Below are 69,593 nucleotides of genomic sequence, written 5' to 3' on the forward strand. Positions count from 1 at the left end.
CTGATGAAGTTGGCCAGCACGCCCCGCCCCCACCTTTCTCCCAGGTGTGCCATGAGCACTAATGAGTTAACTTGTCTGAGAGCACGCAGGACCTCTCCTGAGATATAATTACAGAGAGTTACCTTCCCCGGCTGGCTGGGAGGACCTCATCGGGGAGTAGGTGAGTAAATTACATCCTGTGGTTCTGTCTCCCTTCCCCGCAGCTGCCTCGCTCTTCCAGAGAATGGTCCCTGGTGATGGAGGTGGTGGAGTCCCTCGGCCAGCCCGGCCTCCCACCACTGGGGCCTTCCTTCTGTCTCCACAGGCTCCCTGAGCGTCTCCCAGCCTAGACACACGTCTCCAGGATCTGAGTCACCCACGGGGGACCCCTCCAGGCTCCGTCCAGCCCCAGGTGAGCAGGGTGCTCAGGGTTAACATCCTCTGCAGAATTCCTGGGTAAATACCATCCAGATTTATTGCCTTTTAATGCCTCCCGTGTGGTTCCATTAGCCTTTCCTTCTGCGGCCTCCATCCTTTTTATCTGTCTCCTCCCGACCCAAACTCCATAACCCCGGGGTGTGTGTCGTCCCATTAGCTCCTGCACTGAGGTCTGGGCGTAAAAAGCCATTGGGCTCCCCTGTGACCCCACCCCTGCTCAGAAGTATTCACTCAGATCCTCCTTATCTCCCCTCCCCTCCCTTGCCCCCTCCCCCGCCCCCGACCCAGCCTCTCACAACGTCCCCTGGGCTGCCAATCTCTTCCCTCCTGCTTTTGAGAAGTCTCCATGGAGCTGTGGCTGCTTGTTAAGTTGACCTCTAACTCTGTTGGCTCATCACCTGCCCCCTCACCAAACCTCTTCCTTTTGTTTCCATTTAGCTGCAGCCCGAACCCAGCTCTCCGGCGTTCCACAGCGGCCCTCGGTGCTCCCTGTGCAAAACCTCCCAGGACTTGATTTGCCTTCGCCTGAGAACCACGTGCTGACGGCTCAGCCCAGCATCCCAGAGGTGCCGGCAGGCCTGTCCAATGACTAAGGCACGTGGTCTGCAGCCAGCTGCTGGCTCGGAATCCTGACCCTGTCACTTCCCCGCCCTATGACCTTGGAGGAGGTATTCAACCTCTCTGCCAAATGGGGAGTCCGCAGGACCAACTTCTTTGGGGGTGAAGGGGGGCTAGGGTTAGACTTAGATACACATCAAGCGTTTAACCCAGCACAGGGCAAGTGCTCCATTGATATGGACCCTGGTTACTTGCCAACCAGCCAGGCACTCATGCCCTCGCCCTCCCTGGTCCGTACCCTCAAACAATTTGCCATCCTGTCCACACTTGGATGCCCTCATCCATCTTTCTGTGTGCCCTTTCCTCTGTCTTGAATACCCCCCTCCCCTCCGACCTGGTGAATTCAACTCATCTATGGGGCCCCTCCCCTGTGAAGCATTCCTCCAGGCCTGAGAGTTCATTTCCTCCAAGTGTCCACAGCTATAGCTGCCCTCCTCACAACAGGATGTATCCCGCCGCACATCTGAAGGGCAGCGTATGTGCACCGCGGTTCTGTGGCCCCGTCTCCCAGGCTCCCAAGGGCTCACGCGTTCCCAGCCGGGAGAGCAGGAAGACGTCTGCATGTTTTACAAACATCAATTAATTTCACTCCCAAGACGTACTTCCTTCATTGCCGTCATCGCTGTCATTGCCGTCATCCGGATGACAGCGTGCGAGCATTCTGCACTTTAACGTTTGCAGAGGACTTGATCCAGGGGCCCTAGGAGTGCGCGCAGAAAGCTCCAGCCCCAGAAAGCTCGGTGGATGCTGAGGCTGGAGAGGTTGTCTGGCTGATTTTATTCACAGCGTCCGGAATAGGTGAGTCCGAAGCGTGCCTGTCTGGCCTGGCCATGAATTTCCAAGTCCGGAGGATTGCGCTGGTTTTCCAGGCCTGTTTGACCAGTTAAGGGCAGTGGCCCTCAGAAACAGGTCTACACCCAAATCCCAGGGCTCCTCCAAACACCCCTGAACCTCCTCAGCCTGCAAACATTCCTGAAGGACCCTGGCTTCCCTCAGTCAAGGAAAACATCCATCTTACCGGGAATCAGCCAGAAAAACCTGTTTGCCGGCAAAATTTCACCATTTTTCACAAAGACACAGAAAGCCAGGGGCTGTGTGGTTTGAGCAGCCATCAGCCTGGGGAGCAGGGAATACAGTCTGATCCTCTCTGTCCCGTCACCACGGAAGCTCACGGCAGTCTCCAGGGCTCCAGGCTGCATAGGGGGCCGCCCTGGGACAGAAAGGTGCACACGGGGTTGCACAAGGCCAGCCCAGCAGGACTGAGAGCTCGTGAGGCCTGGGGTGCAAACTCAACCCGCTTCTCCCTCGGCAGCCTTTCTGAACGGGCCTGCATGTGCTGCCTACCTGGGCCGACAGCCGGTGACAGCCACTGCAAATGGATGTGAGACAGCAGAGGCGTGGAGGGCACTGCCCACAGAGGCACTGTCCAAGGCTCACGTTAAGGCCCATCCGACGTCACGACGCAAGAAAGTGGAACCTTCCGGGGCCAATGCTGTTAAACACGTGGCCCAATGGTTGAGGCCTTCAAGATGCAAATGTTTCCAGGCCACTTGCTCTGTCAAGTTTCTGCCTGTGAGCAGGACCTGCCTACCGTGTAGGCAAACGTCTTGAGGTCCGGCTGCTGGGCTGCTGCACCCACTATTGATAACGGTGAAGGGATACTGGCTCATGTCTGGGTAACACCCAGCCCAACCGACTCACTGTCTGCGCCTCCGTTGTTTGTAATCTGCCCCAGCGGCCACGTGTTCCACTGTGGCGTGTCCATTGTGTCTCACTGAGTCTCTCTTTTTTCATGAAGACGATTCCTTAAATGTCAAAATAGGAGTGATTAAAAGATATTCCGTGTATATACACTCACAACAAAAAGTAATCTTTAATGTAAAAAAAATAATAATAATACATGGTGGCATGAATAATAGATTTCAAAAAATAAAAGAGTGAGGCAACAATAAAAAAATCATTTTTAATATAAATAAATAAATAAGAAGAAAGGGAGCCCAGCTGATGTGGCTCACTGGTTGAGCATTGACCTATGAACCAGGAGGTCACGGTTCGATTTCCTGGTCAGGGCACATACCCGGGTTTTGGGCTCAATCCCGGGTAGGGGGCATGCAGCAGGCAGCCGATCCATGATTCTCTCTCATCACTGATGTTTCTATCTCTCTCTGCCTCTCCCTTCCTATCTGAAATCAATAAAAATATATATATCAAAAATATAATAAGAAGAAAGTGATGCATTTGTAAAATATGTGTGTGTGTTTGTGTGTGCGTGTAGACATGTCATGTAACTATAAGGATTCACGTTGCTATCTAGCGTCACTGGCAGGGAGAGAGCTATGAGAGAGAATACTCTCCCTATCATGTTGGAACTCCTGTGTTGACACCTGCACGCGTATAACCTCCTGAGAGGAAACAGCATTTTTTAAACAATATGCATGGGCGGGGGGCGGGGAGGGATTAGTATTAGAACTGTGACTAAGCTCTTCCATGGATTTCAGATTTAATTATTTGTCACAAAAAGGAAAATGTGCTGTTTTGCTTCTCTATTAATGGGCGATGCACCCAAATGTTACACGATTCCAAATGGTTTACAGTTCGAAGTAGGTTCAGCTGCAGGTCTGGTTTCCAAATTCAGTTCCCCCAGGAAACCACTGTCTCCAGTAGATATTTATGTGAAAACAACAGTTTGTTTGTTTGTTCGTTTGTTTGTTTCACAGAACATGAGTCTGGAGTCTGAGCTTGGGAAAGAGGATGATTAGGCATGGATATAAAAAGGGGTGCCCATGATACTTCACATTCTTGAAGGCAGCTGCGGCCTGAAGACCAGCACCGAAGGGGACAGCCCTCCCCTCCCCAGCTCTGCAGGCATCGACCCCCATTGCTCCTGGCCTTTCGAGGGGTGCCCCCACCCCACCTTGCTCTGGAACCTGGCACAGGAATGAAGGGGCCAGTGGAGGGTTGGGGTTAGGGTTAGGCAACCCACTCCGTCTTCCTGCTGGCTTTTCCCTCCTTCCCCCACTATAAACAAGTGATTAATGCCTTGCAAAAAGGCTTGACATGCCGCCTCCCCCGCAGCAAGCGCAGCAAGCGCCCCAGCCAGATTGCCCGCCTTAATTCTGCTGTTAACACTCCTGAGGCGGAGGGGTGAAGAGTAAATCCCCTCCTGGGAGAAGCAGACCTGCGGGCGGTGCGCTTTCTTTAAAGTCTCTGCCGGGAGATTGACCTCCTTCGGAGGGGCTGAGTCCTTTAAAATTAAAAATGGGGCAAGAAAAGAGCTCGCTTTTCCCTAAAGCGGTCTGGCCTCTGGGTTGTAAACCTCCTTGTCCAGGACCCCCCAGATGGAGGTGGCTTTGGCAGCCTCCTCTTTTCATTCTCCCGGCCGCACCCCTCACAGACACTTTTCTCCCCTCCTTATAGATATGGACGAACATGTTCAGATTTCACAGGCTCCCTTTTCATTCTGTTTGCAGAGGGGCGTCCCCACTGGTCTCTGGATTGAGGAAGTTCATTCTTACCTTTCGAGGAAGTTGACCACACCCCTGAACGGTGTGCGGACTGGCCACTGAGTGAGGGAAGAACTTCACTGCTCCTTTATTTTTCAAGGTTATCCTTTGAAATGTCCATTCTAGTGCCATTCAATAATCTATAATGCAGAGGAGGTACGCAGTTCAGACATGTGAAAACACAGAGGTATAAGACAGTGCCTACTCAAATCTGAGGGTGTTTTTTAATATATTTTTATTGATTTTGAGAGAGAGAGGGAGAGGGAGAGGGAGAGAGAAACATCTATGTGAGAGAGAAAGATTGAATGGCTGCCTCCTGCATGCCCCCCTCCAGGGATGAAGTCCGAGACCCGGGCGAGTGCCCTGACCAGGGATCAAACCGGCAACCTTTCGGTGCAGGGGATGATGCCCAACCAACTGAGCCACACCGTGCAGGGCTCAGATCTTAGTGTTGTTGTTTTTTAAATATATTTTTATTGATTTTTTACAGAGAGGAAGGGAGAGGGATAGAGAGTTAGAAACATCGATGAGAGAGAAACATTGATCAGCTGCCTCCTGCACACCCCCTACTGGGGATGTGCCCGCAACCAAGGTACATGCCCTTGACCAGAATTGAACCTGGGACCCTTCAGTCTGCAGGCCGATGCTCTATCCACTGAGCCAAACCGGTTAGGGCATCAGATCTTAGTTTTTAATGAGGTGGGGTCCTCCAAAGAAATTAGGGAGCATTTCAGCTAATAAATGAAGAAGACATGAAAGACCTGACAGAGCACCATTTTGCAACCGTTTATGAAACAATGGATCCACCTTAAAGTGTTCATGAGCCGCTGCTCACAAACCAAGAAGAAAGAAAATCAATACTGCCCATCGCCAGGGAGAGGGACCGCTGTCTGTCAGGTGAGCTCCCCCAACGAATCCCACAAGCACGTCTGTCTCAGGCCCCTTTACAGGAAACACGGGACAGAGAGACATCGCAAATGACACCCCGGGGATGCCAGTGGCCAGGGTTGCCAGGATTCCGTTATTTCCATTTTAAATGTTTTTCAAAAGAAAAAAAGTGGGAGGTGCATTAAACACAACGCAGACCCCTTCCTGCATCCTGACTGGAACCAACCAACTGCAATGAAATGATAAAAATCACGGGACAGTCAGGAACACTGAGTACCAACTGGTATTTCGTAAGATTATGCAATCGCTGCTTTGGCGGGATGGGGTGGGGGGCGGGAGTAATAACAGTATTGTGGTTGTGTTGTTTTTTTAAATTCCCTCTTATCTTTTGGAGATACACACTGAAGTGTTTACAAGTGAAATGATACGGTGTCTGCGTTTGCATTTAAACAATCTACTGTGGGTATAAATGAAACAAGCTTGGCCAGGAGTTGAATTATTGAAGCCAGGTGGTGGGTATATGGGAATGCATTCTACCAGTCTCTCTATTCCCCCCCGCCCCTACTTTTTTTAGGTTGGAAATGTTGTATTAAAATAAAAGAAAAGTTAGGCCCTGGCCAGTGTGGCTCAGTTGGTTGAGCGTCGGCCCATGCACAGAAGGGTCGCTGGTTGGATTCCCCGGTCAGGGCACATGCCCGGGTTACAGGTTCAGTCCCCGGTCGGGGTGCATACGGGCATCAACCGATCGATGTTTATCTCTCATGTTAATGTGTCCCCCTCTCTCTTCCCCTCTCCCTTCTTCTCTCTCTAAAAATAAATAAATAAATAAATAAATAAATAAAATGTTGGGTTTTTTTTTTTTTGTTTTTTTTTTTAAGTTTGGGGGCCGCTGGTGTAAACCACAAAATCAGCAGACACCTCACCCCTCCTCTGGATGAAATGCTGCCAAGGAAGAATGAGGAAATCTACTTATTTGGCACCAACTCTGTGCCAAGCATTAGAATAAATGCTTTCTCATAAAGGATCTTGTCTTTCCTGTTTGGCAACTGCAAGAGGCTGGTGTGATTAGCCCCAATTTGAAGATCCGCAAACTGAGGCCGCGAGAGCCAAGTGACTTACCGGCTGGTGCCGGGACAAGAAGGAGAGCCACCGATGAGCTAAGACATCTAACCATTACGATTTTTCCTTTGTGACCTTAAATTCTCCTCTCTGGGCCTCAGTTTCCCTCACTGTAAGACTGAGCTAGTGACTCAGAAGGGTAAATGTTACTCTTGGCCACTCCTCCATGACCTCCCCATCTCTTCCTTTCTTCTGTCTTACCAGGGATGTGTCAGAGGCAGCCAGGTGTGGAGGAAAGAGGAACTGAGTCCTGGGCTCAAATTCTAATTTCCCTTCATGCTATTTGAGTGACCTTGGGCAAGTCACCCCACCTCTCGGAGCTTCCCCTCCCCCAGCAATAAAATAAGGGGAAAATAGTAACTAGCTCCGAGTACTGCTGGAATGATGACGGCAATGCATAGAGTGCCCAGCGCGGAGAGCAGGCCAGCCAGGAGTTCAAGGAGGCCTGGGTCCCCTGCACCTGCCTTCCCTCCCACCTCCCGTCCTCCCGGGGCTGGTTCCCACCGCCCCCGGGTCTGGGCTGAAATATCGCCTCCTCAGCAGTGTTCTTGACCACCACCACCCCAGCCCCTGTCCACAAGGCCCTTTTTTCTGTAAGACTCATCACATCTACCATTTATTTCACCTGTTTATTTTGTGTCTCATCATTCTTTCCTCCAGGAGAAGGTCCATGGGGACAATCATTTGTATGTGTTTGACTGCAATATCCTTAGCCCAAGACACATAGTAGGGGCTTGGTAAACATTTGGTGAATGAGTAAGTGAATGAATGAATGAATGAATGAATATTAGACCTGGTATTGGTGCATTTAGGTAACATAAGCAAAGACCAGGGCACAGGTCTTACACAGAGTAACCTGGTCCACAAATGCTTTTGTTCTCTTTTTGCTAAAACCCCAGAAACCACTGAGGTTTCCTCGTTCAACTTGAAACGACCCTTGCTTTGCCCAAAGGTGTTCTGACGGTTTCCAGCTTTCTTAGGTCTGGCTATGCCTTAAAGGCGCCTCTCCGTGCCTGTCCCAGTAGCTCAGTCTGCTGTCCTGGGCCATCTGCCACTTCCCGTCCCTGGGCCCAGACTGTGGGACTGCAGTGCTATGTTTAAAGGCAGAAAATGCAGCCGCCCCGACTTAATCTTTGGGCGGGGATTACCCAACGCTGACAGAGGACTTGTCCACAGATCCTTTGGGGCAAAAGAGTAGCAGGGGTAGCATGGTGTTGGGGGAGGGGAGGAGGCAGGGATCCTTTCTCTAGGCCCCAAAACGGAGGATTTAGAGGGGCCAGCGCTGCCCACAGTGTCACCCCAGAGGCCGAGTGTGGGTGTGCTGGGACGGAGGTGCTGATGGGCGCTTTCGGGAGAAACTTACCCTCTCTGAGCGGAAACCGCATTAAGCCAGACCTGGCTGGCTCCTGGGCCCCTGAGAAATAAATATTCCTTAAAACGGTGTTGATAAGGCCTGCCTCTGCCCCGGCTTGCCCCATCGGCAGGGCGCGTCAGCTCACAGTGTGCCTGTGTCTCCTGGAAGCCTTCCCTGTCCCTGCGGAGCCCGGAGCCTAGTCCACCCTCCACACTCTCAGGGTTCTCACCCGGAGTCCTCCAAGGACAGGGTGGGCGGGCCCTGGGTGAGCTCAGGGACCTGTGAACTGGGCTGGGGTGGGGGTGGGGGGGGGATCACACTTCCATTTTCACTAAACTCAGGGTGAAATGAGTAGCCCCTTCCATTTTGAATGTAGCTGACCACCCACAGCAGGCTTCGAGGTGGTTGTCACTTGGCACCAATAGAATCACAAATACGGTGGCATTTTCATCCTGAGGGGCTGGTGTGACGGGGAGGACCAGTGCTGTCTCGCCCGCCCGACTTCAGAAGGACAGCACTCGAGCCACTGCTGGCGCGTGTGATTTACTGCTTTCACAGGGAACACACATGTTACTGAAATGTTGTGTTTTTAATGCTGCTTTGAGTTTGCAAGCCCATGGCAGATCCATCCATCTGAGGCGGGATCCATCCATTTCACCAGATTGCCCACGGGGTCCATGGCCCAGAAAGCTGCCGGAGCCCTACCTGGTGGTCAGGAGAATGAAGCAAAGGCTGAGCCATGGTTCTGAGACTAAGACAGTCGCAGAGCCCAGGAACTTGACATCTAAATACAGGAGCCTGCATGTGACTGGGCTGTTAAAAAGCTCTAGGAGCCCTGGCCGGTATTGTACAGTGGTTAGCGCGTCCGCCTGTGGACCAAAGGGTTGTGGGTTCAGGTTCCCCAGGTCTGGTAGGAGGGGCGAGTGCAGGAGACAACCAATCGATGTGTCTCTCACATCAATGTTTTTCTCTCTCTCTCTCCCCCCTCCTCCCTCCCTTTCACTCCCTCTAGAAATCAATGGGAAAAATAGCCTTAGGTGAGGATTTAAAAAAATTTAAAAGAAAAAGCTCTAGGAAAGCATGTTCCCCAAAACATCCAAAGGGGTGCGTGTGTGGCTCTCTTTGGTGCAGAAACCAGAGGAAGAAAACAATTTCCGTTTCAACTCTTTTGCAGTCTTTCTGATGAAGTCCAGTCTCGGTGGGTGCTGCGCGTCCTGAACCCCTTCTCACCACCGGGAGCTCACCATTCGCGCCGGAGAGCGAGAGGGGACCTCAGGCCCAGAGCCTGGTAACGTGCGTCTGTTGTCCTGGCTTATCATTTTCCTGGGTTTTTTTTCTGTTTCTGGGAAGGGAGACTAAAGTTCAGCTCACACTACATCACTAAAGGTTTCCTGGGTGTTCTGAGGAAGTGAGTGGATTATTAAAATATGTGTCAGGGAAACCATTGGGAAGGGGAGACTGAGATGTAGAAAACATGAATGTGCTCAACCCCAGTCCCCCCAGCTACTCCCAGTCCCCCCAGCTACTCCCAGTCCCCCCAGCTACTCCCAGTCTCCCCGGCAGGAGAAGGGAGGCCGGCGCCTGCTAATTCTCAGGCAAAGTGCCGGGCCTTTCCCTGTGGCCTTTCTGGCAGCTGATGGCCTGTCATCTGCCCCCTCTCAGCCTCCTAGACCTCTGTGGGGCCAGGGGTAGAGAGCAGGGACTCAAAGTCCCCAGCACGGGTGTCAAACATGCCCTCCGAGTGTCCTGGCTCCAGGGTCCCCGTCCTGAAGGGCCAGCTGAGTGGCGCTTTCATCGGCCTCTGAGAGGTGGCAACGAGTTTCAGGCCGGCTTCTGGTGCCCGCTGCCCCCGGGTCTGCGGCCGGCCCAGCGCTGGGAGGACTGGGAGCGAGATTCCACAGGCATCTGGACAGTGTCAGTCGCTCAACTGTCTGGCCCGCGGGGCGGGGTGGGCGGTGGCAGAGAGCGGGAACTGGCTGGAGGGGAGAGTCAGGACTCCTGCAGGATTCCTGGGGCCAGACCCAGCTCCTGGGGGGCGGGGAGGGGGAGGGGAGCCTCGATGAGCTGGCTGCAGCCCCCGCACCCTGCCCAGCCCTCATTAGCGGCACCAAAGGCAGCTAAAAATCAATGATGATATTTGCCTGACAGAGGAAATGGAGAGGGAGGGGTGGGTGGGCAGGGTGCCGGGCAGCCAGACTGCTCCCTGGGCAGCACTTGAGCACAGCCACGGGGAAGGAGGGGGCCGGCAGCGCCTGCCCTCTGCTCCACTTGAAGATTCCTGCTTCAAAACTAACCCTGATGGCTTCCAGACAGGTCGGCACCAAGGGCCATTTCTGGAGGCTGTAAGTGTTGTCCAGGGCAGCTGTAGGGACAGGTGTAAATCTGTCCCTGCATTCCTCCCCACCCCTCCCGCTCTCTGCACCTGAAGCAGGTCCCATTTATTACTGCGAGCCCTCTCGGGCCTCAGCACACACCCGTCCGCACGCAAACGCTGCTTGCGGGGCCTGCCCTGGGAGCACATTTTTTAGTGCTTCTTTAAAGCAAGTTCTATCGGCTGTTTGTTAAAGCAAAGCAAACACCAGCCTTTGCAATAACAAGGAAGAAAGAAAGAGAGAGAGGAAGAAAGAAAGGGGGGGGGGGGAGGGAAAAGAAGAGGAAAGGAAAGGAAAGGAAAGGTAAGAAAAGAAAAGAAAAGAAAAGAAAAGAAAAGAAAAGAAAAGAAAAAAGAAAAGAAGAAAGGAAGGGAGGAAGAAAATCCTTTTACTAATATTTGCTATTATTAAAAAATGTCCTTTCAAATACCTTTCTGGGCAGACTGGGAGGGGCGTGAGGGAGGAGGCAGAGGAAGAGGGAAGATGAGCTGCGGTTTATTTGAACTAGTTGGAGTGATGAGCTGGGAGGGGAAACTTCATCTGAACCAGGCTGCCAGCTAACCCTCCTCCCCATCTCTTCCCAGCCTCCCCTGATGGAACAAAGACCTGCTGTCCCGGGAGTGCTCCCCCACCCCCACCCCATCACTCTCCACAGGGAGCAGCTGGGCGATTGCTCAGCCCCTTGCCGTCCAGCCAAGTGCACTCTGGGAATCTGGAGGACTCTGGGGAATGGGCTCTCCTCTTGGCTCCACCAGCCAGCCCTTCCTTGTGGGTCACAGTGGCTGTCGCTGGGGAAAGAGGGAAGCTTCTAGATGCCAAGCCAGTGGCAACGAGAGAACACGGTGTCTTTTTCTGCAGCGTCTTCCAAACTCTCAGCCACACACTCCCCCAGGCTCACCCCAAAGGCCTTGGGGGAGGGGGGGCTGGAAATCCTTAATGAGTGAACTTATCTCCTACTTAACTGGTATCTGATGCTTTATATGGTTTTGAAAACCATATTCCCTGAGGGCTGGGGCTACTGGGGGATTGGTCCATGGGAGCGGCTCAGGCATGATTTAATGGAGGCATTCACACTGTGCTAGGTCATCTTCGCTGCTTTAAGCAATACGTCAGGGCCGCGGGGGTGCTGGGCTCTCCAGCCCCTGCCTTCCTCTGCCTCCTTTCCGGCCTTCACCTTCCAGGCCCTTTCCTATTTCTCACCTTTTTGTTTGTCGTCTCTTTGTCTCCTTCTCCTCCTCCTCCTCCTCCTTCTTCTCTTCTCTCTCTCTCTCTCTCTCTCTCTCTCTCTCTCGTTTCTCTTTTTGCCTCATTTAGTTTTTGCACTTGATCCTCACTTTCTGCTTCTTTTCTTCTTTTCCCTCTCACCTCCACCCCCAACTAGGACTGCCTCTCTGTCTCTGTCTTTCTCTCCTGCTCACTGTCTCTCAGTCACTCCCCTTCATCTGTTCTCTCCTCCATGCCTCTCCCAGTCTCTGAGTACCCCTGTCCCTCTCTCATTGTCTGTCTGTCCCCTTTTCTCCTTCCTCCCTTCTCTGTATGTGCCCCATCTCTCTTACCCCCCCTTCCTGTCATTGTCCTTTTCCATCTCCCCATCTTTCCTTTCTCATCACCCCCCACCCCACCACACACCCCCTGCTCTCAGGATCTCAGGTGGGAAAAAGTGTCTAGCTCTCCTCTGGTCCTCAGTGCCCCCAAAGGGCTGAGGACGGGCACAGTGGGCTCCTGCTGCTGAGTAGGAGTTGGGCAGCTGCAGTGGGCCTGGGAGAAGGGACATCAGCCATACATAGTTTCTCTGAGAGCCAAGAGGCCTCCAGGGCCCCACCCACGAGCCTGATATCCCTCAGGCCCTGACCACAGGCAGCCTCCTCATTTGCAGAGCTCATCGCTGCGGGGGGCTCTGGCCAGGGACACTGAGGTGCCCAATATTGTCCCTTCATTTCCTCAGTGGATCTAAGAAACGCCTGCCCCTCACATCAGGACAGGGAGCCCACCTGGGGCAGAAAGTCAAGACCTGGCCTCTGAGCTGGGTGCAAGGGAGAGGAAAGAGAGCTTTCTTGCTGGGCTCGCTTGCCATTCTGAGATCCCAGGATTCAGGAAAGGGCCATGGGGCATGAAGCCTTGAGTGTGAAGCTGAAGAAAGGATCTCACTGTCATTTCAACCTGGGGAAATGGCAAGTAATGGAGCTTCAGTGGAGCTGAGTCAGACCTGGGCAAGGTCGAGAGGGCAATACTAGCAAGAAGAGGCTAAATATATTCTCCTGAGTGTCCCCTGAAGGCACAGAATATACTCAGTATACACTTAGGCAGAGTGGACAGGTACATAGCCAGCCTGGGCGCGGAGCATTTAGGCTGCCCAAACAGCTCATGAAAAATGAGCACTTACTATGCGCCAGAAGTTGGGTTCAGTTGGGTTGGAGGGGTCCACGGACTCGGCTGACGTTCCAAGATGTCCTAACCCTTCATCTCTTAGAGCTCAATGCGTGTGCCCACACTTTGCTGGAACGCGGCACCACGCGGGAGTCTGCGAACGCACGGAGGCCAGCAGCTATGATCGCAGCGGCGCAGGCGGCGCAGGCAGCGCCTGAGGATCCAGCCGTGCGCACACCCCAGCGAGGGAGCACCAGCCGGCTGGGACCTGGCCGACGCTGCGACTCAGCTCCACAGGCTGTGGGGCGCAATGAGGGAGGCTGGGGTGGTGGGGGTGCGGCTCCATTCCTAGTGGGGGACGCGACACAGCGTCAGTGCCATCTCTCCGTCTGCACTTGGAGGTGGCAGGAGTCCGCGGAGAGGGGGAGGGGGAAGGAGGCCGTGGCCTCCTTCACACCCAGGGACTGTGGTCGCGCCACTAACCAATCCATTCGCCATTCCTCTTCCCTGCACCGTTTCATCCATCACTTTCCGGATCCGAAAGGAGGGAGGAAACTGAGGCTCCGAGCAGTTGGCTGGCAGCGCGTGCGGGAAGCTCGCCAAGCTCTTGCGCGCGCGCCAGGCCGGGCAGCGGCGGCTGAAACCACAGTCCCGGGCCTCCTGCGAGGGGCGGGAAGCGAAGCCAAGCGCGGCGCAGGCACCTGGGGCCTCTGAGCGAAGCCAAAGTCGGTCAAGCGGGCAAAGGAAGAAAGAAGAAGCGCGGTTCCGGCTGCCGCTTGGAAAGCCTCGTTCACACCGTCCTCCGCGGGAGCGAAGCGGCCGGGGGAGAGGCTGGGGTCGGCGGAGCCGGGAGGGCCTGGAACCCAATGGGCTTGCTTCTGCCGCGGTGCGGGCGGTTGGCGGCAGATGGACCCTACCCAGCTCCAAGCCTCAAGATGCGGGGTAATTGGCAGGAAGAGGGGGAGATTCTGACCTCCACTTCTGAGTCTGTATTCCACGTGCTTTCCGAGAGAGAGGCGGGAAAGATGGGTGGGAGGCCAAAGCAGAGACAGAGCTAGGAAGACAGAGAGCAAGACCAAGTGAAAGAGGAGAGTCCCAGAGACACTGGGCCTCAGCGCCGAACTGGTGGGGGCAAGGCGATTCCTGCGACCCTCGTCCTGCCCATAAACAGGCCAGGCCAGAAGGACAAATGCTGCCCTGAGGGGGCCAAGGGATGGGCGCCTGATGCCTGCTTAGAGGGTGGCATCGCCTCCTCGCCTCCTCGCCCCGTGGCTGTGTGAGTCCAGGAAACCACTCCATCCTCTGAGCCCTGAGTTCCATCCCTTGATCTCAGGGAAGAGCGCTGGCAGGTGGCCCCAAAAGGCCTTGAAAGAACTGGGTTAGGTTTGTGCTCCCCCTCCCTTCTCTCCAGCAAAGCTGCTTCGGAAGCAAACACCAGGATCTTGGCCATCTGGGTGGACACTGGAGGCCTGGAGGACTGCAAGGCAGGCGCCCACAGTTGCTCATGTGCTGCTTAACTCTCAGTCCCCATCGCGTGGGGACACAGGTCTCGGGTTGCCAAACCTTTGGAAGCCTTGCATTATCTCAGAGGGTTCTAACCACCCTCAGGAGCCTGGGTCCAAGGTGACCCCAGGATGAAGAGCCCCCGCACCCAGGGACACACAGCAGGCCTCGGGGCTCCAGCCACCCCCTCCCCCACCCCCAAGTCCAGGCTCCCCCAGCGCCCTGCGCACACCACCCAGCTCAGATCCCGGCGGGCTGAGGCAGGGTCTAGAGCGATGCTTCCCCGTGGAGAACTGGGAGACGCAGCTGGAGAGGAGGGAAGGACGGCGGGTAGGAAGGCCCAGCGAGTGTCAGGGAGTCGGAGAGAGCTGGAGAGGGCCAGAGAGAGCCAGGACCGCCAGTGGTGAAGAGAAGCGGGAGGAGGGAAAACAGGGAAGGAAGAGAGACTACGGAAGCTAGAGCCCGCGGGAGCGCGAGCCCGCCGGGGCGCAAGACGGTGGAGTCTCCCGCGGTGCTCCCCGCGCCCCACCCGGCCCCAGGGGAGCGGCCGGCCGACCAATTTGGCCTTTGCCAGGCCACTGGGGCTCGATTCATTTCTTGACTAATTAACTGGAAGCTACGTCGCCCCTTCTTTCAGGGCCCAATTAATTCGCCGCGGGCGGTGGGGCGGGGGCCGAGCGGCGAGGCGCCCGCCTGGAGCCCCTTTGTGAAGGGCTGTCTGGACCATATTGATTCTACACACACACACACACAAACACCTCCCTCCTTCCTTCGTACCAAAAAGAAAAACAAGTCTTGAAAAGCCCTGGACGTCCAGAGTTTAAAGTTTGGTCAAACTCGCACCCCAACCCCCACCAATTGCATTGGCTTTCAGAGGGGAGGGGCCCGTGGACCGCTTGGTCTCCAGGTTGTCGGGAAAGGGTTCCACGGGATTTCTCGCCCACAAAGGCAACAGATCGCTACTGTGTAGCTATCGGGCCATCCCTAGGTTGACTCCCAGCTGCGCCAGAGACTGGCCTGGCCGCGGGATGTCGGGTAAGTCTTTGCACCTCCGTTTTTTCCTCTGGCACCTGGAGATCGCTCAGAAGACGTCTGGCTCCTCCGTTTGTTCTGTTGGATGAGCTGACTCCGTGGGAAAGCTCTCAGAAGGCTACCACCCTAGCGAGTATTTAACAAAGGTTCTCCCAGTGAACAGCATTTCATGGCAAACCCATTTCTAAATGAGCACCCGCCCGGCCATGATCCCGGTGTTTGCTTCCAAGGCGCACATGCCGCAGAAGGAAATCTGCCGGTGCGCTTGTGAGCGCTCAGTGGGCCGGCCGGGCGTGGAGCGCGCTCTGCGGGCTGCGGCTCCCAGAGGCTCCCGGGCGGGATTGGAGGCTCTTCCCCCGTCTCTCCCCACCTCCCTCCCCTTCAGTAAGGACAGCGAGCAGCCAGGAACCCTCAATCTCAAAACCTTTTGGGTGGGACCCAGCGCGGGGGCCAAGCGGGCGATTTCCCAGCGTTCCTGGGGGCGCATCGATTGGACTGACCTCACCGTGGGGTCACTTGTCTCCTTCATCGATCAACCAAACGAAATCCGGGACACACATCTAGGTGGAAGGAAAGCGTCTGTGTAAAGCTGGCGGGAGTGGCCCTGCTGGCCCGCAGGTGTCCCAAGCGGGTTCCACTCCCACGCAGCGTTTTCGGGGAAACGAGCTTCTCATCCCACGCACCGTTATTCCGTCAGTAGCTCCTTTTTTGGTTCTGTTGTATTTTTAAAACAAAAACCAAACAAACAAGAATTAGTTTATTCAACCAACAAACCTTCAAACAACACACTGCCCTGGGCGCTGGGGTCCTGATGTGGAGAAGGGTCTGCAGGGAAACTTAGAGCCCTGGCAGCAACCTTCTCTGCAGCCACTTTGAGCGACGGACTCTGGGCGAGACCCCCTCGCCACCTGCCCGGCTTCCTGTGAGGAGTGGCAGACATGTTCCGTCCTGGGCGAGGTGCATGCATGCCCTGAATGGAAGAAACGGATGGGAGAGTCTAGCTACATCCTTCATCACCGCCACAAGTTCAGGTGTGAGAAGTCCTTTGCGTTTGGCCGGGTCAGTAGGGCCTTGGGGATTTCCTGGGCTCTCAGATGCTGCCTCTTCCAGGGAGTGAAAACCACCCAGCCTCCGCCTCTCCCCAGTACATAGAGGAGCTGGGCTGGGCTGACCTGGCCTTCCTGCCCCCCCCCCCCCCCCCCCGACCTTGAACTTCAGCCCTTTCCCACCCCATCCTTTCCGGGCCTCTATTTTCTTCATCTTTAAAATGGGAATTATACCATCTTTTTTAAAACCGCAGGGAAGGACCGTAAGCCCGAAGCCCCACACCTCTTGCTCGCCCACGTGTCTCCAGCTCTTAGCGGACGACCTGCACAGAGAAGCCCCTCAGCCGGTGTTTGTGGAAGGACCTAGTGGACGTTTCTATCCCTCATACCAAACGTCTCTTCCCATGACCGTCTTTTCACTGTCTCCTTCCACATAGACGCGGTTGGGCGTTGCAGCTAGTAAGTTTGATGTTGTTTTTGTTTTTCAAATACACTTTGGAAGTGGTCGTTTGTTTACAAATGCATGGAGTACCCAACCCCCTCCAGTCCCCGCCTCTCCCTTTCTTCATGCACTTTCATTCGGCGTGGAAAGATTATTTATTGCGCACCCAGCAATTACCAAGCACCGCGTCAGAGCTGGAGATGTGAGTGCCATCCCTCCAGGAGCTTACAAATTAGATACATCACATTAAACACTCCTACGCAGACCATGTAGTCTATTAACTTCTTTAGTAATGGTTCATCTCCCCCACCCCCCCGCCCCCATTTCTTCTAGCCTTTTAAGTAACTTTTGACAAGACTGCAGAGTCTAACAGTGCCTGGCAACATAGTAAGTGTTCAATAAATGTTGGATGAATTTATTCTTCTCAATACTGTTGCCCGTAGGTCTTAAACACATTCACTGAGACACTCCCAGATGAGGACTCAGACAGTGTACAGGGTCCAGTCCCAGAGGCTCCCTGTGCCCACAAGATCTGCCCACACCCCAACCCTGAGATTCCCAATTCCAGGTACAGTTCAGCCTGGTGAGGCCAGCCACTCCGATGTGACCCAGCATACCTGGGCCTGGCTGGTACCCAATTGGTCTTTGCCAAAAGAGCCGGGGGACCCTGAGCTTCTGCAAACCTTGTGCCCTTTGTGCATCTCCACACCTATCTGGCTGTCCTTTTTCCACCCCCACCCCCAAACACACACACACACACACACACACACACACACCCCTTTCCCCCTAAAGAGGAGCTAGTGCCTGTGACGCCTAAGAAATGAGGTGCTAGTTCGCCCTAAAAACCTCTTTCCTCACATCCCTGTAGTTGCCCAGCCTCTCTGGTCCAACTTCCAGATTCGGCGGACTGTGGGTGCCCCACTACCGCCCCAGCTTCCCCGAACATCTTGGGGCTCCTGATGCCATTGAGGAAGCTCAAAACTGAGGTTCCCACCCTGTGCGTCCTCGAAGATCCGCTCTCAGGCCTCGCGGGGCGCACGCGGAGGACGACTGTCCCCCAGCCTGGTCCCCCCCAGCGCCATCCAGCGGCAAGACGCCAAGGGTACGGGCCGCAGAGGTTCCTGGCGGGTTCTCCAGAGCGAAGTGCTGGCTGGGGGGGGTTTGCCAAGGGGGAACCGTTCCCTTCCTCTGCCCACCTTCTCCTCTCCACTCCCCAAACGGGGGGCGCTTCTGTCTCCTAGGCCTTCCTACAGGCCCCCCGCACTGCTCAGGGCTGATTCAGGTTCACCAGCGTTCCATCCACCACCCCCTTTCGCGAATGCCCAAACACAGGCGCCGAACAGGATTTTTTTTTTTTAAGGAAAAAAAGAAAAGAAAGAAATAGGGGCAAAAAAATAGTGTTTGCGCCACCCCTGCCTGGAAACTGTCCCGCGGCGGCGCCGGGTTCACCCCGGGCTGGGTGACGCTGGCTCTCCCTTCCATGCGGGCGTGTTCGGTCCTGCCTGAGCCTAATTCTATACCTGTGACCTTATCCCGGCTGCAGCCGGGCGCCTGACTCCTGCCCCTGCAGGCAACCCAGACTGGAACACTCCCCCCGACCTCCCGGGACCGGGGATGACGACCCCCGACCCCAGGGGCGCGTGGAATCCTAACCGCAGGGGGAGAAGACGGCTGATCTTCCTACACCCGGAATGTTATCGCTTTTTTTTTTTTTTGAAAAGTGACTGTGTACACACATATTACATACATTATTGAGCGAGTTCGTGCAAGACTAAAAACACCGAAAAACAGTTTGGGGGAGCCATATTCTCCGCCTCCCTGGAAATGTGTAACAGACAGACTTGATTGCTCCAGCGCAAGGGAGGAACCGCATAGCTGCGAAGCAAATTTCACTCTGTCTCCCGCTGGTCAAGAGGAGCCCACCGGAAGGCGTGGCTGCAGCGCAGGTTTAAATGAGGTTTCTCTTCCCATTTCCGGCTCCTTGGGGTGGGCACAGGTACACCCCCCCAGGGCATCTCACAAACGCACATGCCCAGTCCCGTGCGTTTCAGTGGAGCAATGGAATAGAGCCTTACAGTTGGACCCACCCGCAGCTCAGCAAGCTCTCTGAACGTTAGGAAGTTTAGGAAAACCTAAATGGACGTTCTAGAAAGAGTGGGGGGCCCTGTCCTGGGAAAGCCGGTTGCAGCTCCCGTAAACCTGCGACACCCTATCTGAAGGAAAGCCCCTTTGCCCCTCACCCAATCTTTACAATTAATAAACTTTATCATCATTCAACTCCAATGTCCCTGTTACAGAGAAATCTGTGCTATGCGCCCCCCAAAAACGCATCACCCGAGCTCACAAGGCCTGTCATGGACTCCAACCATTCTCGGGTTCTAGACAGAGAAACGCAAGAGACGGGGTGTCCTGGCTCTGCTCGCATTCCTACGACATATGAGTGAATGCAACAACGTATTTTAACTTGTCGAATAGGAAAGTTCTAACTCTGCCGCTCGCCTCGTCCTTCCTCTCCTCCCCCCTTCTCTCAAACATTTGGGGGTGTGGGGGGGGGATGAAGTCGCTAGGAGCTAGGTAAGGGGGGGGGGGGAAACACGCTCGGCATTATTCACACCTGCAAACTTTGGATGGCTGGATTCGGCCCCAATTGGCCTAATTGTAAATCTTTTCCGCATGGCCCCAACTCCTGGGCCGAGCGTCTGGGTTTAATAATGCGCCCCTGCACCCCAGCAGGGCCCGGCTGAAAAGAGAGAATCCCCGCCCCACCCCCACGCCGCTCAGAGGTAATTAGAGCAGCCCTCCACCCCCACCCCCCAAACCACGCTTGAGGTACCAGAACACCAGCCTCAGACATGTGGGAAACTCATATTTTACCCTCAGAAGACAAGAGGAGCTCTTTCAAAAGCAGAGGCACCCTCCGAGCGGACAGTGGGGGGGGGGGGGGCGCCTCCTCCCCACCTCGCGCCCCCTGGCGCGTCGGGCTGGTCGGAGGGCGAGTGGGAAAGAGAGGCGGCTACCCTCCGGAGCCAGAGCCGGCCTCCGACTTCCCCGGCTGGCAGCGTAGGGCTGACCTGTTTATAGAACTTGCTGCTAAGAAAACATGTAAAAACACACCCCAGCGGGGGCAGAGGATGAGCGCGCCCTCCACCCCACCCTCTCTTTGCACGAGGGAGCTCTCTCCCGGCTCCGTTCCGTGCCCTCGGAGCCTCCTTTCCTCCCAGGAGGCCATCCCCTCCCCACGGCGTCCCGTCTCTCTGCGAGGCGGGGAGTGGAGAGGGAGGCTGCCATCCCGGCTGCGAAAGACGATCGGGTGTCGGGCGGAGGTTGGGGGGTTGAGGGTAGGTGAGGGGCCCCTCACTCGCTCCCTGTGGCCTTAGTTTTCGTTCCTAAGGGGCCCGGCCCGCCGCGCTTTCTTCGTTCCCATCCGGGCGCCCGCTTCGCCCCGCCCCGGTAGCTGCGGAGGGAAGGCAGGTAACCCGCGCGCGGAGCCAGTGCCGCGGCTCGCGGGTTCTGGGCCGGGCGGGCCTGCCTGTCCGAGGCCCCTTTGCCCCTCCGCGGGCCAGCGCGGCCTTGGGGAGCAGGAGAGGCCCCCGCCCGCCCACCCCGGGCAGCGCAGTAACCCCAGGTAGCGAGCGTCTTCCCGGGCTGGGCGCGGGGCGAGGCCTGGAGCCGCACCGAGGCGCGTCCAGCTTCCGTATTTGGAACCCGGGGCGGGAGGGGGGCGGCGGAAGGCGAAGCCCCGGGGCCGAAACCCACGCCAGAGGACCTCGTGGGGAGCCCTGCGCTGTCTCTGTCTCCCCTCCTTCGTGGGGCCCGAAGTTTTCCTTCTCCAGAGGAAGGAGGAAAGGGCTCTGCGAGGGAAGGCGAGGGCAGGTTCCCAGATCGGAAAGGCCGCCCGCCCGCCGCTCTGCGTTCTCAGTGTTTGGCTTGGAGATGAAATGAACGGAGGCCTGGGCGCCAGCAAAAGCCACTCAGGAGAAGCGCTCTCCATTCCAAACATTCTCGCTTTCTATGTGCGCGCGTCTCTGCCTCCCTCTCTCTCCTTCCTCTACAAGATAAATACAAATGGTAGAGGAAAGAGAAAACTTGCCGGCCCTCCTGGGTTCAAAGCCCAAGCCGGGGACTCTTCCAGACTTCTGGGACCTCCCAGGCCACTTTCACCCCGACCCGCAGCTCCACTCGGGGGACAGAGCACGCCCCCAGCCCCGGGATCACTCCCCGGATATTGTACACGACTCGGCTGGGAAGGCTGTGCTGTGTGCTATTTGCAGGCAGGGACGGCAGGGTTGGGAGCAGGGCACCTTCCACTTCAAGTCCCATTGCTGCGGCCTCTGGTCTTTCACGGCCAGGAAGGAGGCGAGGAGGCTAGGAGCTGGGCAGGTAATTAAGACTGACAGAGGTAGAGCCGCCCCTCCCCAGGTTCCCAGCGGCCCTGGTGCAGGGTCAGTGATCACAGAAGGCAGAGAGGAGACAGAGCTGGTTGTTGGCTCCAAACTGGGAGCCCTGCATTGGGCCAAAGAGTTTGCCTGGGCCTGGGGCAGCTGCTCAGGGCAGACCAGGTCTGGAGTCAGGATCCAGAATTCAGAACCCCCAAATCCTGGCCAGGCAGCCAGAGAGACAGGTGAAATCACACACACACAAACACACACCCCCTCCCCCAACCACCACCACCCTAGGTCCCAGACCACAAAAGGTTATCTTCCATGCAAGGGAGAAGGGATTTTTATCAGTTTTCAAAATAACTGTATAACCTGAAACTTGAAATGCTAGCACCCCTCCAGTCCCGGAAAACCTACACACTCGGAGAGCAGGCAAAGCCCTCCCCAAAGCGCCCCCCCCCGCCCCCCCCCCCCCCCACACAAACACCACCACCACCATCACCAGCTACATCTCTGGGGCCTTCTCGGGATATGAAAGACTCCCCATGAGTGTTATCTCCTCACCCTGCTGGGTCTGGGAGACATGAAAAGACTGCCTGTGGGAATGCAGGCAGACTGGATGGCTGGCAAGGAGGAGCAGCCAGCTCCGGAAGGGAAATGGGAAGAAGCAAGAGGAAAAACACACACCACTGGTGTGCCCGCTGCTCCTCATTTACCTCCTGCCTTCCCCCTCTGTCCTCGCCATCTTTAATTGAAACCCAGTACGGGAAATAGTAATGGATACTGTGCTCGGATTGAGAGAACGTGTCTGTGGCTGCGGGGGGACAGTTAGTTCAGCAGATTTGGACGAGCCGATGTGTCTTTGCCCTGTCAACCTCCCTGACAGTAGCGGCCATTGAATTGGTCATGCCCTCTCCGTGACAGAGCCCCCCCTGCCCTCCATCCCGGCTGCTCTCACAGGGCAGGACCCCGGTGCCCCCACGCCCCTGGCACCTCCCAACACCAGGGATAATGGGAAAAGCAAAAGCTGAAAACCACGCAAGCCAGACCTCCTCAGCCTGCAGTAGGGGATGGGACAGAACATCCTTTAAAAGTATTCTGTCCCCAAATCCCCATCCCACGAGCCAAATTCCTGGCACCAATGGGAAAGGGGCCACGTATACCCTTACCTGTCTCCACTGAAACTCTGGAAAGAGGATGTTGAATAGAGGAAGGTACTGGGCGGTCAAAAGTGCCTGGGGCCCAAGTCAGCTCTGGCCTGTGTCTCGCTGATTCTGGGTCAGATAAGATGAGAGGAAAAATTCCCGGCCGCTTCCTTGGGAATTCAGTTCGGCCGGACTAAGAAACGTCCATGGCATTATCTTTTTTTTTTTTTTTTAAGTAACTGGGTAAAGCACACAAAGAGAGCATTGAACATGCAGACTGGTTGGAAATTAGGAAACCACAATTAGATCCTTTTCCTGAGCGAGAGAGAAAGAGGAAAAAACCCCTCGCAGATGTAGAAGGCACTCCCGCCAGACACACACACACTTCCTCCACCCTGCCCGCCCGCCCGCCCGCTTCCCTCCCAACTTATCTAAATCACTAGCCGTGTACACATTTGCCCTTTTGCAGGGCTTTGATGAAAGGTAGGTGCTAATAAGAATAATGCAAAGGGTAAAATCTTTTCATTTGGCCTCTGCCAAAAGCCTGTTTATATTTAAAGGAGGTTTGATAAGCGTGGATTAAGTGTATAAGGAAGGATGCTCGAGAAACAGCAGAAACCCACTGGCGCCTCAGTGAGCCTCTGGACTAAAAATACTGCCTCCCTGAGCTAGACAACTTGGACAATTTTCTCTCTCCCACGCGTTTCAGGCTCTTGCACTGAATTGCCCTGATCAATAATTTAGAGGGCTGTCAGGGGGGCAGGGAAATGTCTTACAGGAGAGCCCTGTGCTGCTGGGGCAAGAAGGAGGGTAGGAGCAAGGCCCCAACATGCCCTCCCTCACTCTGAACTCTTGCCTTGGGAAGGAGAGGGAGAGGAGAGGAGAGGAGAGGAGAGGAGAGGAGAGGAGAGGAGAGGAGAGAGAGAAGAGGGAGATCAGAACATTGGAACTGAGGTGAGAGCCAGCTCTGGGGAAAAGGGTGACTTTGGGGGTACCAAATGGAGAAGGTGACACTTACAACCTAGACAAAGGGGCCCGACCTTTGTCTATCTGTTAGGACACCTTATCGTGCTGGCCAAGGGCGTCAGAGGAAGGTGTTTGTTCAAACCCCAGTGAAGAGGCATCTCGAGCCTGTCATGGTAACTGAAAAAGATGAGGGGGGTGCACAGGGGCCATTTAGAAACACAGAAAGGCAGGAGGAGAGCTTCAGAGGAGACAAGGAAGCCAGAGGAAAGAGAAAGGGAGAAGAGCGAGAAAGACTAGAAAAGAGATTGAAGGGAAAATGGGGCGGGGGGGGGGGGGGAGTTAAAAGCTGGGGGACAGAGGCAGACAAGAAGGAGAAATAGAAACCAAGAACAAGATAGATGGGAGGGAGAGAAGAGAACATGGAAGAGGAAGAATAGAATCCTGAAAGGAGGTGAACAGAGAGGGTGGGGGGAGGAGGGGGGAGAAGAAAGGAGAGAGAGAGAAAGAGAGAGAGAGAGAGAGAGAGAGAGAGAGCAAAAGGTGGGCACCCTGTCTGGTCCAACCAGGAGGCTCTGGGTGCAGGAAAGACAGGGAAGCTGACCCTTGTTCAAAGACCCTGACCCCTGAGCCTCCCTAGTTGGAAGGAACTGAGCTCTTGGCAAGCTGCGGTGGGGGTGGGGGGTGAATGACAAGCTCCAGGAGGAAGACCAAGCCTCCAGGTCAGCACAGGAGACCTCCACTGGATTGAGAAGCCAGTGTGGGAGAGTAGGGCTTTGGGGGAGCACAGCACTGCTTGTGTGGGGAGGGGGTGCTGCTGTGAGCTAGGTGCCCCCCAGGGGGCTGCTGCCCTGGCATCCTTGGTGAGAGGGAATGGCATCCCCTGTGGGTAACTGAGCACCAAGGAGAACGGGAGGGAGCCCTGGTCAGTTTCAACGTGTATCCCTATCCCACGAGCCAGGATCGGAGGCGACCAGGAAGCCCCTTCTCAGTAAAAGTTTATGCAGTGACCGGCCCCCTAGGCACCTTCGTCAGGAGGCCTCCGAGCCCTGGAGAAACGCGGCGTCCTTCTGTCCGCACAGTCCCCGCCGCAGCTCCCCTCGGAGGGGGAAAAGCTGCGCGGCGAGCAGGGGTGAAAGTTGAAGAGGGAATCAGCGTGTAATCGTCCGCGCCAGACCTCACACGCGCTGAAGGGAATATTTACAGCAAACTTGCCAAAGTAAACGACCCCGCCTCCCCACCGTCCCTTCCCTCGCCTCCCCCCTTTTTGGTAAACTTCAAGATAAACACCCCTCGGTCACAAAAGGGTCGGCCTGTCCTCTACAGTGGGAGGCAGTAGGGGAAGGTGAGAGCCGGCAGACGCGTCCCCGGCCTCCCCGGCCTCGTGTGGGCAAGACTAGCATCGCTGCCGCCTCCCAGGCCTGGGCCGAGAGCCGTGGATGTGATTGCGCGTGGATGTGATTGCGCGCGTGTGTTCAGACGACATTTATTCCGAGGCTTCTCTGCCTCTCCCCCATTTGAGCATCTGCACTCAACACTATTCCTGCGCCTTACACGCCGCGGGCATGACCAGATATGCAAAGGTTATTGTTATTACTAAAAACCAGGCCTACGAGCAAGGGAAAATTTCTTCTTGCCAAAGGCGGAGGACTATCGGAGGACACCAGCCGCTCCTGGGGGCCTCTTGGACCCACACTTTGCCCCCCTTCTCCTGCCCTAAAGGCACCACTTCGCAGACTCTGCGGAGGGCTGGCTCAGTCCACGTTTCCCGTGTGTCTTTTGTGGAGCAAGGAGGCGAGGAGAGAGAGAAGATAGAGGGAAAGAGGGAAAAAAAAAAAAAAAGGACCGTGCCGGGCCCGCGCCTGGAGCCTAAAGCCCGGGCAGGGGGGCGCCAGCCCTGTGCGTTCCCCTGGCGGCCGGGCCTGGCACAGGTCCTCGGCCGCGCTGGCCTGTGTTTAGCTCGAGTGCGGCGGCCACCAGGCCGCTTTTGTTTGTTTGCAAATTAATCACCAGCGCACGGCCGGCGCCAGAGCGGGTTTATCACCCACCGGGAGGGGGGCGCGGCGGCCCCGGGAGACAAAGAGGAGTTCGCACCTTCCCGCTTTTGATCCCGAGTCGCCGTGGCCGCCCAGCAGAATACGAGCCTCCCGGGGCGAGTCTGGGAGGTCAGTCATAATTGGCGGAAGTTTGCAGACCATTAGCAAGATGTCGACGTTTTCGATTCAGAACCCCTCCAACGTTCTTCCTCATCCCCTTCCTCGCGCGCTAGCGTAGGACTCGGGGGTCAGGCGTGGCAACGGGGTGACCCCAGGGTTAAGTTAGAGCTCTGGGCAAAGACAGGCCATCGGGGGAGGGGCCGCGCGAGGGGCAGAAGTGACGTTGGGTCCGCGTTGGGGCCGAAGGCAAGTGGAGATATTTACAAGTGAAATCAGCGAGCTCCCCTCCCACGGCCGAAGCAGAAGGGGAGCCAGGCTGTCTGCGAGGTCCGAGTGACTGTCTCCCTCTGCTGCCTCTGGACTTAGAGTCACAGCCTGGTGGCAGGATGACTTTTTTCCTACTCGGAGCGCGGGTGCAGGCCACACCCGTTCTGGGGGGTTTGGAGCGGCTCCTGAGTGCGCAGGAAGCTGCCCCCCGGCTCTGGTGGCGAGCAATTCCGAGGGGGCGGGATCCCAAAGCCTGCGGGGCTCAGTGGTTAGCGCAGACAGGGGGAGGCCTAGCCGCTGGGGACGCCGGAGGGGTCGTTGCAAGTGAACACCCTGGGCCCGCCGCCTCTTTTCTTGTCTCTGGATCTGCCTTCTGAACCGCCGGGCAGAGAGAGGCGGAAAGGACGCCAGAGAAAGACAGACGGAAAGGAAAAGAAAGGGGGCGAGATGGCGCGCCAGGCTGAGTCCGCAGACCCACTCCATTCTCTCTGTGACTGAGGGAACTCCCCGGGCTGGCGCCAAGCGCTCTCAACCATGTGCATCAAACACGCGGCGCTGGAACAGCTCCTGCCCCCAAGGGCCGCCGACCTGGCGACCTGGCGCGGGTGGCCCACAAAGGAACGGCGTTTCCCCCTCCACTTGCGAGTCTGGAGGTGGGGGACTAGGGGGTACGCAAGGCAAAATGGAAAAGAAGACGGTGGAGTCCACTCAGAAACACGCACATTTCTGACCCCCCTAGGCCCTGAAATCAGCCCTTTCTCCGTTCCCTTCCTCACTCAGGGAAGCTCTCAACTCGGGAAGAGTAAAACAGTGTCCCCAGACTTCCCTCCAAGCAGGGGGGTGGGGGGGGGCAACTCAGAGCACCCCCAGAAGCGAGGAATGTGGTTTAGGGAATCCTCTGCCCCGGGCAGGGGCCTGCGGTCACAGTTGGTCACAGTTGGCAATTCGGTGACAAGTTTGAGATGTCAGGTCGGTTGCCTTCCTCCCCTGCACGCTCCCACCGTCCCTGAACTGGAACCAGGCTCTGGCCTCTGGGGTGGGGGCGTTTCACGGTTTGTTTTACAAATTCACCCCTGACTACTGGCGAGATAAGTCCCGGGTGGAGAAAGAACGGAGGCACCCAGAGATAAGTGCGATGCCTGGAGAAGATACGGGCTGGCGCACCTCCCCCTCCCGCCCGGCCGCCCCTGGCCCCCAGCTCCGCTGCGAGCTGGCCTCCTGAACCTGGGCCGGCGCCGCGCTCCCGGTGCCCAGATCTACGGTCTCCCCTCTACACTCACACACGCTTTCAGGTGGAACACGAGGAGCCCGAATCCAGACCGAAGACCGAATCTGAAAGGGCTGCTGAATGCAATTCACAAAACCCCCAGTCGCCTCCCCGAGTGAGCGCAGGCAGGGCCCGCGGCGCAGGCTGTGTACGTGTTTGCGGGTACGTGTTTTTCTGCGGGGGGCTCGGTCCCGGGGTGCTGGCGCGTGTTCGCGTACTGATGTGCCGGGGGTGTTTGGGTCGCCGCACCTGGGTTCGGGTCGGGTACCGTACGGTGAGGAGGGAGCCCCAGCACGCGTGTGCCGAGATCTGGCTGCATCCGAGTGCCCGTGAGTCTTCGATTCCCAGATGCCTGGGAGACCGGCAAAGAGACACCCGAGCTCGGGAGCCCTGGCGCGGCGGCCGGGCGGAGCTTGGCTCCACGTGGGGCCGGAGAGCGCGCAAGCCTGGAGTCTGGGCGCTCGCCTCCCTACGGCTGCAGCCGGCTTTTGTTGCGCCCAGCGGCCGAACGGCAGCTCGCAGGAGGCTCTGCCGTCCGCCTGGTCCGCCTGGGGCCGGTGAGTAAGAGGGTAAGCGGGAGAGAGAAACAGCCGCGGCGGCGGAGAGGCGAGCCGAGCGCGCGAGAGGCGAGCGCCCCTGCCCGGCGCCCGGCGTCCTCTCCGCCTTCCTGGCCCGGCTCGCTCGCTCCCTCCTCCCTCCCCTTCCTCCCTGGCCCTGTCTCCTCCCTCGATCCCCGGCTGGATGACTGAGGCATTTCAGACTTGGGCTGAGCAAGAACAGGCGAGCGAGCTCTGGGCTGCGGCGATCTCTCGATAAGCCACCTAGAGGCGACTCGGTGCGCGCGCTCCCCAGTGGCGCCCGCCCTCCCTCTGATCATGTTGACATATTCACAGGACAGGCAGTAGTACCGATGCGGCGCAGCGACGTTACAGTTTCCGACACCTTCTTTTTATAACTCGGCTCTATCCCTCCCAGCACTCGACCTGTGAAAACCACGCCTATGCAGCAACACAATTGGTCCGAAAGCGTCAAAGAGCCAATCAAGAGGCCCCCGGCTCCCCGCGGCCCAGAGCAGAGCCCGACCTTCTAGAGCCGCCGAGCAGACGCCCGGGGAATTCTAGAGGCGGTAGAGGGTGGCGAGGAGCTCTCGCCGGCTGGCTCGCTCCCTCCCTCTCCTCGCGCTCCCTCTCCCACTCCGTCCCTCTCTTTCTCTCTTTCTCTCTTCCCTCCTTTTTCCTCGCCCCCCCTCCCTCCAGACTCCCTACCCTGTGCGTCTGGACGCAGATTTAGGAAGCGAATTCGCTCACGTTTTAGGACACGGAAGACGGCAGGCGCGGGAGCAGAGCACGGCCAGATTCGGATTGAAACCCGGACACCCTCCGGAGGCTCGGCTCAGAGCGGAGGAAGGAGGAGGAGGAGGAGGCGGACGGAAGCCAGTGTGCAGTTCAAGTTTTGATAGCGCTGCTACGAGAGGGCTTAAATCAGAGATTTTTTTTCTTTCTTTTTTTTTTTTTTTAAGGAGAGAGACTTTTTCCGCTGTCTCGCCGGCGGTTCAAGCCGGGTCGAGCGCAACTGCAGGCGCTCCTGCGAGGAAGGGAGAGGAACAGAGATAGGAGGGCGGGGGACGAAGGAGGAGAAGAAAAGGTAAAAAGTCTCCTAGGAGGACCGTTCGCGTTTGCAACAAAGAACTGGGGGCTGGGGCGCGTGGTCCCTGGGACCCAGGGCTGCGTGTCCGTTTGGAGCTGAGCAGCGGGGCTCGGGCGCGAGGCGTCAGCCTGCTCGCTCCTCTCGCCTCCGAAACCGACTTGCAGGGGCGGCTTTCTAAACACGCCAGACGCCAGGACAGTCAACCCGCGACCATGTCTCCCGATCGCTCGCCTTGCCCCCTTTAAAAGCGGCGTTCTCCTCCCCAAAAGACACTTAAGACACTGAACACCCTCCCTTCGAGGTGCTTTGGTTGCGATTTTTTTTTTCTTTTTGCCTATTTTTTAAAAACTATGTGCTGCTGTTAATCAAAACAAAACAGCAGCTGCGGACTCGTGCCCGCGGAAGCCCAGCGCCCCGCCCGGAGTGGAGGAACCTCTCCATGAGAGATCCGGTCATTCCTGGGACAAGCATGGCCTACCATCCGTTCCTACCTCACCGGGCGCCGGACTTCGCCATGAGCGCGGTGCTGGGGCACCAGCCGCCGTTCTTCCCCGCGCTGACTCTGCCTCCCAACGGCGCCGCGGCGCTCTCGCTGCCCGGCGCTCTGGCCAAGCCGATCATGGATCAGTTGGTGGGGGCGGCCGAGACCGGCATCCCTTTCTCGTCCCTGGGGCCCCAGGCGCATCTGAGGCCTCTGAAGACCATGGAGCCCGAAGAAGAGGTGGAGGATGACCCCAAGGTGCACCTCGAGGCCAAGGAACTTTGGGATCAGTTCCACAAGCGAGGCACGGAGATGGTCATCACCAAGTCGGGAAGGTAAGCGAGCAGAGGGCCCCTCCCCAGACTCGTGGAGGCTTTTCTCTCCCTTTCCCTCTCTCCTCCCAGAACCGTGGGTTCGTCAGTCCGTGTGGCTGACAGGAAAACTTGGGTTTCCCTGGAACTGTGCAAAGACTCCCGGGCCTGCCCGGTGGCAGGCGATTTCAGCTTACCTGGGTGTCAGCGGGCGCTGGCGTCCCCTACCTAACTCTGCAGCCTGGGTTTCCGACGGGATAGAGTTTTAAGGAGAGCCCAGACTCCTCTGCAGGAAGAAAGAAACCCACCCCACCGCATGCAGTGTCCCTGTTCAAACCTTTCTGGAACATCCTTCTGGCTTTGTTGATGTTGTGTTTTTTGTCTGCTTCATTTTGTGCTCAGAGACAAAAACTTCAAGCCCCTTTCTTTTGTGTGGGAGCCAGAGGCCTGACACCAGCTCCTCCGGCCCTTTCTGTCCACCAGACCGGCCTCCTCGGCTGGAGGGGCCCTGAGCCCGAGGCTGCCGGGTCAGAGAGGAGCCGCAGGGCAGCTGGGTCTGTTTGTCCACGCGCTTCACGTGTCCCTAATCCAAGGGAGAGTTCAGCCGGCGATTGGGGGATCATTAAGACTATGTTTGCAGACTCAAGGAGCCAGTTGGGGAGACCTAGACACATGCTTCTGTTTTGTGTGTAAATATTCTCGACCATATTTTACATAAGGTCCTTGCCTGAAAATCACGGATTTTTTTTTTTTATGGCCTTGAAGTCGATCAAGGCATAAAGTTGGAAGAATAGAAATAAAATGCCGCTCAAGATGTCTTCAGGTTTCTCTGTCTATCCCAGTCACCTGAGGCCAAAGTTCAGGACAAAAATCCTCAAACCCAGGAGACATTTAGCCAGTTTCCCCGAGAAGTGCTTCCTTTTAAGTCGTGAGGATAGAACCCCAGCACTTCTGGGGAATAGGCGGCGGTTTGGTGGCCCGGGCTGGCCGTTTGGGACTGGCCTGTGCAGTGGGGGAATGTGGTGAGCTGCGCCCGGGCGGGCGGGCTGGTTATCGGGCCTGGGAGTTCACCCCAAGCTACAAAATTCGGCTTTAGAACTCGACGAAGTCCAGTTTCATTTTTCGCCAGCAGCGGGATTGCTGCTCTGAAGCCGGGCTGCTTCGGAATAAACTGGACGTTCATTTCCTTGATAAGTGAAACATTTTCTCCTGGGCGAGCGGTGAAAAATTCCGGCTTTGAAAACCCTACCCTGAGCGGTGTAGAGCTGGACCGGGAAAAGGCAGGGGCAAGAACCTGTGAAGTCACACAGACAGGAAAATACATAAAGTGAGGAGACCCTGTAGAGAAATGGAATGCTACCCCTCACTTGATTTGAATCTTGAGGCATTTAAAGATAAATGAAAATCTGTTTGATACTTCTGTTGTTGCAAGAGAACTATGTCGCGCCCAGCCACTCCACTCTGAAACAGATAAGCTCACCCAGGCATTTTAAATTTGATTTAAATAATTTAGGGTAAATAGAGAATCAAACCCAAGATTCTAAGTGACTTGTTTTTCTTTCTTTTCCCATCTCTCTTATTGCAGGCGAATGTTTCCGCCATTTAAAGTAAGATGTTCTGGGCTGGATAAAAAAGCCAAATATATTTTGTTGATGGACATTATAGCTGCCGATGACTGTCGGTATAAATTTCACAATTCTCGGTGGATGGTGGCGGGTAAGGCTGACCCTGAAATGCCAAAGAGAATGTATATTCACCCGGACAGCCCGGCTACCGGGGAACAGTGGATGTCCAAAGTTGTCACTTTCCACAAACTGAAACTCACCAACAACATTTCGGACAAGCATGGATTTGTAAGTTTCATCGCTCCTTTCAGTAAAAAGTTCTCTGTCTCTCTCTGCTCTAGCAAAGGCAGGGCTTCCCCCTGGCCATGTGAAATCTCAGGCTTCTCTCTTCCTCTCTGTGGCCAAAGGTAGGGCACTTGTTGGATCGGAAGCAGTGCGTATTTCTCTCCGGAGAAGGGAAGGCCCAGCCTTTCTAAAAGAAGGGTACCTACGGGCTCCTGTTCTGGGGCAGTTGTAGGGCTTGGGAAACGCCTGCCCTGACAGTGGAAGTCCAAAACCAATCGCTAGAAACTCAGTTTTAAAAGAGTGATGTGTTCATCAAGGTTTTCAGATAATCCTTCTTCTCTTTTGAAATCAGCCATAGTATTTCTTGGGAGAGTGTGAAAGTTCGAGGCTTCTAGGAGGTTGTGAAAGGGTGTGATTGCATTTTTGGAAAGACCTTTCTCTCTCTCTCTCTCTCTCTCTCTCTCTCTCTCTTTTACTCGAAAAGAATTGGGCTTGGGTGAAAGTCAGGTTTTATTAGAAATGAGACTGACCTCCGGAATCAAAATTGTGTGTGTGTGTGTTGGGAGTATATATATTTATATATGTGGTGGGAGCATACTTAGAACCGTCCAGGAGACGTGGAGGGCTTGTAAAAGTCTAGCGAAGGACCTTTTGCCCCCGGCCCCTACCCCTCCCCAACATTTCAACAAAAATAAACAGTGATAAGCGAGCAATAAGCAGCAAGATTAGGCCCAGAAAGGCGAGGAGGGCGCGGAAATTTCTTCAGCGGCAGGAATTGCATTTGAAGCCCTTGATTTGATTAAGGCATAAATATTCCTCTCTGGAGTTCAGCCTCTCTGGGCTTTAAGTGGATTGGGCTCGTCAATTAGTGGACGCTTAAAGGACTGAATCATTTTGTAAATTAAAATGCATGTTTTTTTCTATCTTTTAAGACTTTGGCCTTCCCAAGCGATCACGCAGCCTGGCAGGGGAATTATAGTTTTGGTACTCAGGTAGGCTAGGGTTCAAGGTTCGGATGAACCTGAGATGGTGAGGGTGGGGGGGACCCTTTGGAAGCTGACGAGCCATTTGGAGTCTCCAGAAGATAACATTTGTCCAGTGACAAGTGCCCAAGGAGGTGCTCCCTGGAGGGGGGCTCGGTGCCAGCGCGGTGCCCTCCGGTGGGGTAGCTGTCAGCCTGGCAGGGGTCCGAGGATCCTGCTTGTCCTGCTAAGTACCCTTTCTGCTGTGTCTTTCTCCCCCGCCTCCCCCTGCAGACTATACTCAACTCCATGCACAAATACCAGCCCCGATTTCATATCGTGAGAGCCAATGACATCCTGAAACTTCCATATAGTACATTTCGGACGTACTTGTTCCCCGAAACCGAGTTCATCGCTGTGACAGCATACCAGAATGACAAGGTAACACGAGATGCTTTTTTGGGGGCCTTAAAGGTGTGACTGCCCCTGCCCTGTAAGCTGCTCTGGGTGAGGGTGAGAATTGGGATGGGGGTCTTGCATTTTCTTTTGCCATTGGACGGTCCGTGGAGCTTTGGGGAGTGGGGAAGGGGAACTGGTACCTTGCAGAGGCAGAAGAAAAAGAAAAGAAAACAACAACAACAAAAAAAAACCCACTTGACCAGCTAGGATTCAAGGCGGAGTGAAAAAAATGCCAAACTGACTGACTGCCCGCGAGAAGCTCCCAGTGACCAGTCTCTGATGCCACCCGCCCCGCCCCCACCCTTGACCCCAGGGCTTTCTCCTGTTTGCTCCGAGGTTTATCCTCTTCCCCTTCAGGAAGAAGGGTCAAGAATTCAGGTTCCCAAGGAACCAGCTAAAGATTTAAGGCAGAAGCCAGGGGGGATCCTGGGAGAAGAATCCCAGTGGAGCCGCTTCTCTTTCTTAGCCAGAAATCTGCGAGGAGCTGGTCTGGTTTTTATTACCTTCTATGCTGCTGTGTTTTTTATGGTGTGTTGTGTCTGTGTGCGTGCGTGTGCGTGCGTGTGTGTGTGTGCGCGTGAGTGTGTGTGCGTGTGAGTGTGTTTGGAAAAACTTACTCTGATCACAGGGTCATACTAATTGAGTTGTCTGAAGCTTTTGAGAGGAGGTGACCAAAGTCACCACTTCGTTGGAAGTTGTTTTTTCCCTCCCCGGGCCTGAGGCCGGGGATTAGGAGTGTCCCAAATGGAACAGCAGGCAGCACCTGGTCTGTACAGTTATGGTGGCCTGAAGGTCATGGGCACAGAGCGGAGCAGAGAGACACTTTTAGTAGGCAGTTATGGGGGGTGGGGGGGCGCTGAGGACCCCTGCTCTTCAACTTCTGAACCCTGGTCCGCAGTGTGAGTGCCGCTCCAGGGACAACACCCTGCATTTTGAATTTACTGTCACTGTAGGGGGTTCCTCTGGGGCCGGCTGTTTCAGGTGTGGAGCTTTAGGACTAAGGTATCATGGCCTCCTGTCCCTGCAAGTCTAAGCGCACCAGCATTTATTCCAAGAACAAGGATCCAGCCGGGGGGGCCCTTTGCCTCCTCCAGGGACCCCCAGGCACATTATTATCCCCCCAAAGGGAAGGGATTTGGAAAAGGACATAGAGGGCATTTCCCCTCATCCCACAGAACGCACGCTCCCTCTAGCCCCAGAGCCCGGCACTCTTACCTTGTTACTGTAATAATCAATTGTAGCAATTTTGATCAGACAAAGACACCAGGGCCTTCTCTACCCAATGGCCGTGGCAGGAGCATATAAATGAAAACAAAGGTTTCCAGTGGTCATTCAGTCCTTTTAAATCTGCGATTGTCAATATTAGAACTCCTCAAGCACCCACCCCACCCAGGAAAAAAAAAAAATCAAGCCCACTCTGGCATAAGGGTAGCAAAACCCCGTAAGTCATCTCATTAGATTCACAGAAAAAGGTTGGAGTGTACGGTGTGTGCGCGTTCGTGTGTGTTGTGTGTGTGGGGATAAGAAATGTGCCACAACACATCTGATGATTAATTGCATGGTATTAAAAAAACGCAAAATGAAAGCATACCTTTAAAGTCTACAGGTTGTCCCTTTTGACAATTCTGACAACTTTTCCATTTCTAAGCCCAGGCTGTCGGCTGCCCCGAGAAAAGAATGAGGCATCTCCCAGGTGGGGCCATTTCAGCGTGGAGTCCTGGTTTGGCCCCCTATGGGAGAGGCACATCGGGGGAGCGTCCCTGTTGATTTTTACCTCCAGCCCCTCCACACATCTGCCTGTAACCCCTCTCCCTTTCTCTTCAACCTAGCACATCCCAGCGACCTCTCCTGTTGGCAGTCAGATCTCTAAGTTGAGGGGAACACTCAGAACATTCTAGAACATGAGGCCAACGTGTCTTTCTTGCTTGTGTGTCCTCCTCTAGATAACCCAGTTAAAAATAGACAACAACCCTTTTGCGAAAGGATTCCGGGACACTGGAAATGGCAGGAGAGAGAAAAGGTGAGCTGAGACAATTATTTCTTTCTCAGATAATTTAGAAAAATCACTTCGCTAGGTCCCAAGTCTCAACTGTGGGGTGCAGGCCCTTATATTAGGGGAGGGAGGGGAAGGTGGTCATGAACTCCCCTCTGCCACGTGCTTGCTGGTTTCTATATACTGGTTCTTCTAACACCTACATGCCACCTTAAAGGACGTTAGCTAGGCCACACCATGGTTCTCTTGGGAAGAAAAGGGACAGGGATAATCAGTTATATACAGATGCTATTAATTCCTAATTAATTGAAGTTACTCCTGGACAGGTCCCGGGAAAGAACTAAGCCATTCACAAAATGCTTTGGAATTTTTGCAAATACCATCAGACAGCACGGAGGCCCCTGGAGCAACCAGGGGCTCCCTCCTTTGTGGGTGCAGGGATCATTTTGCATTAAGCAGACAGCTGAAGAGTCTATGAAAGGAGCTCTCCCCTCCCCCACCCGCTTTCAAAGAATTTCTAAAATCCAGAAAATTAACCCAAATTTTTAACCTACCCCCTGAGGGAAGGCAGGCGCTAAAAAATAATTTCTAATGTCTAAATAGGGGTTTTTTTTTCACTCCAATTAATAGATAAGTGCAGCGTGAAATAACCACTTCCTCCCATCTTAGCCACCAGTGGGGAGTTGGTCGGCTTTTTGTTTTTAAACCAAATCACAGCCCACACCCGTGCCCTCTCCCTAATGCAACCCTGACCTTGAATGCATGCACCTTAAGCCTTCTTCCACCCGACACCCCTGGGCCACCGTCTTCAGCCCAGGGAGAGGGTCAGGAACAATGTGTGGGTCTGTGTGGCTGTCCCCGGGGGCAGGCAGGTGGCAGAGTCAGTGTGGCCCACGGGTGGCCAGGGGTGAGGCCTGCGCCTCCGGGGAGAGGGTGAGCCCGGGGGCTGGGCGATCTGTGCTGACGCTGGGTGTGGGCTTCTGCAGGAAACAGCTCACCCTCCAGTCCATGAGGGTGTACGAGGACCGACACAAAAAGGACACGGGCACCTCGGACGAGTCCTCCAGCGAGCAGGCAGCCTTCAGCTGCTTCGCTCAGTCCTCCTCCCCGGCTGTCTCCACTGTTGGCACCTCCAACCTCAAAGGTAAGCCAGCCTGGGCACCTGGATGATTTCCGGACTCCAGTCATGGAGGCCTGGGAGAGTGGGGGGCTGGGGCACCCACCAGGGGGCTTGCCCCTCACAATCTGCAGGCCTTCCTAGAAGTCCCTAAACAGGAGCCAGCGCTCCAGAGGGGCCCAGGTGTGTCCTCCTCCCTGAGCTGGTATAAGGTGTGGGTAGAACCCCTTCCCTCCAACCTCAGTTTGGCTGTGAGTAGGGTGGTGCCTGTATATTCCCTCTTGGTGGGGGCAGCTTAGAAAACATGCCTGGGACCCACCCCCACCCCCCGCCCACACACACACACTGTCTCCAAACAACTACTGACTTTCTACCATCTTTGACCTCAAAAGTCAAACGTGTTGGGCTGGGGGTGGGCGGAGGAGGGAGGCCAGGGATTCTCCGCCACCTGGAAAGGGAAGGTGACCTAGAACACATCCAGTGGTAGAGCCACAACCTGTGAGAGGGGATGGGCCTCTGGGGGTGCGAGTCCCGGAGGGAGGGGAGGGGTTGGGAGGGGACAGGATGGTTCAAATCCCCAGTCCGTTTCCTGTGTTTAAAGAGCAAAGAACTATTTATCTGGAAAGACACACACACGCTCTGGCAACGGGAAGAGACCTGTTTTTCCGTTTCATCAAATGGAAGTCCTTTATGTCTTCAATCCATTTAAGCTTTAAACATAACATAAGATCCCTTTGCCTTTTTTTTTTTCCTTTTTCTGGTGGGACACCCACCGAGGGTGTGGTGAAAGCAGAAGGAACCTGTGCTTGTCAGGGGGCAGGGAGGGGCGGCCCAGCACCCATCTCTGTCTGCAGGGAGGGGCAGTCAGAGGCTCCACCGAGTGTGTGTGTTGGGGGCAGGGAGTGCGTTTCTGCCACCACCAATTCAGGGGTTAGGGTTCTCTCCAAACAAATCCTTCCCCAAGAAATCACAAATTTGTGGAAGCCACTGACCAGCCACTAAACAAAGACCCGGATGGTGGCTAGGAGGTGTTCCCACAGTGAGTTTTAGTGTGAGTCCTTTTTATTTAAAAGAAATTTGCAATTGAAAGGCAAGTAAAGGCAGTCTGACAGCAGTAGGAGGCCCAATCTCTGCCGGTAAAAAAAAAGTAAAATCCATTACCAGTTGAGAGAGGTGTCCATGGGAGGGAGGGCCCGGTGTATCTTCATTATTAGCTTATGGAATGTTTCCACTGAAGTTAGGGAGGATCACCGCTCCCATTTTGCAGATCAGAAAACTGAGGCACTAGAGAGGTTAAGGGGCTTTCGGGGTGTCACCCTGCTAGTGAGTGGCTGAGCCAGGTTTCATCCAGGGGAGCTGGCTTCCAAGGCCCAGCTTGGAGCTCACGCCCTTGTCCCCCTCCTTCGGCAGATCTGTGTCCCAGCGAGGGTGAGAGCGACGCCGAGGCCGAGAGCAAAGAGGAGCACGGCCCGGAGGCCTGCGACGCGGCCAAGATCTCCACCACCACGTCGGAGGAGCCGAGCCGCGACAAGGGCAGCCCCGCGGCCAAGGCGCACCTCTTCGCGGCCGAGCCCGGCGGCCGGCCCCGGGACAGCGGGCGGCTGGACAAGGCGTCGCCCGACTCGCGCCACAGCCCGGCCACCATCTCGTCCAGCACCCGCGGCCTGGGCGCGGAAGAGCGCCGGAGCCCGGGCCGGGAGGGCGCCGCCACGTCCAAGGCCGAGGAGGCGCGCGCGCTGCCGGCCAAGGAGGCCTTCGCGCCGCTCACGGTGCAGACGGACGCGGCCGCTGCGCACCTGGGCCAGGGCCCCCTGCCCGGCCTCGGCTTCGCCCCCGGCCTGGCGGGCCAGCAGTTCTTCAACGGGCACCCGCTCTTCCTGCACCCCAGCCAGTTCGCCATGGGGGGCGCCTTCTCCAGCATGGCCGCGGGCATGGGACCCCTGCTGGCCACCGTGTCCGGGGCCTCCACCGGCGTGTCGGGCCTGGATTCCACGGCCATGGCCTCCGCCGCCGCGGCGCAGGGACTGTCGGGAGCGTCTGCGGCCACCCTGCCCTTCCACCTCCAGCAGCACGTCCTGGCCTCTCAGGTATTTATGCTCCGTCCTCCTGCCTCCTCCCCAGCCCCTCCCCCAGTCCCTCTGGTCTAGTAGCTTTAAATGATAATTGCTAGGTGCAAGGTGTATCTCCTAGATTCATCACAACCTTACACTGCCCCCTCCCCAATACTTAAATTTTTCCTAAGTTAAGGGGTGTTTATAGCAGAGTAGGTAGGTGGGTGGTAATAATAACTATACACAGCACTTAACGTTGTGCCAGGTACTCTTCTGAGTACTTGATCTATTCTGACTTCTGTGGTACGGTTATCACCTCCACTTTATAGATGAGGCCCAGAGAGGCTGAGCAACTTACCCAAGGTCACACAGCGGGTAGGTGGTGGAGTAAGGCTCTACCCCAGGCAGCCTGACTCCAGGGCCTTTTCCAGCATCTGTGATTTTAGCTTCAGCGCTGCAATCAGACAAGGAATCAGACAAGGGAGAGACCGAGGCCTGGGGAGCGGAAGTGACTCCCGGGGGATGGGAACTGAATCTTTCGTCCCCCCAGCCTTTCCTCCCCTTTGAAGCTTTTCCCCTGCTCCCGTCCCAAACAGGCCAGCCCGTTCCCCAAAGGGTTAATGGTGTGTGCACACGTGGGAAATGTCGGGGTTGAGGGGCAGCCTGGCAGCCTCCGTGTGGAGCAGACAGCTGTGCTGGGGCACGGGGTGGCCAGGGAAGGCTTGGCCGCTGGGAAACACTCTGAACTGGTGAAAAGGTTCCGTGAGGCTTTGCACGCCCGGCCTTGTGTTTTGTCTGAGCACATTCGTCTCCCTTCCCTGAGCCAAGAGGCCGGATTGGCCTCCCTCCCTGCGGGGAGGAGGGGACTGAGGAAAAAAGGGTTGGTTGCTGGCCTTTCTCAGTTCCTGCCTTCTCCTCCGCTCGCCCCTCTTGCAGACCAGGCCACAGGTGGGCAGGTGACCTGTGGGCACTCGAGCACTAGTGGCACCTCCAGGCGGGGGACAGAAAAGTGGCCCAGGCCTGTCCCTGGGTTTTACACTCTGCTTCTGCCACTTGCTAGCTCTCGAGTTCCTGTGCCCGGGGCCTGCCTCGGTTTCTCCACCTGTGACACCACCATAGTAGGCTGGGCGGCTTCTTGCCTCTGTTTGTAGCAAACACTGCGTCCCTCTCCCTCCCCAGTTTTCTTTTGCTCAAGATCTTCCCTGTTTTTTGGTGTGTGTTTTTTTGTTTGTTTCGTTTTTTTTTTTGCTTTGTGAAACTTCTAGGGTTGGAGTGGAAGGGTTCTGGAGGGGACCAAGAATGAGAAATAATTGTGCCTAATAATGTATGCCCTCTGGTTCAGACTCAGTCACCATGGGGGGGGGGGGGGGGTAGACGGACCATAGCCCCAGTTAACAGGTGCAGCAACTGACCCTGAGGGAGCATGTCTGTCAGTCCTGTTGGCCAGGCACCTGAGTAGCATATTGAAGGCATTAGCTCAACTAATGTCCACAAAGTTCCCGATAGTATATGAATTATTTACTGTTTCCCTGTTGTTCTTTTTTTATATGAGAAAGCTGAGGCACATGGAGGGGAAGACCTCGCTAGGTGACACAGCTAAGATGTAGATCTAGAGAAATAAGTCTGAGTCGCCTCCCCCCTCCTCCACCTCCAGCTCCGTCCCCCGCTCCCCCCCCCCCCCCCCATACAACCGGGACTTTGCTCACTTGCTCCAGGTCCCCAGGTTGGGTGGGGGAAGCAGCCCAGGTTGGCTCCTCCCCACCGCGCAGCCCCTCCTCGCTGACTCGCTGCCCGCGTTTCTCTTCCCTCCCCAGGGCCTGGCCATGTCGCCTTTCGGAAGCCTGTTCCCTTACCCCTACACGTACATGGCCGCCGCGGCCGCCGCCTCCTCCGCTGCGGCCTCCAGCTCCGTGCACCGCCACCCCTTCCTCAACCTGAACACCATGCGCCCGCGCCTGCGCTACAGCCCCTACTCCATCCCCGTGCCGGTGCCCGACGGCAGCAGCCTGCTCACCACCGCCCTGCCGTCCATGGCCGCGGCCGCGGGGCCCCTGGACGCCAAAGCCGCCGCGCTGGCCGCCAGCCCGGCCTCGGTGGCCGTGGACTCGGGCTCGGAACTCAACAGCCGCTCCTCCACCCTCTCCTCCAGCTCCGTGTCCTTGTCGCCCAAACTCTGCCCCGAGAAAGAGGCGGCCACCAGCGAACTGCAGAGCATCCAGCGGCTGGTCAGCGGCCTGGAGGCCAAGCCCGACAGGTCCCGCAGCGCGTCCCCGTAGGCCCGTCCCCAGCAAAGACTCTTCATTCCAGTCCCGTCCCGTCCCGTCTGCAGTGCACTTTGTGGGATGTAAACTGAACCCCGGCGCGCGCGCTTCTGGTGGGGTTGGCCCGGCTTTGTGCGGTCCTGCCTGGGAAGGGGTGCCGGGCTCCCGGAGAGAATGTGCTAGAAACAAGCCCTGTCTCCTTGGCGTGGTTTATAGATCCGGGACCTGGTGCAGGTCCTAGGGGCTGAGAAACGCCTGTTGCACGGAGCCGGTGGGGGTGGGAGTTAAAACTGGTTTGTCCAGAGCACCTCCCGGAGGCTGGTCTGGGGGCCTGGGCAGGAAAGGTAGCCAGGCCCGCGGGGGGGTGGGGTGGGGCGGGGAGGGTGTTGAAAAGTTTCTCTCCCAGTGCAGATTTTATATATTTTTTTCCCTTCACCGTGTCCAGTGGAAACAAAAACAAATAAAATTAAAAAAATATATATATATATATATACCGGGGGCAAATGAGTACATTAACATGATTTCTGTTTGTGAAAGATGAAAACTTTTTAGTGACTTGCCTATCCGTTCTCAATAAATGGCTAAGCAGTCGTTTCGGGGTGGGGGTGGGGAGCCCCTGCTGCCTTGTTTAGTCTCTCTTAAGATAATCTGTGTCTTTTTCATATTGTGATGTTTTAAGAGCCACTGTAGGCCTCCTCTTGCATGTCCCACAGCCATGTACTTGTGGTTTTTCCTTTTGAATGCTCGCTTTTAGAGGGAAAAGGACATGGTCCCACACCCCTTCTCCAACTCTCGTTGGCGGCCGATTGAAAGGGAAGGGGGTGGGAAGACACACGAAAACATGAGTTTATTTTCTCTAAGCTCCATAGCAGGATTCCTGCCTGCCGGTCTCTCTCTCTGACGGTTCTTTCTCTTTCCTGTATATGCAATAACAAGGTTTAAAAAAATAATAAAGAAGAAGCGAGACTATTAGCAAAGTATTTATGTAATTATTTGATAACTCTTGTAAATAGATGGAATATGAATGCTCGGAAAATTAAACTTTAATTTATTGACGTTGTACATAGCTCTGTAAATAGGATCCGCAGCTGTCCAGTTTTGTGTGGAGTCCCTGCAGGCAGTTTTATTTCAAGGTCACAGGATCGCTTTTGAAACTAGGAGACACTTTCTGCACCAACACCAACCACTTTCAAAACGGTTGTCCGCAAAAAAAAAAAAAAAAAAAAAAAAATTCTTAATGTCCAAGAGTGAGAGAAAGTGTTATTGCCTGTTTTACCCAGAATTGGGGAGGTGGTGGTGCCACGTCCCAGTTCCACCTTAAATTCCTTAAAATGTAACACCCCACCTTGTGGTTCTGAGGTTGCTTGGGGGGGAGGGGGGCCTCGGGGTGGGGGTTGCGGAGGCTGCGGCTTGACTTCCTAATTTTTCTCTTGTATTTGTATTTGCTAGTCTCTGATATCGTCCAAACGCAGTGGGATTTACTACTGTCTTCACTATTGTTTTGCATTGGTGCCTTTAGAGAGATCTATTCACAGTTCAAAAGTCAGGTGCTGAGATGGTTTAAAGACAAAAGCTCATGAAGGTATATTTTGTGTTATAATCGATGAGTTCTTTGGTTTTCTGTATCATCCCTTCCCCCTTGAAAACGTCATTGAAATTTCAATAAATTTTTATTGAAATGTCTTCGGGCCTTGTTCCTTACGTGCTTTCTTTAGGGAACTTGGGCATCTTTCTCCTGCCTCGTCTACCCTCTCCCCTTCGCCTTTAAGCAATTAAGACCGCCCCCACTGAACCCAAATGAGATGTCACTCAAGTTACAAAGCTAAAAACAAAAGTCCCTGACTCCGCCAGGGGAGCAGGCCGCTCCAATCTGAAACTACTTTTCCTTTAAATTAGGGAGCAGGACGAGAGACGGAAGGGGGCTGATTGGAACGGGATAGAATAGCAATTTCAGATACTTCAGTTTTAATGGGAAAAGAATGCTCCCCTCCCCAAGTCCGTGTTTCCCACACGAATCCGACCGCAGAGGCGCTGGAGGACTGCGTACGTTTTCGGTTCAGCCTCCCTCTCCTTTCCCCCTCGCGGAATCTCCGCAGCCCGCCGCGGCTTGGCCAGGCAGCGACCCCCCCGCCCCCACCCCAGTTGTCAGCCAGCCCCCCTGGCGGTCCCCGGTGACTCCGAGGGGACCAGGCTGACCCAGGGCGCCCCGGCGAGGCCCCGGCCCGAAGTCGTGCGTGCAGAGCGCGGCCAGCTCCGCCAAGCTCGGCGGTGTCACGCGAGGCGGGAGGCCGGCCTTCGGCGCCGGGAAGGGCAACCCCAGGGCGCACGTTTGACCACCTCCAAGGGGAAAGTCACCCAGGAGGCCGGCACCCTCCTCCGCTTCTCCCCTCCAACCAGCCTCCAGGCTGTTCGAGGAGTTGCCTTTTGAAGTTCAATTTATCTTTGAAACATTCAATAAAAAATGGTGAGGCAGCGACAGTCTTTTGGTCTCCTAACCTTCCCACCCCAGCTGCATTTCGGAGTTGCGTGCGTGTGTGTGTGTGCGTGTGTGTGTGTGTGTGTGTGTGGGGGGCGCATGTACGGGAAGGTTCTCCAGGCTTTTCTTGCCCCGAGGGCCGTGACGTGAGGGCCCAGCCGGAGCCGGCCTGACTGCCCCCCTCCCCCTCCCCCTCCCTGGAGCCCGCCAGCCCGGCCCCAAGTCCCTGTCACCTTCCAGCCTCTGGAATGGCCGGCGAGAGGACCCCTCCCCTCCTCCATCCTGCACTTGGGAGGGGGTGGAGGTCAGGACCTCTGGAGAGGGGAGCAAAGCCCTTTCCCTCTCCAGCGGGCACGTGGGGAGCCCCGCAGCCTCCCCTGCTCAGTGTCCCGGGGTGGGAGGGAAAACGACCGGGAGACGGGCGGTGCGGGGCCTGGGGGCCTTGGGGAGCGAGCTCCCCCGAGGCCTGGAGACGTCCAGGGCGCGCGCCCGTGGCTGGCCCCGAGACGACGTGCGGGATGCGCCCCTGGGAGGTGCGAGTCCGCTGGTGGCGCCCAGAGGCGCTCTCCCGAGTGGGGAGCAGGGGTGCAGGGGCGCAGACAGCCTCGGCTTCAAAGAGGGAAAGAATGCTTTTCTTTCCAGGCCCAGATCCGCAGAAATGCTCGCCTCCTCCTCACCCGCCCTCCCCACCCCCCCACCCCCACCCCCCAATGCTCGGACAGTGCTCGGGCGTGCGGCCGGCCTCTCCCACCGTGGGCAGGGTTTTTTTTTTTTTTTTAATCTCCTTTGTATCTTATTTGTATATAGTGATGTTAATGAGTAACTCTTGTGGCGCTGATGGACGGGGGGTGAATGGCTCGCAATCTCTCCGGATTTCGTTGCCTATTACTCACCTGGCGCCGGTCGCAATCTCGCCGCGGGCTTTATGGTGGCGGCGGCGGCCGCGGAGGCCACTCGGAGCCGGCGCCTTCGCCCTTTTTCCAGGCTTCGAGTGCCACCTATCTGTCTGGCGCACGAATGCGCCCCGGTGGCCGCGGCTGGCTCCGCACCTCGGCGCCTCCCGGGTCCCGGAACCGGGGCACGTCCCCTCTGCCCCTTCTCATCCTCGCCACCCCCAGCCCGCGCCTCCTCTCCCACGCCCCCACCCCCCCGCCCCGGCCCCCAGCTTCGGGAGAAGCTGCAGTCAGTCATCTCTTTCCTGAATATCACTTTCACTCCTGCTGGGACCTCAGATGAGAAAACCAGTCCTTCCCGCCTCTGGGTTTCCAAGGAGCGTAAGGAAATTCAATGAGGGGACCCTTTCCCCTAATTTTCTCGCCAAGTATTTTGCTGCTCGCGGTGGAAATCGCCAGCAGTTCCCCCGACCCAGGGGTCAGGGGCCAACGTGAGCTCATGCCGGGTAGATGGAGAGGAGGGACGCCCTGTCTGCAATATCCACCACTCGGATTCTACCTGGATGCAGCTGCTCTTGGCCTCGATGCTCTGCCTTTATTACTTTATAACTCTGGGTGGTTGTTTTCTTTTCGGTGTTTTCCACTGACCAAGTCTACAGGGACAAAGGCCACTGCTGGCGGGAGCAGCAGTCCGCAATGGCCCGGGCGAGGGTCAGGGGCTGCCGCCCGCAGGCCTAGCGACCTGGTGATTTGTAGATTAAGGTGACAAACACGGGTGCCGGCCCGCGCCCTCCGGCCCCCGCCCCTTGGGAAGGCCGGCTCCAAGCCTGCTCGCGCCCAGGAGTCGGAGACTGGCGGCGGGGGAGGGAAAAGGGTCGCCTTGGCTGCGCTTGGAGCCGCGGGTGGAGGCGTCCGGGTTCCTGCTGACCTCCCGGCGCTAATTGCAGGGGCCGAAGGGCGCGCCCCGGCAGTGGCAGGGGTCACGACCCCGCGTCCCTCCTCCCGGTCCTGGCAAGCCCGCCGGAGCCGGGTGTGTGTGCGCGCGCGCGCGTGCATGTGTGTGAGTGTGGCTAGCTAGAGCCTCCCTCTGTCTCTGTCCTGAAACCCACCGGTTCTTTGAGGCCGTTAAAAACAATTCCATCCAAGAAGGAAAACCCTCACGGTGACCTTTCCCCCCGCCGGCAGACAGGCCGCCGCCTTTGGGGGGCGAGCGGCTTGGAACGCTTCGGGTCCCTGCGCTTTCTGCGTCGCTGGTTTCCAAGTCTGACCTCGCGGCGACCGGCCAAGAGAGTGGCTGTGGGCCGGTGTAGACGCGAGCGAGGTCGCGAGCCGCCACCGGGGCTCGCTGTGGCCTCTCCCCGAGGGTAGGCGCGGGGCGTGGGTTCAGGGGGCCGGCTACACAGGTGTCAGGAGTGGGTGCGTGTGCGCGCGTACCCTTGTGCGCGCTCCATCTGGGGACGTCTCTTCCAATTTGCATTTGGAAGTTCATGCCCAAGACAGTTCCGGATGTCGATGCCTTTGGTTGTTTTATAATCAAGATGCGTATAATCAAGACGTATATATGTTGCAGATGTTGGCGTTCAAAGTACACATAACAACAATAAAAATAGCTGGCACGGAAGGGCCACGTGCGCGTGCCGGGCACTCGGTGGAGCGCCCCACAAAAGGGGTCTCCTTTAACTCTCCCAGTTAACCCTTGCAGGCGTGTGCGGCGTTTACGCCTGTTTTACAAAGGAGGAAAGCGAGGCACGGAACAGTGAGCCACTTACCGGAGAGGATCCACCGTAACCAGGGCTCCTGGTTCAGGGGGAGCGGGAGGGGGAGGTACCTGCAGTGTCCGGGTGCAGAGAAATCTTTGGGTGCGTTCCGATTTGGGTGTGTATCTCCTTAGCTTTTCCTTTTAATTTCTTCTGCCATCTGCAGGGTAAGGGTGAAGGGGAAGCTTTTACTCGAGCATCGCACTCCATGCCCCCCCCCACACCCGGTGCCCCGAAAACCGGACGGTCCTTTGTTCCCAAGCAGATGACGCCCCAGGTGGAAGGGAACAAACCCCATTAAAAATGCCTGTGGCCTCAACAATAAAGAATTATTTTTAAAAAAATGCTTGCGGCCAGGCACCGGAGCAGAGCCCAGGTATCTTCCTGCGTGTCGCCAAGGAGTGGGGATTTCAGCAGCGCCCGTGGGCCAGGGCAGGTGGGGCGACCACACTGACCCCAGGTGCTCCCTCTGCCTGGTCGGGGAGCTGTGGGGGTCTGGGCTTTTCTCCATTGGCCTGGGACCCAGGCCGAGCATTTGCTGTGGGAAGGCCTGGGACTGCCAGTGGGGGTCTCAGCCCGCGCCAGGACCAGCTTGGCCTCTTTCTCTCAGCTCCTTGGCTGCAGCTGGGAGCCCAGGGCTCAGCTACCAGGGAGACAGGTTCTGCGGAGAAGCGGGAAAGGGGGTGCAGCTCCCGCCCTAAGAAACAGGGCGCCTGGTTCTGTGACAGCCTGGCCCAGGTTCCCGGCCGGCCACAGTTGTAGGCCCCGGGCCCCCAGAGAGCGCAGGCCAGGGTCTGGCTGCAGGCTGGGCCGGGTGAAACAACACATGCGTGGCTCCGGTAGGCGGGGACCCTCTTTTCCGCTCCCAAGACCCTACTTGGGGCTTTCTGCATGGAGGCTGGGATGAATCAGGCGGCCTGTGAGTCTCGGATCGGATCGCGCAGCTGGGCTGCAGCCACTGGGATGGGGGCGATGGGAGCTTAGTGAGGGCATTGGTACCGTCCCCGCCCGTCAGCTCCCCTGGCCCTGTCCTAGTCCAGCGAGGCCGAGACTGGGCAGCCAGTCTATTGAGCTTTTGAAATGCGATCCTCCTGCCACTTGGGTTTCCTACTAATGCCTGGCGCTCTGGTTTCGGGTTGGGGAGAGGATGGCTTGCTTCCCCAGGCCCCCCGCCAGCCCCTGCCTTGGGGCTCCTCCTGCCCCTGAGCGGGGTGGGGGACCAGGAGGGCGGGTCCCCTGCCCCTTCAAGGTCCCCAAAGCGTCAAGGACACCCCAGCACAGACCTGACACTTGCGCCTGAGTTTCCTTCCTGCCATTTTTGCATGTGGCCAGTCCACCCCAGTCCCCAGCACCGGCATCTTGGACGTAACTTCTTTTTCTTTTTATGCCGGGACCAGGCGCCCTTCACTTCTGCAGTAGCCCCAGGGGAGCGCCAGCTGTCTCGGTCGCCCCCACCCCCAGCCCTCCCGAACCCGGGCACAGAGCCGAGATGTGAGCCCTGGCTGAGAACGTGTCTGCCCCACAGGGCACCCATCACCCCACTCCACGCCAGGCCTTCTCCCTGGCGCCCCCTCTCGGGCATTCTCTAGGGTGGGGGCTCTTGACCAGCGCCAGAGTTTGTGGATTCTCAGAAATCACACACAAGAGCTTGTTATTGTGCGTATATGCAGATGGGGAGAGGGGCCACCACAATTATCCTCAGGTTCTCAGCCAAGTGTGAGCCCAACCAAATTAAGAGCCACTCACACTGCTTTGAAGACCAAAAGAAATGGGGTTGGGGGAGTTTAGGGTGGTCCCGGAGACTTTTGTCTTGGTAGGTCGATTCAGCTTTAGGCACTAGCTCTTTTGGTCTGTATCTCTCTCACCTTCTTCTCTAAGGACACTGTTTCTTCACGTATTTTTCATCTCAGCCTCCAGACCCTAAAGGCCTCAGGCATTGCCTAATTAGTTGACTAATTAATGATATTAACTTATTAACCAAATGATTAGGAACCGTCATTATCACTCCCAATGAATTCTGTGTTAATTTCCTGTTGCTGGAGCCACCCCCACTGGACAATCCGATCCCGGGTCATAAAAGGAAAGCACTTTGCATAAAACAATGACTTTTCACTGCATTCCTCCCAACTCAAGATCTAGGGTGAGGGGAGCTGCGGAGGAGCCCCCTATTGGGGTCCGAGTCGGGGTAACCCCAGCTACTGAACCCCCTCAAAGCCACCTCCACACACATCCCGGTGACATGGTGAGAAGGGCAGACTCCATCTTTGTTCAGATCTTCGGGCTTCGGTTTTTCATTAAAGGCACACCTGGTGGACTCGGGGGCCTGGGTTTGGGAAGACAGATGTGTCTGTGTTGGAGGGGGCTCATTGGAGGTCGGAGGGTCCCCTGAGCCTTTTCCTCGGGGCAAAGATCAACACGGTGAAAGCAGGCACCTCTTTCAACGCCGCCGTTCCCTTCATCATTCCTGCCCAGCAAAGCCTAGAACAGAGTGTGCGTGTGGGGTGAGTCTGAAGGCCCAGGGACCCCCTGCCTGGCAAGGCAGAGGGTACAGTGGATGCATTTATAAATGTCGTCTTCGTACCTGTCAGGCTTCCCTCGTTTCTTTCACTTTTTATTCAGGCAAACTCAGGACAATTCACAAGCACATAAAGAAACAGCCTAGACACGGTGGAATGTTCCGGGAGAGGGACTGGTCCCTCTTTCTCCTCTCAGAGAAAACAGGATGTGCCGGGGGAAGCCCCTCACCACCCAAGTCCGCCCCCTAAACCCCTGGTGGTCGCACTTGGCTACACAGGGTTGGATTCTTCTGGTGTCAAGGCAAGACTGACTCCAAACAAGATGCTGGGAGCGGAGGCCCGCCCCTCCTCGCAGGCCCCCAGGCCCAGGAACACCCCCCCCCCCCCCACCAACCTCTATTCCGAACTTGCCCCTAGGGCAGTGGTTCTCAACCTTCCTAATGCCACGACCCTTTAATACAGTTCTTCATGTTGTGACCCAACCATAAAATTATTTTCGTTGCCACTTCATAACTGTAATGTTGCTACTGTTATGAATCGTCATGTAAATATCTGATATGCAGGATGGTCTAAGGCGACCCCTGTGAAAGGGTCGTTCGACTGCCAAAGGGGTCGCGACCCGCAGGTTGAGAACCGCTGCCCTGGGGCTTGCTCACAGGCACATCACAGAAAAAGTGTGGGTGCGGAGGCTGGTGGTGTGTGGTGACAGCCTGTGTCTGCTCCAAGGAGCCAAGGACACGGCACCTTTTCTCTATCTGTGATCCACAGGCCATTTTTGCGCTGGTTTTATTGGACATGAAAGGCATTATTTCTTGGTACATCCTGATTTCTGAGATAGAGCAGAAACCTGAGATGAAAGAACTCAAACAGGAAGAGGGAACTACAGCCGATTAACACTAACTCTTGGTTCTTCCTGTGGGGGGGGGGGGGGCGGGCGGGGCGGGGTTGGGGGGAATTCAAGCTACCTGTTTTTCAGAGCTCTGGGAAGGGGAGGATACGTGAATACAATTAAAAGCTGGGCTCCAACCCGGCTCCTAGCCCTCGCTTCGCCGTTCTTTTGCCGCCATCTGCTGGTTCTATGGGGAAATGCATGGGGGCCTTTCCCAAGACTTGGTGAAGCTGAAGGTCACTCACTCACTCATCCATCCATCATTCACCCATCCATCCATCCATCCATCATTCACCCATCCATCCATCCATCTATCCATCTATCCATCCATCATTCACCCATCCACCATCCATCCATCCATCCATCATTCACCCATCCATCCATCCATCCATCCATCCATCATTCACCCATCCATCCGTCCATCCATCCATCCATCATCCATCCATCCGTCCATCCATCCATCCATCATTCACCCATCCATCCATCCATCCATCCATCATTCACCCATCCATCCATCCATCCATCCATCCATCCATCCATCATTCACCCATCCATCCATCCATCCATCATTCACCCATCCATCCATCCACCCAGCCAGCCAGCCAGCCAGCCATTCATTCATCCATCCATTCATTCAGCTATTCAGCAAATAGTCCTCGCTGAGACTCTCTGTTCTCGAGATTTGCATTCCGGTGGAGCAAGCTTCAGGGCCAAGCCCAGAAAGTAAGGTGTCAGAGCAAAGAGCCACGCCCAGCCTGCCACCTGTTTTTATGTGGCCTGTAAGCTAGGAAAGTTTTTTTAAAAAATATTTTTAAATACTTGGGGGGGAGGGGAGTCAAAAGAGGAATACTTAATGACATGTGAAAATGACTTGATACTCACATTTTAGAGTTCATAATGGAAACCGACCATACCTCTGTATTTACACATGATCTAGGGCCCCTTTCTCTCGCTAATGCCAGCGTGCATTGCATTGTTTTGTTTTGTTTTTTGTTAATCCTCACCTAAGGATATTTTTCCCATTGATTTTTAGAGAGAGTGGGAAGGAGAGGGAGAGACAGAGAGAGAAACATGGATGTGAGAAAACACATCAATTGGTTGCCTCCCCCACCGACCTCGACTCCGACCCTGACCCTGACCCCAACCTTGACCCCCAGGGCCAAGGATTGAGCCTGCAGCTAAGGTACCTGCACTTGACTGGAATCGAGCTCGAGACCCTTTAGTCCTCGGGCCGACGCTCTATCCACTGAGCAACCCAGCTAGGTCTCGAGTGCATTGTTTTGACACAAACTAAATGACTTGTAGAATCAGAAATATTTATTATCTGGCCTTTTGCAGAGAAAGTTTGCTGACCCCACATCTAAAGGAAGGGGTGGCTACTACATCCATTTTTCAAAAATGAAAAATAATCTACAAACCGCAAGAAAGTATGGGGTCTAGTTCCTGTTTCATTGGGGGAGGAGGCAAAAAAAACCCCACAACAATATAGACCAGGAGCCCAGTCACTTGAAGACTAGGCTCCAATTGGGTAAAATGAGGCTAAAAATAATCATTTGAAAGTTGCTTTGAAATAGAAATGAGCTACAGCACGTGAAGGCATCCAGCACTTAGTAGGTCCTCAATAAAATAGCCATTCAGTCACTGAGGTCAGCCAGGCACAGGATCTGGGAGACAGGGCGCTGGTTAGAAGCGTAGGCAGTTTCCGTTTAAAATGACTCCGCCCAGGTTTCAAAAGAACAGATTGTGGGAGTCGCAGGGAGGTGAATGGCTGCAGACTCAAGGTGAAACACGCTTTGTTCTCCGTTCCTCTCTCTCAGCGCGCCCCAAGCTGCCGACAAAGCCGAGGCCCCCCTGAATGACTTTTTTTGTGATTTGCTTTTCTTGGGGCTGAATGGAGGAGACGTAAGGTCATGTTGATTCCTCTCTAATGCTTGTAGCCATTCCAAACACAAAGGCTGCAACAACTTTCTTTTCTCTCTCTCTTCCTACCTTCGCTTGCTCTGAGGGTCGGGGAGGAGACGGAGGCTTGGAGAAGGTGGGCTGCCCAGGGGTCAGGATCCGGGGCCAGACTTCATCACCACGCCCTGGGCGCCCCCTCTGTGTCCTTCGGCTCACAAAGCCTAGCCTCCCTCTCCGCCTGGGCCTCCGGGAGAGTCGCCTTATTTATCATTTTTTGAACCCCAGCGTCCACAGAACCCCGATCCGAGCCCGAGAGTGGAGGCAATTACGCAGATAATTTAGGTAAACGTCCGGTTGGGCTGTGAGTGTTCTAACATCCCCGTCTGAATTATTGGGAGTAATTGTTTCCACTCCTCCTCCTCGCTGTGCTGGGGAAAGGCCGCTCTCCCCTGACAGCCCTGTTTGTTTTGTCCGGCGGAACAAGGCCGGTAGCTGCGGAGAAAGGGCCAGAACAAAACCCCGGGGGAGAGGCGGCAGGGCGGGCTCTGGAGGGCCCGGCCGCTCTGTGTTCCAGGTCAATAACCTTTGTGTTTCCATCAAAACCCCATCCGGGAGGCACACTCAGCCCCTAGCAATTCTGCTCCCAGCCTGCGAAACATCAAAGTAGGCACAGCACGTGCGCAGGGGTGGGCGACAGTTGGCTGCAGCTGTAACACAAATAAAGGTACAATAAGCAGGAAACAGGGCAGGAGTAAACTCCGTGTTTCGTGTACTCGCAGCTGTAAACCGACTTTTGCCCCCCCCACCCCACCCCGTGTGTGTGTGTGTGTGTGTGTGTGTGAGTGTGTGCGCTTTCGCAGTAGAAAAGAAAAGCAGATCAAGGAGGATTTGTTTTTTAAATCCTCACCCAAGGATGTTTTTCCATTGGTTTTTATAGAGAGAGGAAGGGAGAGGAGGAGACAGAGAGAGAAACATCGATGTGAGAGAGACACATCAATTGGTCGTCTCCCACACGTGCCCCGACCCGGGTTGGGAGCCTGCAACCGAGGTACGTGCCCTTGACTGGAATGGAACCCGAGAGTTTAATGAAAACCATGGGCCACCTTGTGGGAAATCGAACGAGAGCCCTGGGAACCGGAGAACATGTTTATTGAAAAGAGAAGAGGTCTGAAGATAGAGACCAAGAGGAATCTTGTGAGAATCTTGTGAGATTCCACGGGCCGACATTCTATCCACTGAGCCAAACTGGTTAGGGCAGCGGTTCTCAACCTGTGGGTCTCGACCCCCTTGGCGGTCGAAAGACCCTTTCACAGGGGTCGCCTAAGACCATCCTGCATATCAGATATTTACATTACGATTCATAACGGTAGCAACATGACAGTTATGAAGTAGCAACGAAAATAATTTTATGGTTGGGTCACAACATGAGGGACTGTATTTAAAGGGCCAGAAGGTTGAGAACCACTGGGTTAGGGCAAGGAGGATTTTTAAAAAAATTGATTTCAGAGAGGAAGAGAGAGGGAGAGGGAGAGAGAGAGAGAGAGAGAGAAAGAAAGAAACATCAATGATGAGAGAGAATCATTGATCAGCTGCCTCCTGCACACCCCCCACTGGGGATGGAGCCCAAGACCTGGGCATGGAACCCTGACCAGGAATCCAAACGTGACCTCCTGGTTCACAGGTCGATGCTGGCTGGGCAAGGAGGGTTGTTTGTTTCTTTTTAAACTGAAAATGAGTCTTGGCCCCCCCCACCTCCCCTACGCAGCCCTGCTTCTAACTTGCCTCTGAGCTCCGTGACCCTGGGAAGAGCTTCGGCCCCAGGAGCCTGCACCCCCTTCCTCTTAAAACCAGGCTGATAACGATGCTGGCTTTATAGAGTTCCCGGGAGATAATATAGACCGCGCACGGAGCCCAGGGCCTGGCCGCGGCCAGCCGGATGCACGCCTGCTCTTGTTGTCAGCCGCGGGGTCTGAGGACCCCGTCTGCTCAAATGGACGCCATCACCTGGGTTTCCAGAAACAAGGCAGCCGGCCCCGGACCTCCCAGCCAGTTTCTTTCCTGGTCGGTACACACCTCGGCCAAACAGGAAGGCTGGTGCCCCGCCGACACCGAACAATGGGAAATCCATGCATTAAAGTTTTATGGACTGCGGAAGCTAGTTCCACAGAAGCAGGCTCCGGAGCCAGGCAAACTGGTGTCCGGTGACACGGGGTAGAACCAGGAGCCCTGGGGACGGAGGGGCTTGCCTCTGTTCCTGTTTGTTTATTGCCCCAGCTCACGCCAGCCGGGCAGCAGGGGGTGGCAGGCTTTGGTCATGGCCAGAGAGAAGGAAACAGAGGCCCAGGGTCAAGGTTCCACGTCAGGATCCGAAGGCATTTTAGAGCCAGAGAATTCAACGTCCAGTAACAACAAAACCAGCTCCGCAGAGCGAGCGAAAAGGATACAACGGCGGAGGGTAAATCCAAATGCCTGCAGCAGCCATAAAAGTCAGACAGGTGTGCTCTCCCCCCCCCCCCCTCCCCCCCCACGGCACACTGGCTGCACCTGGGGAGCTTTTAAAGGCTCCAAACACCTGAGCTGCTTGAGTCAGCGTTTGGGAGGCCGGCCCTGGCCTCCGTACTGTTTCAACCACTCCCCGAGTGATTCCAGAGAACAGGGAAATCATTCGCAGCTATCGATCAGCCCTCCACGGGCTCACTATCTCATTGGTGAGTCATGATTAGGAGTGGGGGAAAAAATCCACAAAAAACCACGAATATCTTCTCCTTTTTGAGTCAAAAGAGGCTTTGAAAAAAACAAGAAGGAAACCCTAGTCAGTTTGGCTCAGTGGGTAGAGCATTGGCCTGTGGACTGAAGGGTCCTGGGTTTGATTCTGGTCGAGGGCACATGCCCGGGGTTGCGGGCTCGATGCCCAGTAGGGGGTGTGCAGGAGGCAGCCGATCAATAATTCTCTCATCATTGATGTTTCTATCTCTCTCTTCCTCTCTCAAATCAATAAAAAATAATAATATAGAGAGAAAAGAACAAGAAGGGCATGGGACCCCTCGCCTTACAATGTGGGTGCTTAGGTTCTTCCTTGGGGCCCAGCTCCAGTGGGTGCCGATGCCCTGGGATTGTGTGCGGGATTTGCTGAGGTGTGTAGATATGCATTTTCCCACAAGGTGGGCCATGGTTTTCATCAGATTCTCAAAGTAAACGGATGGACAGCCACTGCTGTCATGGCCAACACTGGTCAAGGTCATGGCCTTACCTTTGATTCTCCCGGCTTCCACGGACCCGGTGACCAGGCCTCCTTGCAGCCTCTTTCTTTCCTCAGTTCCCAGGTCCCTAGGGGCCTCTGGTCCTCGCCCTGGATCTCTGCCCACCTTCCGACTCCGTGCACTTGTAGGTCTCCCTCTTTGCCCATCCCCTCTTGGTCTCTATCTTCAGACCTCTCCTCTTTTCAATAAACAGTTCTCTTGTTCCCAGGGCTCCCTACTCATCCACATGTTGGCAATTTCAGGATTGGTCCCTCTCGGCACAAATCTTTCTCGTGAGCCCCAGGTCCACGGGCCTACCTGATGTCTCTACCCAGACATTTCAGCCACACCTTACAGGCAGGGTGTGCTACCCGAGCCCATTATCCTGCTCCCCACGCCAAACCGAGCACCTCCACAGCTGCATTTTCTGTATCATTGGCTGATATCCATCTCTCCATCCACCCATCCACCCATCCACCCTCCCATCCCCCCACCCATCCCCCCATCCATCCATCCCCCATCCATCCATCCCCCATCCATCCATCCATCCATCCTCCCATCCCCCCACCCATCCCCCCATCCATCCATCCCCCACCCATCCATCCCCCCATCCATCCATCCCTCCATCCATCCCCCACCCATCCATCCATCCATCCATCTATCTATCCATCCCCCCATCCATCCATCCCCCATCCATCCATCCATCCATCCTCCCATCTCCCCACCCATCTCCCCATCCATCCATCCCTCCATCCATCCCCCCAACCATCCATCCATCCCCCACCCATCCATCCATCCATCCATCCATCCATCTATCCATCCATCCATCCATCCATCCATCCATCCATCCATCTATCCATCCATCCATCCATCCATCCATCCATCCATCCATCCTTCCATCCCTCCATCCATCCATCCATCCATCCATCCATCCATCCCTCCACCCATCCCCCCATCCATCCATCCATTCATCCATCCATCCATCCATCCATCCATTCATCTATCCAACAACTATTTCCTGGACCTCTCCTCTGTGTGAGGCATTATGCTAAATGTTAGGAATACAGAGATACCCAAAACAGATACATCTTTGCTCTCATGGAGTTTACAGTCTGTAGGAGAAACGGTTCCTCAGCAAGAAATGACACAAATGAATATAAACCTACATATTGTGAGAACTTCTCTGAAAGGAGAGAATGAAATTTCAGGTAAAAGACTAATTTGGACACTGACTCCCAATCCTGCTGGTGGTAAATGTATCCGAAAAGCCTCACCCACCGGATTCCATGCTCTGAGTGTGTGGTTACTGCAGCACGTCATTCATTCACTCAAATTACTGAATGGATTTCATATTCTCCTTAAGAAATGAATTCTTTGGCTACTGTTCCCCATGGATTTATACATTGAATTTCTCCCCCCCCCCCCCGCCCCACCCAGTGTTTTAATCTAATAAGATCTTTTTAAAAAATTTAAATTCTTTATTGTTGAAAGTATTACATATGTCTCCTTCCCCTCTCCCCCCCTCCCCCCATTGACCTCTCCCTGCCGGTTCCCACCCCCTAGCACATGCCCTCACCCCCCTACTGTCTGTGTCCATTGGTTATGTTTATATGCATGCATACAAGTCCTTTGGTTGATCTCTTACCCCCCCCCCCACACACACACACACACACATACCCTCCCCTGCCTTCCCTCATAGGTTGGACGGTCTGTTCAATGCTTCTATGTCTCTGGAACTGTTTTTATTCATCAGTTTATGTTGTTCATTATATTCCACAGACGAGTGAGATCATGTGATATTTATCTTTCTCCAACTGACTTATTTCGCTTAGCATAATGCTCTCCAGGTCCATCCATGCTGTTGCAAATGGTAAGAGGTCTTTTTTTTACAGCAGCATAGTATTCCATTGTGTAGATGTACCACAGTTTTTTAATCCACTCATCTGCTGATGGGCACTTAGGCTGTTTCCAAGTCTAAGCTATTGTAAATTGTGCTGCTATGAACATAGGGGTGCATATATCCTTTCTGATTGGTGTTTCTAGTTTCTTGGGATATATTCCTACAAGTGGGATCACTGGGTCAAATGGGAGTTCCATTTTTAGGTTTTTGAGGAAACTCCATACTGTTCTCCACAGTGGCCGCACCAGTCTGCATTCCCACCAGCAGTACATGAGGGTTCCTTTTTCTCCGCATCCTCGCCAGCACTTGTCCTTTGTTGATTTGTTGATGATAGCCATTCTGACAGGTGTGAGACACACTGAATTTCTGACGGACACACCTGGCTTCAGTTTCATATTGTGACTTGCCCTTTTTGCATAGTCATTAAAATGCTGACCCTAGCCCAGTGATGGTGAACCTATGACACGCATGTCAGAGGTAACACGCGAACTCATTTTTTTGGTTGATTTTTCTTTGTTAAATGGCAATTAAATATATAAAATAAATATCAAAAATATGTCTTTGTTTTACTATGGTTGCAAATATCAAAAAATTTCTATATGTGACACGGCACCAGAGTTAAGTTAGGGTTTTTCAAAATGCTGACACGCCGAGCTCAAAAGGTTTGCCATCACTGCCCTAGCTGGTTTGGCTCGGTGGATAGAGCATCAGCCTGTGGACTGAAGGGTCCCAGGTTCGATTCCGGTCAAGGGCACAGTCCTGGGTTGCAGGCTCGATCCCCAGTGGGGGACGTGCAGGAGGCATCCGATCAATGATTCTCATCATTGATGTTTCTATCTCTCTCTCCCTCTTCCTCTCTGAAATCAATAAAAATATATTTAAAAAAAAATGCTGACCCTAGGGCCCCACCCAAACCTCCCGAGTCACAATTCCTTCGTAGGGATCCCGAGGACCCAAATTTGAAAATCAGTGACTCTCTAAACTGTGATTTTTCAACGACTAGTGGTTAAATTGGAGGCTGGGTGGATCATGCAGTCTGCAACACAACTGCTCAGCGATGCAATTGCACAAGCAGCCGTAGGCGCCCCATGAACGAATAGGCATGGACTGTGTTCCAACAAGATTTAATTTATAGGCTCTGAAGTTTAAATCTCATATAATGTTTACATGTCACGAGACCGTACTGCTGCTTTGACTTTTCCCAACCATTAAGAGAAAAATGTAAGGACCATTCTCAGCTCCTAGGCCTCAGGAAGACAGGCAGCCGGCGGCTTGGGGCCCACGAGCTGTAATTTGTCATCCCTGCTCTAGAAGAATCCACACGTGGAGGACGGAATGAGCTCTCCTCTGATAACATTCCAGAGGCATGATCACATCCCCGGGAGGTAGCCTTATGTGAAGGTATCTCACCAGTAATGGAATTGTGGGTACTTTTAGATGTTTGGGGCTGCATTGCGTCTTCCTAAAATTCACGTGTTGAAGCTCTCAACCCCAGGACCTTAGCATGTGACTGTACTTGGAGATCGGGCCTCTAAAGAGGTGATTCCGTTACGATGAGGTCATCAGGGCGGGTCTTATTCCAACACGACTGGCTTTTTATAAGAAGAGGAGATTGGCCCTAGCTGGTTTGGCTCAGTGGATAGAGTGACGGCCTGTGGACTGAAGGGTCCCGTGTTCCATTCTGGTCGGGGCCACAGACCCAGGCTGTGGCTCGATCCCTAGTGGGGGGTGTGCAGGAGGCAGCCGATCAATGATTCTTTCTCATTATTGATGTTTCTATCTCTCTCTCCCTCTCCCTTCCTCTCTGAGACTACCGCGTGCTGAGCACTGGGAGGGAGCATCAGGTAAGCCCCTTCCCCTCCTTGGATCCTCAACTTCCATCACTGTGAGATGGATACATTGGACCAGGGGCATTCCCAAGGCCCCTGGCAACAGTATCCCAGTGAGAGTCTAGGGCAAGTGTCTTGCCCACTTCACTTGGCTTCTTCTTCTAGAAGATTCCTTATGTCCAGTGGCCAACTCTGGTCTCAGCAGTGGAGCTACTGTGTCTAATTGGCTGAAGGCCACGAGACTTCCGAGAAGAAAAGGAAGGCACCGGTTTATAGGAACCCCATAACCTCATCTGCTCTTTCCTCTGGACTTCAACCCCCACCCCCGTCCCACTTCCTTCCCGGGGCAGCGTTGGTTTTACGAGCCCAGAAGGGAGGACAGATGTCCCCTCCCTCAACAGGAATGCCAGGGCCGCTTTGTTGTCGAGCTTGGGGGTTGGCGCCCGCACACAGGGCGTCTTTGGCAGGAGGTTTAACGAGTTTTCTGTCTCCGTGGTGGGCGCTTCCTCCATCCACACCCTCTGTCTCCCACGCGTGGACCCTGCCTGTGCCGCCAGGCGGCCGAGAACAATCCATCCTTTCTGGACCGGACGTCAGTTAGAGGAGAGGGGGAAGCGCCGGGAGCAGGGGCGGCGGGTCCTGCCGACACCGGGAAGGCCAGGGGCTGGCAGGATGATGTCACGCCCTCCAAGAAGGGCCTTGTTTCGGTGCCTTGTCTGAGAGTCAGAGAGGCTGGCTGGCGGGAAGGGGGTGAGAAGGCCCTGCCATTGTCCTCGCTGTGAGCACCCCCCCTCCCCAGGGGGCTCTTGAACACCCAGACCCACCATCAGGGGTTCATGAAAGGCAAGTGCGTGAAAGCACACACGCCACCCCAGGCTCCGGAGGGGAAGGGGTGGGGGAAGGGTTTAGACTGAGCATCCAGAAGCTTCTACACTGTTCACTCTTTTTAAAAAATGGCCACTCTGTTTTGGGAAGTTTCCCCCCCCCCCCCCCCCCCCCGCCCCCGCTATTCCCTTAAAATCTCAAGACACGGAGAGTCTCAGCGAAGGAACCCACTCAGAAACGGCAAATGGCTGGTGTCAGGGACAACACCCAGGTTCTGAACAGAAATGGCTCAGTATTCAAGATGCGATCTGCATTTTTTTGGGGAGGGGCTGGAACCCCAGTACCCTCACCCCGCTCCCCTCAAGCCAGCCTGACAACATCAGTGAAGGCAGGACCCCTGGGCTGAGGGAGGCCGTGTAGAGTATACATTCCTGGGTAGGGGGGCAAGGTGGGAGCAAAAATCTTACTCTCTGTATACAGCACAGAGATGTATTTATATGGTCCGCACATAAAGACACACGGTGTTTAAAGTCACAGTATTTGTGATGCTAACAGTCCCATTAGGGAAAAGGTGTCTAAAAGGGCTCCTTCAGTTCGAGAAACACTGGTTTGGAGTATATAGATTCGGTCAGAGAGTCTGCATTCGAAACTGAGCCTCTTAGCTTTCTAGCTGTGTGTCCTTGGGCCAGTTACTTAACCTCTCTGAGCTCAGTGTTCTTACTCGTAGAGTGGAGACGGTGGTACAACCGTATCTACGGATTGAAAGTCTTATCACATTCAAAGCGGCTAGAACAGCATCTGGCCGCTAGCGAACGTTTGCTCGCTGTTTGTTGCTTTTGTCATTAGGGATGTGGAACATCGGCTTTGTCGCTGTCTGTGCGCGGGGGTTGGCATGTAAGGTTATGCTGGCTGGACCCACTAGCCTTGCATCCCAGGAGCTCAGTGCTCAGACCTCAGCCAAGAGCTGCAGGAGTTGGACCGCTGCTCACTGAGGCGCTGGTACCGGGCGTGTGCGTTCCCAGGGGCCTCAGACAGGAACACAGTGCCTCCCTATAGTTTGACCTGCAGCCTTGTTTCTCACGCCCATCGACCCGTTTACTATCACCATCCCCATCCTTTGGAAATTCCTGCCGTGTTTCCAGCCCATATTCTGGCGAGGCTCTCGAGCCGCTCTCAGTTGTGATGAGAATCTTCCAGAGCCTTCCACGGTCCTAGGGGCGGGCCACAGGCTGAGTCCTTCTGAAAGTCTCCCATGGGAACACCGTACTCTTTCGGACGGAATCCCCGCTGTGCAGACAGGGAACGGCTGGAGGAGTTGGGTGACAGCCTCTGGCCCCACAGCAAATGAGATTCGAACCCCGATTTCCCCCATTTCCACAGACAGCCTCCGGATGCAGTAGAACCACAGAAATGAAAAGGCCTCCCTGGTGCTGACGGCCGGGAGCTCGGACAGCCCCGGGTCTGCAGAGGCGCCTGTGAGCCAGGCACCGTGCTCAGCACCGACGGGCATTGAGACATTTCACCGTCACAGCACGTCCTTGATTCTCATTGTTCAGATGAGGAAACCGAGACTCAGACAAATGAAACGCACACAGTAGGGAAGTGGGAAAGATGAAGTTTGAATTCAAGCCTAACAGCTATCTGTATGCTTCTAGCCACTTCACTATGTCCAAGTCATTCATTCATTCATTCATTCATCCATCCATCTATCCACTCACTCATTCTTTCCCATTCAAGCAAATCTGTACTGACTTAATGGACCATGATGGCTGGAGTCTCATCTATCGCTCCTTCTCAGGATTTTCCATCTTGCCTCCTCGTTGTCCCTCTCTGTCACCCCCCCCACCACCTCCCCCCACCGCCCCCCCCACCCCCGTCTAATATGGTCAGAAAATGAAGCGCCTGCTATAAGAACCGGGTGAGATAAAATACTGTCCCTTTTCTCCTCTGACTCCGAGAGGCAGGCCGGACCTGAGGGGCGTTTGTCGGTTCTGCGAACTGGACAAAACCTGCCCCTCTCGGGGTCTCAGTTTCCTCGTCAGTTAGAACAGGGATCAGAATGCCGGTCCCAAGGGGGTGTTGTGAAGGCGAAAGGAACTTCTGTGGAAACGCTCATGAGAGAGTTAGCAGGGGTGGCCCTTCCCTGGGAAGGGACATCCAGGGCTGTCGACACGGCTGGGAGCTGAGCAGGGTCAGCTGGGAGCGCAGAGGGGCCCGGCGGGGCCTGCCCTCCTCCCATGCCCATCACTGAGGCCTGCGCCCGCCTGGACCGCCTTGGCCATAGGTTCGAGCCCTGCCCGCAAAGGGAGCCTTTGTGCACTGGTTCGTGGGGAGGGCGTGGAGGAAGGGGAGTTCGAGGCCCGGGAGGCCCTGGCAGCTCTGGAGAGAGATTAGGAAGAGGTGGGCACCATCCCTGTGTGCCCCCCCGCCTCCCCCCACCACACACTGTAACCTGAAAAGACGCGTGTACCTAGTAAAGCTTCCGCATTGAGGCATCATCTGCCCCTTTGCTGCTCTCTGACAACATTCCCAGACAACTGCCTTTCCCCGGGTGGATTTGCAGGAGAAACGCGTTTCCTTGTAGATGAAAGCTGAAGTCTGTCAGTAGGTTTAGCTGCTGCATTGCTCCCAGAAAGGGCTTCAACTATTTTAAATGTAAACCTTCTTAGCCCTTCGCTCCATACCTCGTGTTCTCTGGGAAATGCAATAGTAACCAGTTTTTCTAGGCTGCGGGTGGCTGTTCCCCGCTCAGTCCTGCGGGAGGAGCCCCGTCCAGCACAGGCCCAGGTCTGGCCTCCCCGTCCAGGGAGGCCCGAGCTCTTCCCTCTGGGGCCCCTGCCGGCGGCGGGCACAGAGCCTCTGCCCCTCACGCTTCCCAAAACGGTCAGTGGCCACTGCCCACCCTCCCGGGGGTCGCGGGCACTGGTTTCTGTCAGGTTGGAACTCGAGTCCCAGCCCCTTTTCTTGCCGTTGAAGTTTCTTCTCCTGCCATCAGGGTCCCCGTGGTCCGGCCCCCGGGCAGCCAATAGCGACGGAAGGACAAAGGCAAGGGGCTGCTTGAGGACGAAGGCGTCCAGGGAGCCTGGGAGGACTCGTCATTGTGGCGACCTCACTCCCACCCTGCTCCCGGGACCCCCTTTCTTCCTCCATAAAACTCTCGTGATGTCCCCCTTAGCTCGTAGACTCATTCCTTCTCGATCCATTCCAAGAGGCGGGTGGGCAGGAGGCGAGGGAGATGAGCCTGTTCTAAAGGTTTCTGATACCTTTCACCAAACTGACCTTCCAGGCCTCCTCTCTCCTTTCCTTCCCTTTTCCTGCTCAGCCGGAGGGCGAGCCTTCCCTGGGGCCCCTCAGCCGCCCTGGGAAAGGGCTTAATTAGGGCTAAAGACCTCTGGTCTCTGCGAGGAGAGGACAGCGAGACGCCACTGGGTCTGACGCCCGCCCAGCCCGGAGGGACGCTTCCTCGATTTCTTAGAAAAACAAAGATAGGGGACCTTGGGAGCCGGCTCCCGGCCAGCCCTGCGTGGATCCGCTAATTTATTCACGCGCTGTGTGCCTTCAGGAAGTTTCCGAAGAGGAGAGAACAAACATGTGTTTATTCATTCGTCTTGTCTCCGGAGATCTCACACCACCTCAAGGTCACGTGATCCCAGGAATGGACTCAATAGAACATTAAGCCAAAGGGCTCTTAGAGGGATGCCTAGGGGGGAATATGAAATTTAGGGGACACGGCCCTTTTAAACTGTATGTTTTGAAAAATCTGGAATGGAGAGAAATATAAGGAGCCCCCTCCCCATGTCCAGCCACCAGTGCAAACAATGACCCTGACTTTGGACAAGGACCTTTTTAGCATTTTGGGGGTCCCTCACCCTGCATCTTAAAATTCACCCACATTTACTAATCAGTGCAGCGGAATGAGCTGGGTTTGGGCAAGTTGACATAAAGCGACAGTTTGTTGACATTTAAGCAGGCATTTATTTTAATGTGGCAGCTCCCCTCCACCCCCACGCGCACACCCCTTGGGGTGTCTGAGGGAAGGTGTCCGTGGCCCCAGTGGCTAGCCTGGCCTGGTTCTAGGTCTGCAAAATGACACCTGGGTCAATAAAAGAGCCGTCCCACTAATTACAAACCTGGTAGGACAGGGGGCCCGGAGGAGGACTTGTCAAAGATTTGAGTCCAAACTTTCCCTATGGTTGGGGCCGGGGGCAGCTGGGTGGGGGGGGGGGGTGAAATCCACGAACACGCTCTGTGTCGTGGGTGATGCTAAAGTCGTTGCCATCAGCGTTTTATAAGGACGGCGCCTGGACCCCGTGACGGTGCTGGCGGACGCTATTGTTCTCCCTGCCGTGTTTGCTGTGCTTATTAACGCGGCGATGTTATTTTTATTACTTGCTTTCAAAGGAAGCACAGGCTGGAGCGTTGAAATCGCTCCTCTCGGGGCGTGGCGCCTGCTGGAGCCTCAGTTCAATCTCTGGTCTCAGCTATGAGGTGATGAGCTCGCGGTGACCTCTGCCCTGACCGCCCAGCCCCTGGCTCAGAGTCCTGTCCCCATGTACAGAGGAACTATCGCGCGCTCTGTCTTAGAGTTTTGCTGCTCCTCTTTGCTAAACGAGGACCCTATGAAGGCTTACCTCAGGCAGTATGTGTGGAAATTCTTACCAGCAGCAACGTCTTCCTTAGCTGTTAGTTCTTCTCTCTCTCTATTGCTACTTCACAAGGGACGGTCAGAAATAGAAGGGGGATAAACCAGGAAAATGATAGTGCGCGAATGCTAGCAGGTGACATTTTATTTTATTTAAAAAATATATATATTTAAAAATATATTTTATTGATTTTTTACAGAGAGGAAGGGAGAGGGATAGAGAGCTAGAAACATCAATGAGAGAGAAACATCGATCAGCTGCCTCCTGCACACCTCCTACTGGGGATGTGCCCGCAACCAAGGTACATGCCCTTGGCCGGAATCGAACCTGGGACCCTTCAGTCTGCAGGCTGATGCTCTATCCACTGAGCCAAACCGGTTAGGGCTATATATATTTTTTTTAAAATATTTTTAATGATTTTAGAGATGAAGGGAGAGGGAGAGAAAGACAGAAATATCAATGATGAGAGAGAAACATCATCAGCTGCCTCTTGCACGCCCCCTACTGGGGATCAGGCCCGCAACCCAGGCATGTGCCCTGATCAGGAATTGAACCCTGATCTCCTGGTTCATAGGCCGACCTCAACCACTGGCTGGGCAGCAGGTGACATTCTAGCAGCTCGCCATTAGGTCCCCGGCACTGGGCCCAGTCTCTGTCTGGTACGTAGTAGGTGCTCAATAAAAATTTATGGAGGCGGGGGATGCAATCCTAAAAGGAAGCATGGGTTCCTGACCTGTGACCCCTGAGGGAGCAGTGGGTGGGTTTGGAGGAGGTCTATGAACTCCCATGAACGAGAGGAAAAGAACAGGGGTCTCCAAAGGTCTGCGATTCACAACAATGTGCAAGGAAGCCTTGAAAGGAAGCATTTGCCACAGAACCTGTCTTCTAACAAACTCTTCCTCGAAGTGCTGTGGACGAAGGGGCCACATGCTGACCTGACAAGCTCAGGGGAGGCCGGCATGGCGGCCTTGCAAACTCAAAGACCTAAATAACCACAAAGGATGGTCTGAAATTAAACTTTAAAAGCAGTGACGGTGGGTAGTCACCTCCTAGGCCAGTATCTTCACTGACAAGGTCAACCTTTACCTTAACTGAGCCTAGCTGTCTTTTTGCATCTATGATAACACACCCTTGAAATATCTGGGTATTGAAATAACTTGTAACTTCCCTTTTTCCGGACCCCTTGGGGCACAACTTAATGTGCCTGGGCACCAGGACAGAGACCACAGATTCCTTCATTGTTATCATGTGCATTGTTTCTGTACCCACCTAAGTATGTGTCCATCATTTTACTTTTTATCCAATCCCAGGGGTTTCCCTGCTTTGCTTTCTCCCGCCTCTCTAGTCTATCACCAGGGGATTTCATGTAACCCACCAGGTCCCTTCCTTTGATTGCAATCCTATATAATAAAGAGCTCACATGCTAATTAGACCGAACAGTAGAACGACTGTCCAGAACTCTAGTGTATAAATATAGATGTAACCCGCCATTCTCCAGAGCATTATCTCAATCTGTTGAAGTTCTGCTTCCTGGCAATTTGACAGTTCGGCTCAAACAAACTCACAAAAATTCTTTACAGGTTTGAATGTTTTTATGTTAACAGTGCAAAGTGGTAAGAGCAGCTGAACAGGGTTTCAGAAACAAGTGTACATACACGTAGATGTATAATTAGGTAGCTGTGTGTACGTGTGTGTATATCCATACAATCTTGGTTTCTCAAACCCTATTCCACTGTTTTATATACTTATCTCTATATATAAAGAGGTAATATGCTAATTGGTCCTAGCGGTGTCACAGTCATGACAGCTAAGGAGGCGGCTGCCTGAGCATGCGCAGCGGAGCGTTGCTCCTGGAGACGGGGTGGAAGCAGGAAGGCACCTGGAGGAGGCCCGTGCCCGGGAGGGGGGGGTGAGAGCCCGTAGTGCCCCCTTTACCAGTCCTTCGCCACCCACCGCTCGCACTCAGAGTGCCCCGCCGCTCACCTGCCTGGGGAAAGAGCACAGCAGAGCAGGCGGGAGGTTTCCACGCTCTCTTCTGGCGCCATGAAGGGGCAGAGCTGCTGCATTGCTCAGGAGATGCCCGGAAAAGGCAGAACCAACTGAAGGCGACTCGAGGGACTGAGGGTGGGGCTTGAAGCGGCCAGAGAAGGTCAGAGGGGTGGGGGGGGGGGGTTGGGCCAGGCTTGCTGGAACTTTGCGTGGAGAGGTTAGGAGTCAAGGCAGGGTGGCGGGTGGGTGGGCTGCACGATTTCACGCGCTGGGCTCCTAGTATATAGCTATTATACATACATCAATTTTATCCCTTGCAAAAACAGTTACATAACAGCCACCGAAGACATTGAATCACACACCATTTCACCAAAAATTTGGGGTTCTCGTCTCCACTTTGCCTGCCCTGTGTTCAGAAATTTGACCAGTCATTGACTTCATATTTTGAAATTTACTTGTTATTTCTTATTATTATTACTCAATAGAATGTTTCCCATGTTGCCAGAGAGATTTCACAGTCATCATTTTATTCATTATGTAACAGTCTACTCCCTTATATAATAACTAATTAATACATGGGTTGTGGTGAGAATTGAATTAATGTAAGAAGTGCGCTTGGAACAGGGTTTTTGGCACATGTCAATTGCTCAATAAATGACATGATTTTAACTTTATCCTCACAACCAAGCGTATGAGGTAGGTATTATGATCACCCTCATTTTACAGATGAGAAAATGAAGGCACAGGGAGGTCAGGTCGCTTGTCCTGGATCACACAGCTGGTAAGGAGTGAAGTCTGAGAACTGCGTGGTGAGTGAATCATCTCTGACCTCCTGGATCTTCCATGGGGGCCACCTCCCACCTTGGGGCAAGTCTACTTGCAGGACCAAGCGTTTAGCCTTTGATGTGTTAACCCCATTTGATTGCATGGAGATGAGAAAGGATGCTGTGATTTATTTGTGCAGTTCCTGGCTCCAAAGGCCTCTGGAGATGAGAGAGATTAGCTATTTAATCCCATTGTTGGTAGGAGTATTGTCCTCCAAGGTCAGGGCCCTGCCGCCCACCCTGCAGATAGATGACCTCTGGCAGCACATGTAACCGCTCAGCGGCAATCTCTCTTCATCTCTAAAATGGGTACCTTCTCCCCAGAGGGGGCGGCACTGGTACCAACAGGATGTAATCTACCTGTGTGTGGACCCCCATCCCGCCCCGTCCATCCACCCACCCAGCACCCTGCCGGGGTCCAGCCCCGGGGGTCCAGGGGTTCCCAAAGGTGTGGACAGAGTCGGCGAAGAATGTTTTACACGGAGACAGCGTTCAGAACTCTCTAGCTCTCTTTAGTCTCTGTGGATCTTCCTGTGCTTGGCTGAGGCCACAGAGAAAGATCCCGAGGCAGCCAAAACCGGTTTGGCTCAGTGGATAGAGCATCGGCCTGCGGACTGAAAGGTCCCAGGTTCGATTCCGGTCAAGGGCATGTACCTGGGTTGCGGGCACATCCCCAGTGGGAGATGTGCAGGAGGCAGCTGATCGATGTTTCTCTCCCATCGATGTTTCTAACTATCTATCTCTCTCCCTTCCTCTCTGTAAAAAATCAATAAAATATAGTTTAAAAAAAATAAAATAAAATAAAAAATAATTGAATCCACTGCCACATTTAAAAAAAAAAAAAAAAAAAAAAAAAAGATCCCGAGGCAAACTGAGCCTTTATTTTATAGTCAGAGGTAAACAAGGTAGTGGTTACCATAGTTACACTGTTCTTGTGAGTTTCACTTGTTTACACTGTTTTTGTGAGTTTCACTTGTTTTTGTTCTTGCTCTTGCTGCACTTCCCTCAGCCCATTAGCTTCCCAGATAAGATCTAGGGAGCGTCATAAGGTCAAACCTAAATATGCTAAGAGGACTGTGCCCTCTAAGCTGGGACTTGTTTGTGACTTTGCCAACAGGTCAGTCTGAGGCTTACTCCTATATCGGCTCCCCACAGCACCCCAAGTTCAAGTCCATACCCCAGAAACTCCATTCCTGCTTCCCTTCCCCCACCCTTCCTTAGTAACCTACTGGCCTCCCTCATCTCCAGGAGCAAATCTGCTTGTCCTGGGAATTGAAAGTAACACTCCCAGGTCGTCAGTTTTTCATGAGGATTAAGTGATGAAATATATTTAAATCACCATGCGTTGCCTATAGCAACGGCTCAAAATAAATGCATAACGGCTCCTCATTATGTCTGTGGTTGTTAGCCAGTCGGCCACGCATCCAACTCGTTAGAGGGCTAACCTAACTGATTTGTGGTCCAGCAACTGTCTTCTCTGACAATTTCCAAAAACACTGACCACACAACAGCAGTTAAGCCCAACTCCATTCCCGACTGGGGAGAACTCCTGGGATGGTGGTGGAGGAGCTGAAATGGGCCGCCCAAAGTGAAATGCGAACGGAGGCCACCAGATGGCGCTCTGGAGAGGCCCGGCTTGAATCAAGTCCCAGGGACACTTTGCCCTCCTGGAGAAATGACATCCTGTCGGGGTCCTGGGGTCCCCTGAGCCTCTCGGTGTCTCCGAACCTCAGAACCTGGAGTTCCTTGGAAGACGATCCAGGCCCACTTTCTGATTTCTCCCCGGACACGCATTTTCTGGGCTCTGACCATCTATCTGATTTGGTTGCTCTCTGTGTTTCCAGTGGGTGTGTCTGCAGAGAGGCCTCAGATAACTAATCCTGCCCCTCACGGACCTTGCGAAGAAGACAAAGTCGAGGCAGAATCCAAGAACCCAAACCCCCACAGCCGGTTAAGCGGTGCCGTGGAAGGCAGGCCCCAACGGCTCTAGTTGGGTGTTCCCGGATTCCAGCTGATAAGGGGCAGCCGAGCGTCTCAGGAGCCTACACAACCTGCGCAGAAGGCGAAGTGGTGGAAAGTGCCACAAATCAGGTGCTGGGCATTTGCCAGAACTTTCCAGCTTCTTTAAACTTTCACAACAGCCTGCCAGGGCTGGTAGGCAACCCTTTGACTAGTAGAGGAAGATACTGAGGTTCAGAGTGGTGAAGGAGCATATCCCAGGGCAACTGAGTGATGGACACACACACCCAGAACTTGTCACAGGTCCGATGGGCTTCAGCTTCCGGTCTTTAGTTCTCTGCGTGACCCTCTCCCCGCAAACTGTCCGATATTTTAAACCTGCGGTTGGAAACCAGGGTTTTCAGGCAAGACCTTTAGATGGTTCTGAAGGGCACAGGCCCAGGCTGTTTGAGATGACACGGATCCGGGGACTGTGGTCCTCACCGGCTCCTTACACGCTGACACATGTGGAGTCTGGGGAGCTGTGGAGGTTTGCAGGACGAGGTCCCGGTGGCCCACGTGCTCTCATTGGACAAATGCAAGTTCAGAACCACCGAGAAGTGGTCTGCTTGGATGCAGATCTCTCCTCCACACCATATGTCCACCCTGACAAGAACCTCTCGATTTAGTCTTTTTTTAAAAAAAATGTTTTTATTGAATTTCAGAGAGGAAGGGAGAGAAATAGAAACATGAATGATGAGCGAGAATCACCGATTGACTGCCTCCTGCATGCCCCTATTGGGGACTGAGCCTGAAACCTAGTCATGTAACCTGACCAGGAATCGAACTGGTGACCTCTTGGTTCATGGGCCGATGCTCATTGAGCCACACAGGCCGGGCCAGAGAACTGCTTCTCGATCTTGAGCTGACTCCCTGCTTGAGTTCCCTGCTCTCCTTTTGCCTTTTCCAGAAACTCTAGATCCACCGAGCGGAGCCTCTCTGCCCGCTGATACAGCAACGCCGGGTAGTTCTATCTGTGTCCCGTCCACGCTTACCCTCCGGGTCCCAGGCTGTGCCGTGTCCTTGCCTGACCCTCCCCCGTCACTGGACCCAGGGGCTCTGTGATTTACCTTCTTACACGGCTTTGATCCCAAAACCAAGTGCAGGGCCTGGCACGGAAAGGGTGTAAATGCCTGTTTGGTGAATGGGAGGAAAGGTCCCCCAGAGTCGCCGGGGAGACATCTGGGCGTCGAGGCCGGCGTGCTCAGGGGGTGAGCGTCGACCTATGAACCAGGAGGTCTCGGTTCGATTCCTGGTCAGGCACATGCCGGGGTTTCGGCCTCGATCCCCAGTGTGGGGCGTGCAGGAGGCAGCCGATCAATGCTTCTCTCTCATCACTGATGTTTCTATCTCTTTCTCCACCGCCCTTCCTCTCTGAGGTCAGTACAAAATATAGATATATTTTTTATGTTTTATTTATTTTTATTTTTAAAATATATTTTATTGATTTTTTACAGAGAGGAAGGGAGAGGGATAGAGAGTTAGAAACATCAATGAGAGAGAAACATCGATCAGCTGCCTCCTGCACACTCCCCACTGGGGATGTGCCCGAAACCAAGGTACATGCCCTTGACCGGAATCGAACTTGGGACCCTTGAGTCCGCAGGCCAAAGCTCTATCCATTGAACCAAACCGGTTAGGGCACAAAATATATTTTAAAAAAAGAAAAAAGAGAAAAGACACTTTCTTCTTCCACCTGCCATTATTTGTGTGTTCTTAGAATTGAAATGAAAAGAAAGAAAAAGCGAGGATGAGCTACTTTGATCTCACAAAAAACACACTGAAATGAGGCAGGGTCCATAGTATGCTCCCAAAATAATTTCTTAAACTTTCTATGCAAAGACACGCGGAGAAACAGCCCAGTGCCCCAGGGGCTGTCGCTGGGGTTCTCTTCCTCTCAGGGCTCGCAGGGTTCCGAGGGGCCCGCGCTGCCCGGAACAGGGGCC

At 54.7% G+C, this 69,593-nt stretch overlaps 1 protein-coding gene and 1 long non-coding RNA gene across 4 annotated transcripts; one reads left to right on the plus strand and one right to left on the minus strand.

Annotated features, from left to right (window-relative positions):
• Nucleotides 1–2,590: 2,590 nt before the first annotated feature.
• Nucleotides 2,591–29,339, minus strand: LOC138998146 (uncharacterized). 2 transcript variants are annotated; one of them, XR_011469067.1, is made up of 5 exons: nt 28,977–29,339; nt 15,857–15,887; nt 15,674–15,733; nt 4,551–4,678; nt 2,591–2,840 (listed from the first exon to the last, which is right to left on the minus strand). It is a non-coding gene; the product is annotated as an uncharacterized lncRNA (long non-coding RNA). The 2 variants fall into 2 exon arrangements; XR_011469068.1 differs by lacking the exons at nt 2,591–2,840; nt 4,551–4,678 and adding an exon at nt 15,015–15,299.
• On the plus strand, nt 27,771–41,653 carry TBX3 (T-box transcription factor 3). Of its 2 annotated transcripts, XM_070400175.1 has the most exons (8): nt 27,771–29,301; nt 30,863–31,130; nt 32,060–32,119; nt 32,384–32,530; nt 34,492–34,568; nt 35,528–35,685; nt 37,069–37,745; nt 39,524–41,653. In XM_070400175.1, exons 1-8 carry the CDS (start codon nt 28,925–28,927, stop codon nt 39,983–39,985), a joined length of 2,226 nt encoding a protein of 741 aa, XP_070256276.1. In that variant the 5' UTR covers nt 27,771–28,924; the 3' UTR covers nt 39,986–41,653. The 2 variants fall into 2 exon arrangements, with proteins under 2 accessions (XP_070256276.1, XP_070256277.1); XM_070400176.1 differs by lacking the exon at nt 32,060–32,119 and having other exon boundaries at nt 27,777–29,301.
• Nucleotides 41,654–69,593: the final 27,940 nt, after the last annotated feature.

Source organism: Myotis yumanensis, unplaced genomic scaffold, assembly GCF_028538775.1.
Source record: "Myotis yumanensis isolate MYYU_CA2020_CCGP unplaced genomic scaffold, mMyoYum1.0.hap1 SCAF_19, whole genome shotgun sequence".
In the NCBI taxonomy this organism is placed as follows: Eukaryota; Metazoa; Chordata; class Mammalia; order Chiroptera; family Vespertilionidae; genus Myotis; species Myotis yumanensis.

Bases quoted from the DNA above. Each gene is read 5' to 3' on its own strand.
- TBX3 (XM_070400175.1), top strand. From the start codon at position 28,925: ATGAGAGATCCGGTCATTCCTGGGACAAGCATGGCCTACCATCCGTTC. The intron at 29,302-30,862 runs GTAAGCGAGCAG...CTCTTATTGCAG, and splicing joins GTCATCACCAAGTCGGGAAG to GCGAATGTTTCCGCCATTTA. The intron at 37,746-39,523 runs GTATTTATGCTC...TTCCCTCCCCAG, and splicing joins AGCACGTCCTGGCCTCTCAG to GGCCTGGCCATGTCGCCTTT.